This window comes from Lactuca sativa, chromosome 8, assembly GCF_002870075.4.
Source record: "Lactuca sativa cultivar Salinas chromosome 8, Lsat_Salinas_v11, whole genome shotgun sequence".
Taxonomy (NCBI): Eukaryota; Viridiplantae; Streptophyta; class Magnoliopsida; order Asterales; family Asteraceae; genus Lactuca; species Lactuca sativa.
This window is the reverse complement of record NC_056630.2, coordinates 38,611,357-38,683,445: the sequence shown is the minus strand read 5'-3', so window position 1 is coordinate 38,683,445 and position 72,089 is coordinate 38,611,357. Positions and strand designations below refer to the sequence as shown.

At 37.0% G+C, this 72,089-nt stretch overlaps 5 protein-coding genes across 5 annotated transcripts; 3 read left to right on the top strand and 2 right to left on the bottom strand.

The window, feature by feature from the left end:
- The first annotated feature begins 19,252 nt into the window (after positions 1–19,252).
- LOC111914304 (phospholipase D delta) lies at positions 19,253–23,354 on the top strand. Its single transcript, XM_023910077.3, has 10 exons — positions 19,253–20,621; positions 20,688–20,804; positions 20,914–21,108; positions 21,180–21,461; positions 21,553–21,621; positions 21,706–21,853; positions 21,990–22,138; positions 22,276–22,443; positions 22,624–22,824; positions 22,927–23,354. The coding sequence occupies exons 1-10, from the start codon at positions 19,698–19,700 to the stop codon at positions 23,218–23,220; spliced, it is 2,547 nt and encodes an 848-aa protein (XP_023765845.1). The 5' UTR covers positions 19,253–19,697; the 3' UTR covers positions 23,221–23,354.
- Positions 23,355–24,301: 947 nt separating this feature from the next.
- LOC111914305 (plastocyanin-like) lies at positions 24,302–25,089 on the bottom strand. Its single transcript, XM_023910078.3, has one exon. The coding sequence runs from the start codon at positions 24,967–24,969 to the stop codon at positions 24,466–24,468; it is 504 nt and encodes a 167-aa protein (XP_023765846.1). The 5' UTR covers positions 24,970–25,089; the 3' UTR covers positions 24,302–24,465.
- A 1,852-nt stretch (positions 25,090–26,941) lies between these two features.
- Positions 26,942–27,607, top strand: LOC111914256 (uncharacterized). The gene has a single exon (XM_023910030.1). It carries the CDS (start codon positions 26,942–26,944, stop codon positions 27,605–27,607), a length of 666 nt encoding a protein of 221 aa, XP_023765798.1.
- A 12,588-nt stretch (positions 27,608–40,195) lies between these two features.
- Positions 40,196–43,196, top strand: LOC111914306 (zinc finger protein VAR3, chloroplastic). The gene is made up of 8 exons (XM_023910079.3): positions 40,196–40,696; positions 40,819–40,936; positions 41,029–41,369; positions 41,531–41,647; positions 42,105–42,221; positions 42,319–42,417; positions 42,515–42,639; positions 42,920–43,196. The coding sequence occupies exons 1-7, from the start codon at positions 40,317–40,319 to the stop codon at positions 42,624–42,626; spliced, it is 1,284 nt and encodes a 427-aa protein (XP_023765847.1). The 5' UTR covers positions 40,196–40,316; the 3' UTR covers positions 42,627–42,639; positions 42,920–43,196.
- Positions 43,197–44,533: 1,337 nt separating this feature from the next.
- Positions 44,534–46,010, bottom strand: LOC111914307 (uncharacterized). The gene is made up of 2 exons (XM_023910080.3): positions 45,628–46,010; positions 44,534–44,963 (listed from the first exon to the last, which is right to left on the bottom strand). The coding sequence occupies exons 1-2, from the start codon at positions 45,741–45,743 to the stop codon at positions 44,540–44,542; spliced, it is 540 nt and encodes a 179-aa protein (XP_023765848.1). The 5' UTR covers positions 45,744–46,010; the 3' UTR covers positions 44,534–44,539.
- Positions 46,011–72,089: the final 26,079 nt, after the last annotated feature.

Genomic DNA, 72,089 nt, shown 5'->3' with positions numbered 1-72,089 from the left:
AGTTGCTGTATGGGAGGAGGTTTCGGACTCCCATCTGTTGGGGAGAGGTAGGGCAGCGAGTGATGGGCAGCACTGAGATAGTGCTTCAGACAACAGAGCAGATACAACAGGTTAGACAGAGGTTGTTGACGGCTCAGAGTCGCCAGAAGAGTTATGCAGATAGGCGACGATTCGAACTTGAGTTCCAGGTGGGAGACCTTGTGCTCCTAAAAGTGTCTCCTTAGAAAGGAGTGATTCGATTCAGGAAGAGGGGCAAGCTGGGGCCCCGGTATATTGGGCCGTTTAGAGTGATCGCAAGGGTGGGCAGGGTAGCATATCATTTGGAGCTACCTGCGGAGTTGAGCCATATTCATGATACCTTCCACGAGTCTCATTTGAGGAAGTGAATAGCCGACGAGTCGGTAGTGGTGCCGTTGGAGGATATCTAGGTGGACGCGAGTCTGAATAATGTTGAGAGACCGATCACGATCTTGGACCGGAAGATCAAGGTTCTAAGGAACAAGGAAGTGCCTCTAGTTCAAGTCTGGTGGCAACATTGGAGGGGGTCCGAGCTGACTTGGGAGCCGGAGTCAGAGATGCGGGAGCAGCATCCAGAGTTGTTTTCAGCATGAGACTTCGAGGGCGAAGTCTGGTTCTAGTGGGGGAGAATTGTAACATCCCGAAATTCAAGTACAACTATTTTAACCCTTCTCTTTTGTCAAGTTGTCAAGATTAGCCCTTGAGTGGAAATTGTAGCAAATGAGTCGTGACAACCCGATATTTCAACTCTATGTAATGACCTAAAAAGTCAAGTATTGTAACCACTTTTGATATAATGAAATTAACTTCGAAAACAAAATGTCCAAAAGTCTCTAATTGATTACCTACTATGTTAGATATCATTAAACCGTGATCGTACATAAAAAGAACGTCCAAATCTAACTTCGTATAAGGAAGTTATGATTTTTCCAAGTTCGGCATAGCGACAGACAGCTAAAAACTCGAAACAGAGATCGAGCAACTTTTGGCCGGAATGACCTAAATGAGAATTGAAGGTCTCGAAAATGGTTTTTCAATGGTAAAAAGTCTGGCAAAAACAGACGTCGGATAATGAAGTTATGAATTTCTAACGAAATTTTCTTACCGCGACCTTTAAAAAATAAATAATAAAAATAATTTCGAAATTTTCCAACGGAGTCTAAATGAAAGTTGTAGAGCATAGTCTCACCAACGCGTGGATATAAAGACGTCGAAAACGGAGTTCGTATGAAGAAGATATTAATTTTTGAACTTTATTAAATAATAAAAATATAAATTTAAAATCAAAATTCGGTATTATCCGAAGGAGGAGTCACCGGGCCAATCCGAGTTACGCCCAGCGTACTCGAGGACTAGGCCTCGGATCGTCCACGTCGCCCCTATGCGAGGCTATGCCCCGTCCCATCCGAAGTTCCGAAGCAGTCGAGGATGCGGTCACGCATGACGCACGCGTACGCCCAACGCGGTTATCCAGCGTAACCGCGTACGCCCAGCGTACCGAGGCAGTTCCCAGCCCTTATAAAAGGGATGCGAGGGTTCCAAAGAAAGGCCCCAATTCCTCTCATCTTTCTTGCGTTTTTTCCTCGTTTTCCGTGCACGTGATATCCCGAAGCCCCGGCTTCCTTGCTCAAGTCCCGAAGGTCGTTTGTGCTCCCGAGATTCCCGAGAATCCCGAGAAAATCCGCTTTCTCGAGACGAAGTTCTGCTCGGTTTTCATCTCGCCTTCTCCGATCTTTCAAGTGAGTTCATACCCATATAATCCACACTTTTAAATGTTTTATAAATGCTTTTATATGCTTTTAAGGGGGGGATACAAGTAAAACACACGATTATTATCGTGTGTTATATAAAGTTTCATTATACACTTTTTATCAATGGAATCATATGTGATTTATAACTATATTAGGGAAACTTTCGTATGCAAAATATATCACGATAACATCTTGTCTTTTGAAATGAAAAATGTTGTTATATATATAAATCAAACACTTTGCTTGTACTGTATGTATATGTGTCCATTTTTGGCACTACAAAAGTTATACTTTCATAGCAAGTGAGCATCTCACTAGGGTTTACTATACAAACAAAACACTTTTAGAAAACTATAATAGGTATAATTTTAGGTGAACATCACGAACTTTTACATACTAGAAACACTATTTCAAGGAGTTACTTTCATATATAAGAACAAACGAACATTTTCATACATAAATCTATTTTATACTAAATTTGTGAGACATTAAACTTCACGTACGTTCGAGTACACATTTCAAGTCCTATATTATATACCAGAATCCCTTGGAGGGGGAGCATGGTGTTTGTGTATAGATCCATACGGGATTGACAACCCCGCGACCTGACTGTTAGCAACAGTACACCATTTGGGGTGACAAACGTGAGAACATTCCAACGCTTGAAGAATGTTGTGTATAGGCAATTCCAATCAATAGCATTGTTATAAAACTCACATGGAGTATTAAAACCACATTGATTTACGGGGTTTTTTCAGACGTCTTGGCGACTTTACACGTACATAAATTAACTACTTTAGGCATGAAAAACATTCTTGTGTTGTAGTTTTGGAACTTCTAAACTGCCACCCATATACGGAAAAACATAACTTTCTAGAAACAAACATTGGTCTTGATAGAAGGCTACATTTATACCAGTAGAAAATATGGGATTTTCTAGGAAGAAACAAACAAAAACAAAACAAAACATTTCATTTTAGTTCATACAAACATTGTCATTTAATACTTATGAAACTCATCAGCTTAAATGTTGATCTACTCTTTCAAAACTACTTGTATGTCCCAGGGATTCAGTAATAACAGGTAACAAACAGCTTTTGAAGAAGGGACGCAGCGTCGCCAGTTTAATTTCATATTTTGGCATCATATTGTAATTGGTTTTGAACATGTACCTTTTAACAATGTAAACTTTCAATTATATATATGATGGTTATATTTCTTTCTTTACTATGTATTCAATTGTTATGGTACTACATGAAGTCATCCGCCCCTGAACGTTTCCGCCGTTCCGGTTTGGGGGTGTGACATGAGTACGCTGGGCGTACTGGAGAGTACATTACGCGTACTCATGCGCTTAATTTGGACGCGGACTCGCCTAGGTACGTTGGGCGTACCCAGGGTTACGTTGGGAGTAGCGGGCCCAAATGTAAACCCTAATTTTTGGCTTGTGAACTATATAAGGAATGCTAAGGCCTTATCCTCAGCCACCATATCAGAGAGTGAAACCCTAAGAGAGCATTTCCTTCGTCCTAAAGCTTGTGTGTGAGTGTTTTGAGCTAAAAGTGCCTTTGTGTGTTAGTGAAGAAGAAGGACAGGAGCTTGTGGAGGCTAGGGTTTGAAGTTCAAGTTCACATCTGAGTTCTTCAGAGGGAGGAGCTTCATTTAGAGGTAAAAAGCTCAGAACTTTCCTCTTTATTTTGGTTTGGTGTTGCATGGACCATTTCTAGGGTTAAAGTCCCAAAGGTGGAGACTTTATGAGCATAAGGGACTCCATGGACCTAGATCTGTCCCATTTCAGTGATAAATGTGTTGTAGATCTATAAAAATCCCAACTTGGTCGTTATTATGGGGTCATGCTTGAGTTATGAGCTTTTCTAGGGTTGGAAATGGAATGTTATGGGTGTTGGTGACTTTTACAGCCATGCAAAGGCTTAAAGTCACCAACTTTATGGATTAAGAGGCTTAGGGATGGTCAGATCTGAAAGTTGGACGTGTGTCTTAACTGTTTAAGACCCCAAAAGCTAAGGAGTCTGAAAGTGGGAGTTACGCGGGGCGTAATCCCAGTACGCGCAGCGTAGGGGGTCGCGTTCCCTGTTTCTGTGAGGTCGTCGGGTACGTCCAGCGTACAGGTTTGGTACGCGCAGCGTAACCCGAAGAGTTGACTTTTGTTGACTTTTAGGGTTTGGTCAATGTTAGGGTCTTTGAGCCATGAGAGGGGTAAATGGTCTTTTACCCTTTTGAGAGTGCTAAGAGAGGGAATAGTATAGCCTTGAGAGTTGTATTGATTAGACTGCTTATTCCATGTGATTAGGCGGAGGCTAGACCAGATTTTACTGAGTTCGAGATTACCAAGTTACCTGAGGTGAGTCTTCTCACTATAATTTACCAAGAGTGGTAATCAGAGTTATATAACAGAGTATCTTGTATCTTATTTATGTGATTGTGATACACTGCATTATTTCTATGTGATTCATGTCGTGTATGTTCCAGAGTTTACATAGTTAGAACCGGAAGGTTCATAGAGTTAGAACCGAAAGGTTCAGAAAGTTAGGACCGGAGGGTCCACAGAGTTATAGCCTCGAGTGGCTATTATGTGTTATATGTGGTATTTTGGGGAACTCACTAAGCATTTATGCTTACAGTGTTGTGGTATGTGATACAGGTACCAGTGAGGATCGCGGGAAGGCGCCGGCATGATCAGTACACACATGAGGAGTTTTTATACATTATGATCTTGGGTTGTGTTTCTATGGATTGATATGTGATACAATGACATTTATATAATATTTATGAATGAATGTATGTTTTTGAAAATGTGAAAAATTGTTTGAAAATTTTGGGCGTTACACTCATCATCATATGACTCGCCGAGTTACGCGACTCAAAGCCTGAAGCCCTAGCCCAACTTGTCGAGTTATCCCCCATACTTGCCGATTTTATACGGGTATTCCCATAATCGAAAGATACATAGCTACTCCTTTGCTCCAAACAATAGATCTGGGTCCCTAGAGTGCATTAGCAACATAAAGTTGCTACCTTTACGTGCTTCATGTCCCATAATTCCAAAAACCAAGCTAGAAAGGAACTTAACTCATGAGTAATGGATTTTGCATAACAATTAGAAGGGATTTATGCATATTTGATCCAAATAGAACTCAAATTTGGAGTTTCAGCTCCAGATCTAACTCATGCACCAAGATCTCATCATACTATCTCCAAACAAACCCTAAAACTCCATGAAAGATGGATCTAGAAAGGAGAAGGCCAAGGATAATGATTCATTACCTCCAAAACGACCTCCCACTGAAGAATAAGCCGAATCTCCACAAATCTCCTTGATCCAAGCTCCTTGATCTTCAAGATCTCTTCACAAAATCACTTATCTAAGCTCCAAATTGCTTCCAAGGACTCTCACTCACACTTTTAGGGTTTCTGTATCTCAAAGGGTGGTAAAGGGGCTGAGGGGAGGACATTAAGTCCTTCAAATAGGGTGCAAACCCTAAGATTAGGGTTTTCCTCTTCCAGCACTGACTCGTCGAGTCCAGCCGCCGACTCGGCAAGTCAGTCCACTTATCATGTGCTCTTCACATGCTCCGACTCGACGAGTCATAGCTCCAACTCGCCGAGTCCATCCTTCTAATAACACTTTACACCCCTGAACTCTTGCTTATGAACTTGGGGTGTTACAGAAATGAAGTAGATCTGAGGTTTGGACTTTAAGAGCTTAAGTGATTAAGACAAAAATTGGACAAATGGGAATCATGTCGGTACATGGGGCGTAATTCCTGGTACGCTGCACGTATTGGTTCAGCTGCTCATTTTCAAGTCAAAACTCGTACGACGCGCGTATGAGGAGTATGCTGAGCGTACTCGGTGAAGTGGGCTTTCGACGCTTTGGGCCCTTTTTGGACTCGGGATTCTTTTGGGCTTTAGGCCTTAACTGGATTTTGGGCTTTATGTCTATTAGGCCATGGTTGGGCCTTAGGTTTATGAGTTGGGCCATTTTTGTGGCTTGGCCTATTATTGGAATTTTGGACCAAGTTAGTTGGGGCCAGTAAGGGAAGGGTAAAATAGTTTTTTACCTTAGGAGTGAAGTTGAGGAGTAGGGACCCCGGTAATGGTTATTGACCTAATTATTGATTAGGATTTCGTTTACTTGGTCAGTGAAGTGATTACCAGTTGTCGCAGCCTACGTATTTCGTTATCAGTAGGATCGAGGTGAGTTTGCTCACTATACTGTAGGACACTAGGATATGTTATGTGCTTGTAGTCTTTGTGACTCTTGTTGTATGTGTTGTATGCATGTGTGCCTATTTGCTATATGTATGTGGGATGAAATAGACCTGGTACAGCCTTGTGCTGACATATGAGTTGAAATAGAAGACTCTTGGGCAAAATAGACCCGGTACGGCTTGGGCCAACGCATGAGTTGAAATAGACAAGGGGGTGAAATATACCCAACACAGCCTTGAGCTAGCATATATGTATGGTATGCAGTATTTTGGGGAACTCACTAAGCTTTGTGCTTACGGTTTTCAATTTATGTTTCATGTACTTCTGGATCGAAGGGGGAGAGCTTGGGATGATCGTATCACACACACCATATTGTTCTGCATTTTTTTGACTCTGATGTAATTGGATGATTTTGACATACTTTGGTTTCACTATGGTTTTATAATAATGTTTTCGATGATAGTTTTATTAATATGAAATTGAAATTTTTAGTCTAAATTATGGGACGTTACACATACTTGCTCAGTTGAAATACATACCATTCCATCGGCAAGACCACGAGGACGCCTATAAGAACATTGATGAGGTCAATGTTATCGCCGACTACTTCAACTTACCAAACATACCACGTGATACGTTTTTACTAAGAATGCTCCTCGTTACTCTTAGGGTGCAACAAAGGACTGACTAAAAGAACTTCCATCGGGCATAATAACAACATGGGCGCAAATACGTTAAGAATTCATACAACAATTTTTTCCCACCATCGAAGGTTTCCAAATTGAAAAAGGCCATTGAAAATTTCGAACAAAACGTAGGAGAGTATTTGTACAAGGCATGGGAGCGCTATAAGGGATTACTTAGAAACTATCCCTAAAACGATCTAAATGTGCAACAAGCAGTAGCAATCTTTTACGATGGGGGTAAACGTAACGACTAGGCAAGTCCTTGATTCTCAAGGACCACTCATAAAGAAAGCATCATTGTAATCAAGGAGCTAATCGAGGAATTATCCAAACATTCAAGAAAATATCATAACCCTCGACAAGATGTGACTAAGAGAATCGTAAATCCCGCTTCAGATGATATGGCGACAATCTTAGCAATGTTGCATAACATGGATAGAAGGATGACAAAAATGGATCAAACAATCCATACAATACGAGTGGGTCATGAAAATTGTAATAGACCGCCTTTAACCAAAGATTGTGATCTAGATGAAAATGGAAATCGAAAGGCCCAAGCTTTCTATTCGAGTGGTGATCATTATGACAAAGACCGAAGAAAACCCAAAAAGAAGTGGTTACCTTATGATGAATACAAGAAAGCCAAAGAAGAAAAATATGAACAAAAAGGAAGAGGATTCTATTAAAAAGAGGAATTGGCTCCCGAGAAGAAACCTGATTTTGAAGCAATGCTTGCTCGTTTTGCTGCCGCATCAGAAAAGAGACATGACGATACCGAAGCAGTACTTAGAAATCAGCAAGCTGCAATCAAGAATATCGAGCAACAAATCTAGCAACTATCAAAGAATTCAACGAAAGATTAACGGCCACACTACTAGGAAACACCGAACAAAACCCAAGAGACGCTCACATCCAGGACATAACAACAAGAAATGGAAAAATTGTTATCCATTTGACTCCTATTACTAATAATAACTCGGATGTTGTGCAGGAAGGACGAGAAGCAAGTCAAGAAAAAAACACTGAACAGTCACCACGACGTAGTTAGGATACCACGAAGTGGCAATCATCTGAAAATAAAAATGTTGAACCCGTTAATCCATACCGTCCACAAATACCTTTTCCAAGTCGATCAAAGCAAGATAGACATGCCAAAGACTACCAAAAGATCCTAGAGCACATTAAATCCCTTCAAATCAATAGCCCATTCATTAAGCCTTTTCTCAAATGCCAAAATACGCAAACTTTCTAAAGGATCTTCTAACACACCGAAAAAAGATGGGGGAGGTGTCTAAAGTTGTATTAAATGAAACTTGCTCAACCGCTATGTTAAACATGCTACCAAAGAAGATGGGTGATCTGGGTAGTTTAACACTTCCATGCCAATTAGGAAATCTAACCACAAGCTATGCTCTAGCAGATTACAGAGCAAGTGTTAACCTATTGCCTAATTCATTCTTCAAGAAGCTTGATGTCACACCCCCAAACCTGGGATGGCGGAAACGTTCAGGGGTGGAGGACTTCATGTATAGTATCATAACGAGTATAATAGTGATCAAAGTAAATACAACAATGATAAATATAATCAAGGAAGTTACATGGTTTCATGAGTTACATGTTTTAAAATCGATTACAATATAATGATAAAATGGTTCGTCTGACGTCGTAGCATTCCATCCTTAAAATATGGTAGTTACCTGTTTTTATTGATTACCTGATAATACAAGTAATTTTGAAAGAGTGTCAATAATTAAGTTGGTGAGTGCATAAGCTTTTGTTTGTAGAGTTGAAAACCTTTCTTTGTAAATGTAGTGTCTGTTCACGAAAATCCAATATTTTCCTTATAAAATGAGTTGTAGTCTTAAGACCCAAAGACCGAAATGTACAAGTATTTTCCATACTTATGATAGTATATGCAGTTTTAAATAAATAAAACACTTTTGAATGTAAGAATTCTCATAAACTATATATGTCATTGCTTCCCTATGTGAATTATTATAACCGTGCAATTGACATAGTAAGCATGCTACGACATACTTCGGGCGTCGGAATGTTTTGACATTTGTCACCCCAGACCTGCCGGTCTAGCTATTGCATGCAGCTAAGGTGTGGGATTCTTAGTCCCAATATAGATCTATACATAAGTATCACACTCTCCCTATTGGAGATTATGGTTATAATACAGGACTTAAACCAGTACTCTAAAGAATACAATGAAGTAATGTCTCACAAATTTGATTCAACGAGTTTACGTGTAGTGTGAAATGAAAACCCTTTTTGTAGTGTGAATGAAACCTTCCTTAGTGTGTTAGTAGTGTTAATGTACCATAAACTATACCTATTATAGTTTATCATGTGTGTTTGTAATGATGGAAAACCCTAAGTTATATGATTATTTTTGTTTCATGGAAGTAAACTAACATGAAATACAACCAATATGTAGCTATTTATTGTTATACACTTTGCTCAACATGTTACAAAGTATTAATGAACTTATTAACTGTTTTACTATTTATAAATTTTCTGTCACTGTTTTTAGAAAATTCATAGAAAAATCACTGTAAGTCGAAACCTGAATCCGTAAACTCTGAGAGTTTAGAAAATGTGTCTAGTTTGTTGATAATTTTTATTATGATTTTATTGGTCCCTAACCAGTGTGAAAATGCCCATCTTCATAGACTGGTCTGAAGTCATTTCTGAAATGATAGACAGTTTTGTAAAAATCGCCATAAATTGTAGAAGAATCGTATGAACTTGTGCAAGTAGTCATTTGAAAGGTATAAACCTATACTATTTGAATATTGAACAGTTTTGAAAAATATTAAGTTTAAGATGGCCAAAATAGTTCGTGAATAGACCATAACTTTTCTGTTGAAAGTTATTGGTTGAGTTAAAATATGTTTTGGTGTTGTAACTTGTATTCCCCCTCTTAAAACTTGAAGAAAACATGAAAAGATAGGGGTATGAACTCACCTTAAGTGTTTCACTGAGTTGGAAGGTTGAAGAAGGGGAGTTTCAAGTCAAGCACACTTGAAGGATGCTTGAAGATTTGAAGATTCTAAGAACAAATATGTCAATATTTGTGTAAATGATCCACGATTTGTGTGAAGAAGTGTAGAATATTTAGGAGCTGAATGAAGAACTTACCAAGAATGGAGGAAAATCTCGAGACTTCCTGGGGAATTTGAGTTCTAGAGAGAGAGAGAAAAAAAAGTTTGTTTTTGGAGGAAGCAAATGATATTTTATAGGTGAAGAATAAAGATTTCTTGAGTGGATTTGGTCAAGGGAAAAATCTAATGGAGTGTTGGTAAGAGTTGAAAAGGACAATTATCTAACTAGGTAGAGTGTGAATAGTGACATAAAGTTGATGTGGGGATGACTTAGTGTCATATCTTTATGGAAAAGTCAAAAAGTCTTTATGTGTTATCTTGAACAAAAGATATGACTTATAGATAGCAAATCTTCAATATGGGAATAAAATGTGAGTCTAGGGGGTTTAATATGCCAAAAAAATGAATTGGGTTAAAATCTCCTATTAAAATCATCAAAAACGGGCTTAAAATGCGAAAGTGGTCAAAAATCGGGCATGAGAAGTGAATCTACGAAGGTGAAAGGCTTGGAAGAGAAGAGAAGGTTCATGGTGAGAGGAAGGGCTTTGGGTGTGAGAGCCTCACATGTGAGACACAGAGTAAGAAGCTAGCTGGGATTAGGGTGCGAAATTCGGAAGTGATGTGAACCTGGTAAAGGATGCAAAAGTCCCCTATTTGCAGGCAGTGGCCTCAGTCCGAAGGGCTGTGATACGAGTCTTGTTAAGTAGAAATGAACGTTGCCGGTGAGAAGCGAAAATACCCGACCAAACACGAATGTGTCCGAGTAGAGGTGAAAGTGGTCGAGTAGAAACGAAACTCGTTGTGTAGGTGCGAAACTAGTCGGTTTGGGGTGCAAAGCTTCTCTGTTTAGTGAGAAAGTATCCGGTTTTGCTTGTGAGAGGGCCAGATGCGAAACTTTCCGGTAGACACGAACCTTCACCCAAAAACAAAACGTGGCTTGCGAGGACCTGCGAGGGTCCGCAGGTGAACAGTAACCTGCGAACCTTCAGGCCTATTTTTGACTTCCTTTTTCCGTTTTAAGCAGTTTTCGACCATGGGAAGGTTCGGGATGGTATGGATGTTCATATAAACATTGGAAAATGTGATTATTATTACCAAGAGGTTTGAGAGAGATTTGGGAAAGAGAAAGAGAGAGAGAGATTGAGAGAGACTTTTTTTGTGGCCTTTGTCATTGATTTGCGCCCCCGAAGGGTACATAATAATGCTTTATAGAGTCGTTACATCACTCACCATGGTTAGGGTTTAGAATTTTGAACATATGACACTTCTGAGTGATACTTTGTATTAAGATAGAAAGTTGTACATTAGTAAACATAGAGTAAGCCCTAACATACAAGCACTAGTTGAGTTTACCAGTTTGACTCGTTGACTTTGTTTAACTTTGACTTGACCAGAAATTGATGGTTGTCACACTTGACCTCCCAGAACCAAGACCAATTCACATGGCCATTCACTTAGCAAACAAAAACGATGACCTTTCTAAGAGGGATATGTGAAGATTTATTAGTTAAAACTAACAAGTTTGTTGTTCCCACAGATTTCATTGTTCTAGATATGAAGTGTAACAACCCAAAAAAATTTATCCGGTAAAGCCAATCAATCCAATCAAAGGTCAACCTTGTTTTTGTTGCCTTTTAGCCTTGTTAAGGGTCATTCTAATGAGTTCTAAGCCTACTACACTTAAGGATTGAGTGTTAGGAAGTATTAGCTCGAGATTAGGAGGCTGCACCCGAACTAGAGGACCCAACATTTGAGGTTCACGACCGCAAACCTAGTTCATGGCCGTGAACTCTCTTCTATCCGTGATCTATCCTCAATATGTATAGATTTCCCTCATTTCTTCTTCATTCTTCACAATCCCACCTCAAGAACTTCCATTCTCTCTCAAGTATCAACAAGAATTACTCCCATTTCTCGTCCAAATAGTAAGTGATTCTTCCATTGTTCCTTGATATCCTTCTTGATCTAGTACAACCCTATGATTTCATCCATGAATTTACAACTTTTGTCTAGATCTTCAAGATCATCATCTTTCACCAAGAACACATACTTGTTCTTGGTGGCTGTGAACTCCCAAGGGATCCCAAAATCGTAAGTGTTTCATCATTTATCTTGTTACACTTGAAAGACCATTAGATCCTAGCATTTATTCTTCATAATTCATCACCATCTTCATGAACTTGAAGTGTTCACGGTCGTGAACCCTTCATGAGTTCATACATGTCCATGAACCATTCATCCATTTGGGCCGTGAACACTTTCCTTTGGCCGTAAACTCCCTTTAATCAATCACATGTGATTTTAACACTTCATTTCAAGTGTTTCCTAGTCCCTAAGGTTGTTTCCTTGCATGTTAGTTGTGTTAAATGCTAATTACATGCCTATATATATGCCATTATATGTCATTTATGACTCGTTTGTGTCTCGGGAATTCATTCATGGAACTTCTCATCCTTATGCGAACCTTTAATTGAATCACCCACATAAGGTGAGTTCATACACCTATAATCAATCTTTTAAATGTTTTAAATGCTTTTAGTGGGGGGAAAACAAATTGAACACATTGCTAACTGTGTAAATGTTATTTGTGATAACCGTACTTTAAAGGATTTCTTCTGCTTTTATAAGTGACCAAAACCATTTCAAAAACTCTTTTTAAGTTATGTTACTTTATTAATTGTTTATAAAACACCGTTTTTAAAGTACGAGCATAACTCGGTAGATAATCGAGTCTTTCCTACAAATCGGAAACAGTTCAAAACAAACATTCTACTAAACTATAATAGGTATAGTTTAAGGGTTCAGAACATACAATAACAAGAACAGAAAGAACGTACTATAAAGAGAAACAGGGAGGAACATACAATATCAAGAACAGAAAGAACATACGATAACAAGAACAAGATAACATTTATGTGAGACTGCTTCATGGCTTAGCAATATACTTGTTAGGTCGCGTTTTGTAACCAGAGTCTCCTAGAGGGAGAATGGACATTGTGTGTATAGATCTATACGGGACTGACAAGCCCGCATCTCGACTGTTCGCTACAGTTTGACCGAAAGGCCATGGGATGAAAAATGTCACATCAGTTTCGACGCCAGCAGGTCGTCGTGTTGAACCCTTGTCGATTAGTATGGTTATAACCACATCACATCTTAACCTTAATTAACGAACTGGTTTTAAGGTAGTTAGTGATTCGGTAATTACTTATACAATATTACTGAATACTTTCATTTTCCCTTTACATTCATATAGTGATCTTCTCACATAAAAGGGTAATGCAAACTATTTTCTAGTAAAGATAGTCTTAAAATTGGGAAAACATACAAAAGACAAACAATACAGTCGAGTCTTAGTACATTCATTTACAAAAGGGCCTATAATGCTAACTTTATGATTCCTTAGTGCATACATTAAGGATATATATTAATCGGGTCCGGTAGACAGTAGAGTGTGTGCTTTCCGCTTCATTTCCTGTTCCTTGTTTGGTTGTGGGCTTAGAGCAGATGCACCCAGTCTACTATCTATCCGATCTTAGTTATATATATATATATATATATATATATTCCGTATACACTAAGTAATCATAAGGAGTACCAGGTATGGGTCAAGTCATAGCATACAAATTCAGTAAACCCTTTTCTAGTACACAAACATACTTTTCAGAAAGAACATTTAGTAGGCTAAACTAGAAACTTATCAGTAAAAGGGTTTTAATCCATTTTATTAAACCAGTATAACTTAAAGGACCTTTAGTGGTTAATTCTATAATGCTTTAGTTTATACATCAGGGTTATATATAAGTAATATCTGATAGGCAGTTGGATGTGTGCTTTCCACCTTACTTCTTGTTCCTTGTTTGGTTGTGGGCTTAGGGCAGATTCACCTATTTAACTGTGCGTTCGATATTAGAATATATATAACTTGTATAAACTAAGTGATTATAGAAGGCACTATTGTGGTTACCATTTTTACTAAAGGAAATATATGATTTTCTTAAAAAGAATGTTTTCATCAAATAAAGGAACTATTACAATTAACTCTGTAAGTACCAAATGAATACACCAGGGTTATATACAATGAAGATCTAACAAACAATGAGATGTGTGACTTCCGCCTCATTTTTTGTTCCTTGTTTGGTTGTGGGCTTAGGGAAGATTCACACAATCGATTGTCTGTTTACTCTAAATTGTATATAATATGTATCCATTTAGTACTCATAGAAGGAATTGTAGAGCCATTTTTATTTTCATTCATTACATCAAAAGATATAGGATTTTCAGAAGGAACAAGCGAACTTTTCAAAGAAAAAACTTTCAACATACTTTACATCACCTAAATACTTATGAACTCACCAGCTTAAATGTTGATCTACTCTTTCAAAATAACTTGTATTCTCAGGAAACTAGTAGACAGGTACGCGCGTTGGGATTCAGAAGATGAAGTATAGTAGCTTCATGTCTTGTTTTGTTATTTACTTTTAGATTCAATCTTTTGTGAATCACTACTTTGTAAAAACTTTAATATTAATAAAATGGTTGTTTGTTACTATGATTACTATGATACATGTGTTGTGATACTAAACATGACGTCCTCCGCCCCCGAACGTTTCCGCCGTTCCGGTTTGGGGGTGTGACATGGGGGAAAACAATCAAGTGCCAATTATTCTTGGAAGTCCCTTTTTGAGCAACGCCAACTTTGGTAGACATAAGGGAGTCCAAACTCACTCTTCAAGTTGGAGAAAAAGTTGTAGCTTTCGGGGTTAATAGAGCAATAAAACATTCAAGAATAAGTGATGTGGCGTTTTTTGTAACGACCCAAAAATAAGACCCAAAAAATTCATTTTTAAATTAATAAAATCAGTATCCCCAAAACATCATCATAAAAATCCAAATAAAACAAATGTATCAATCATTAAATCACATCAGAGTAAATCAAGAAAATGCAGAATCAAGTGGTGTGTGCCCTGCAACCATCCCAAGCTCTTCCCTTTGAAAACAGAAGTACCTGAAATATAAATTGAAAAACCATAAGCACAAAGCTTAGTGAGTTCCCCAAAATACCACATATCATACATATAACGGGCCCCGCCCACTGAGTATAACAGGCCCCGTCCACTGAGTATAACGGTCCCCGCCCAAACTTATATAACAGGCCCCTCCCACTAAACATATGAACATATAATCATATAAACATACAAACACATGCGAAAATCACAAAAGATAATAGCATACCGTACAATAATCGGGCCCCGCCCACTGAGTATAACGGGCCCCGCCTACATACAAATCATATACGCATAACCAGATACTAGCATACAGAATAACCATCGGGCCCTGCCCAGTAAGCATACATGCACATACATATGCAAGAGTCATAGAGACATCTAGCACCCTACATAACAAACCATGGGTTAGCATTGGTGCCTTCGACCGACTAAACACAGTGAGGAAACTCACCTTGAACTGCTGAATCACACTGATAAATCTCTGACTACCGGTCCGCTAAAATCCACGCACTATCAATCACCAAAATAATCATCCAATTAATAATCGGATCCCGAACCACACTAAGTGTCCAAACTAGGGAAAAAGACCATTTTACCCTTTACCCAACTTGGACCAAACCCTAGGCCCAAAACAACAATCCAAAGGCCCAAATTCCAAACAAACACCCAAGGCCTAAATATGGCCCAATTTTCCAAATTGGACCCAAACCCTTTCATGTACCTTAATCTAAGGTCCAAAAATATTCCTAGCCCAAAAACACTTGAATTATGATGGCCCAACAAGGCCCATAACACCTAAGCCCAAAAATGACCCAAACCGAAGACCCAAGATTTTGAGGCCCAACCTGTTGAGTACGTGGGGCGTACTCATCTCATAGGCACAACATACTTGCCTTAGGGCTTATACGCTAAGCGTACCTACTTGTATGCTTACCTTACTCCCTCATTCAACCAACTTTCATTTCCAGCTCTTAATTGATTAAGACATCACTCCAAAACTTAGATTTGACTTCCTTGGGTTGATTTATCATGTAAAGTTGCCAAATTTACATGCATGCATGGCTTAATGAAGCCCTGAAAGGAAGGTCCAGAGATAACAGATCCCCACCGCTAAAACCAGGGCAATCATAACTACGACAAAGAACATAGGAAACCACTCACGAGGCACGTCGTGTGGTAGAGCACTACATACGTCACACTAATAATCAACCAACTAATACAATCTAGTGAGTTAGTGATTACACTACGCACACTATGTGTTAGGCTTACCGCCTCTTTCATAACAACTAGTAACAGTAAACCAGGTTGCAAAACTCCACTAAGGAAGTTGTCACTATCAAAATTCATAAGTCTATTTTGCATAGACCTTTGTTATTAATTGTTTTTAGAACACCGTAAAAGTTAGAACATGATACACTCAGAACTAAGATAACTTTGATTCAAATGACACTCGACTTGTAACAACCACTAAGGACTTACCCTTGTTTCATCTTTTAAACCTTCTGGCAGAAAGATGCCACCGAAGAAGTTGAATAAACAATGCACCACCGCCACCACAATACAATCCGGTTGTCTTTCAGGCTGTTGTAACAGCCGCAGTGGCAGCCACCATGACGCAAATCCACACAAGTGGTGCTAGCGGGTCGGGTGGTGGTACTAACAACACTAACCATGGAGAAAACCAAGGACACACGAAGGAGTGTTCGTACAAAGACTTCATAAGTTGTGGACCCAAATCCTTCGATGGAAGTGGGGGAGTCGTCACCCTAATGCGATGGTTCGAGAAAACAGAGTCAATTTTTGAGATATGTGAGTGCCCAGAAGGGAGCAAAGTGAAGTTTGTTGTCTGCACCTTCTTTGACATAGCCTTTACATGGTGGAATAGCCATGTCAAGTCACTAAACCTGCCAGTGGCAAACACGGTGGGCTGGGAAAATATAAAAGAGATGATGCTGGAAAAGTACTGCCCGAGGGGCGAGATATAAAAGCAAGAGCAAGAGTTGTGGAATCTTACCATGGCAGGCTCAGACATAGTAGCCTACACCGATAGATTCATAGATTTAGCTACACTATGTCCTAGGATGGTTACCCCGGAGAGCAGGAAGGTAGAGAGATACATTTAGGGACTACCTCCTCCAATCCAAGGAAATGTGATAGCAGCGAAACCCCTTACGTTCGACAGTACCAAACGTCTGGCTCGAACACTGGTGGACCATGGAATCCGCCAAGGCATAATGGCCCCCGTTCCTGAGTCAACCAAAGGGTGTGATGATAAACAAAAATCCGGGAGCAGGAAGAAAAGACAATCAACACAAGAGCCCTCAGATGGACAACATATGGTTGCGATTCATGCTGCGACGACACCAGCCACTCCAGCACTCGACAGTCGATATGTTGGAACCCTCCCTAAATGTAATAAGTGCAACTTTTATCATACCGGAAAGTGTCAGAAGATATATTGCAAAAACTGCCTCAGAAGGGGACACACTATCTGTTTCTGTAGGGCACCAGCACGACCAATCTCTCATGTCCCATATGAGGAAGTTCCAGACCTGCTACGAATGTGGCGAAACGGGGCACTACAGGAGAGATTGTCCAATGACAAGAAACCCAGGTGAAGAGGGAAGAGTGCTGATGATCACCGAATGAGAGTCTAACCCAGAACCACTTGAGAACAACGATACGTTTCCCAACTCGAAACATTTCTAAAACTTATGTTTTCACGAAGACCGTTACCAACTAGATCCTAACTATAAAATTACTTCCTCATCCAAAGAAAAGTACATAGTCTATATAGAAACTAAACACCATTATAGGTAAGCTATAATGACTTGGTGTAAACATTAGGGCCATATATAATTAAGAACCTATAGACTTAGAGTGCGTGATTCCACCGTATTTCCTGTTCCTTGTCTGGTTGTGGATTTAGGGCAGAGTCACTCAGTCGGTTGTCTTCTCAGCCTTAATTATATATAACTTGTAGACACCAAGCGACTATAGAGGGACCTGATAAGGATCATATAATACGAAGTATCGTGACCATCTATCATAACACTCTTACAGTTAAAATTTATTTAGCACAGTACAAAATGTTCGCAGTAACAATAACAAGGATAAAACATAAAACACTAGAAACGTACACACAGAAGGAACTATCGTGTACACACATGATGCACTATCGTTCTAACAAACACTCCTTCCGGAGCAACCATACACATGATCCGACAACGTTATCCAACCTAGATTGGCTTGGTCCTCGCTATACCAATCACACGTACTACCGAAAAGACCCTTCGCTTAAACTGACCGACTAACGAAACCCCCGTCACTCATATCGACAAACTAGATACGAACCTCAAAAATCGTCTCTCGCTTCAAATCTCCGAAGTACTCATTCGAGGAGTATTTTATCCTTCCGTAACCTTCCCTAAGTATTCCAAGCAGATCTTTTTGGAAATGCCACTCGCACAGCAAGTCAGGTTCAAGCACAGAGGCTAGGGACATATACGATTAACCTATCACTGTTAAGTGTATACGTGAGGGTGGTATATAATTAAGACTCTACGGACTTAGGATGTGTGTTTCTTGCTTGTGAATATAGTTTTAGGAAGCAAATGTTATATTGGAGACCTCAGGATGAGGAGATAAAAGTGGCGACGGGTTGGGGATACATGAGGAGGGTCACTAGTGAAGTGGAAGGGAACACAGTAGAGGTAGGGGTGGTGCTTATTTAACTGTTGCACCAAGATCTCCTACTCCTTAATGAAAAACAAAAGATGCTTCTAATGAATTTGGTATTAAATTCTTGAGTTCCACAAACATAAAAACGAAAATCCATCTAATATTTCAAAATATGAGGATGAACACACATATACATCAAATCGATTTTAGATTTGAACACACACACACACACACACACACACACACATATATATATATATATATATATATATATATATATATATATATATATATATATATATATATCAACATTGATGATAATGTGTGTGTGAGAGAGAGAGAGAGAGAAAGAAGGTGGGCCCTTTTTATATTTAATAATTATAAAATGTTTAATATATATATATACTAAGGGTATAATAGTCTTTTCGGTTTTTCGAGCATAAAAAACGCAACAAAACTAACTAAAATAACCACGTAGTCAAAAAAATCGAGATTTAGATTAAACCTCAAAAAAAATGTATACAACATAGATCATTTTTATAGTTTTGTCTAAAATAAATTTATTTTGTTTTTTTATTAAAAGAAAGAAAATAAGAAAATGATAAAGGAAAGGTAGATAAGTATTTTTATAAGTATTTAATAGGAAAATCTAAGAAATATTGGGTTGTACCCAAAAATTAAAAGCCACAAGGACCAAACTAATACCAATTGTAAACTTGGATTAAAATATAATATTCGACAAATCACAAACAGGATCACATCTAAAACTGAGTCAAAATTTGAAGTTATTTTCTTTAACAAGATTAGTTTAATAAAGAAACACATTGGTGTCATGTTTCTTGATATGCAAAAGTACAAAATGTAGTACAGAAAGAGAGCCCATGGAACATGCCTTTATTCACTCCTTTCTGGAACCTCCACGTGTTTTACGGTTACGATTTTGGTTGCCAACCCCAACCACCTCATCAGTCACCATTCTCGTTCTCTTGCCCCCCACCGATTGCGGCCATCTTGATTTTTACTCACAGCACACCGCCGTTCGCCGGAGATTCAGACGGCACTACCACCACCACCACCACCATATCTCCGGTGATCAGTCGCTTCCCTAAATCAAAACAAACAAAATGTTAGTGCTGTCATTTTAATCAATTTTGATACAAACCGTCGATTTTGTTATTCGGGAAACAATATCACTAGTGTGGTGCACCCATGATTTCTAGTTGTGGTACTTCAGATTCAGATTCGGTTGTTTATCTTCATGGCGACCTCGATTTAACGATTGCCGAAGCTCGATGTTTGCCAAATATGGATTTGTTATCGGACCGTATGCACCGCTGCTTCACGATCTTCGACTTGTGTAAATCGCCTTCATGGAAGAAGAGAAGCAAATCTCAACACCGTCGTAAGATCATTACCAGTGATCCTTACGTGACCGTAAGTATTGGGGGAGCTACCATCGCACGAACGCGCGTGATATCAAATTCCCAAAACCCTGTCTGGAACGAGCATTCTATCACGCCGCTAGCGCATCCGGTGTCGCAACTTGAGTTTCAGGTGAAAGACAATGATCTTTTCGGAGCGGATTTGATCGGAATCGTCGTCATCTCCGCCGAGAGCGTAATGTCGGGAGAGTTAATCGACGATTGGTTCCCGATTATTGGTCCTAGTGGTAAACCGGCAAAACCTAACACCGCAATAAGATTACAGATCAAATTCACCTCTTGTGATGATCGGAACGAGGAAAAATCAATTGCCACCGATGAGTTATTCGGCCTGAAGGATAGTTATTTTCCGGTAAGACACGGAGGGAATGTGACGCTGTATCAGGACGCGCACCTCCATGAGGGGCAGTTACCGGAGATCGAATTGGACGGAGATAACAAAATTTTCAAGCAGAGAGGGTGTTGGGAAGACATATGTCATGCTATCCTGGAAGCTCATCATATGGTGTACATCGTTGGGTGGTCAATTTACGACAAGGTGAAACTGGTTAGAGAACCTAGCAAACCATTGCCAAGTGGTTGGGATTTAACTCTTGGGGAATTGCTGAAATACAAATCACAAGAAGGTGTTAGGGTTTTGTTACTGATTTGGGATGATAAGACTTCACACAACAATCTCTTCATCAAAACGGTATGAATTTCATCTAAAATCCTTCGTCTAACATCGGTTTTTACTTCATCTTCATTGATTATTTAGGAGGGAGTTATGCAAACTCACGATGAAGAAACACGCAAGTTTTTCAAACACTCCTCTGTCCACTGTGTGTTATCACCTCGATATGCAAGCAATAAGCTTAGCATTGTCAAACAACAGGCATGCTTCATACCTCAATGTTCATACTATTTCTCCTTTATCTAGACTTCTAAATGCTAGCATTCCCAAACTCTAAAGATTTCTGAAAGTTCCAAAATGATATACACAGGTGGTAGGGACGCTTTACACTCATCATCAAAAATGTGTTATAGTAGACACACAAGCCCATGGAAATTACAGAAAGATCTCTGCTTTTATTGGTGGTTTGGACCTCTGTGATGGACGCTATGATACACCAGAACACCGTTTATTTCGTGATCTTGACACTGTGTTTGAAAATGACTACCATAATCCAACACTTCCTGTAAGTTTATAGATTATTTTATCTAAATTCATACATGTTACCTTATTTAATGGACAGATTTTCCACAATAGCCAGGTATAAAAGGTCCAAGAGAACCCTGGCATGATTTACATTGCAAAATCGATGGTCCTGCTGCATATGATGTGCTCAAAAACTTTGAACAAAGATGGAGAAAAGCCACAAAATGGTCTGAATTTGGACAAAAATTCAAAAAAATAAATCATTGGCATGATGATGCATTGATTAAAATAGAACGTATTTCATGGATACTCAGTCCTTCATCATCTCTTCCAAATGATGATCCTTCTTTGTGGGTTTCTAAAGAAGAAGACCCCGAAAACTGGCATGTTCAGGTTTATTTCTAATAAACTTTTTTTTTTTAATTCTTTTCTACAACCCATTTATTTATTTGGTAATATGGTTGAATTCTTTTACTATTGACAGGTTTTTAGGTCTATTGATTCTGGTTCTTTGAAAGGATTTCCAAAAAATGCCCAAGTAGCTGAATCTCAGGTGTGTGTATTAAAGAAGTTATTTTTATAAGATAAAGTTATTGAATCTTTTTTTAAATCCACACTTTATTTTATTTTATGGCAGAATCTAGTATGTGCAAAGAATCTTGTGATTGATAGGAGCATTCAGAAAGCATATATCCAAGCCATAAGATCTGCTAAGAACTTCATTTATATTGAGAATCAGTATTTTCTTGGATCATCATATGCATGGCATTCCCATAAAGATGCAGGTTTTAACACTTTACTTTCACAAAAAAATCAATACAAAGAATTTAAGAAATAATATCATCACATTATTGCCTTATTTGAACTTTCTTTCTTCCTTTTTATTTCCATAAAAAAACTTTAACATTTTTTTGTAAACAGGTGCTGATCATTTAATCCCTGTGGAACTCGCATTAAAAATTGCTAGTAAAATAAGGGCAAATGAGAGATTTTCAGTTTATATTGTCATTCCAATGTGGCCTGAGGGTATTCCTTCTTCTGCATCTTGTCAAGGAATTCTATATTGGCAAGTAAGTGTCTTTCCACTTTATTTAAATCCCAAATTTTATATATTTTTCCCATTGTAGCATGTCATTTTTGTAGAAAAAATAAAATCAAATAATACACATAACCCTTCTTTAAAGCTTTTGAAAATGCCAAATTATAGGCACAAACTATGCAAATGATGTATGATGTAATAGCTCGTGAGCTAAAGAATTCAAACCTTGAAAATTCACATCCACAAGACTACTTAAATTTTTACTGTCTTGGAAACCGTGAACAATGTGAAGAACAAGTCTCAAGTTCAAGCAGCCGATCTTCTAATGGCGTTTCGGTAATTTCATATTTCTTATACTACCTACTAATATCTTTACTTTATTGTTAAGAAGTTTTAATTTGTTTATATATATATATATATATATATATATATATATATATATATATATATATATATATATATATATATATATATATATATATATATATATATATATATATATATATGTTTTTCTAGGTTTCGGCTTCTCAAAAGAAAGGAAGGTTCATGATCTATGTACATGCTAAAGGAATGATAGTAGATGATGAGTATGTTGTACTGGGGTCCGCAAATATTAATCAACGGTCTATGGCGGGTACAAGAGATACCGAGATAGCTATGGGCGCGTATCAGCCACATCACACGTGGGCCCACAAGAAAACGCATCCCCGTGGTCAGGTTGGTTAGTTCTTGTTCAGTACACAGTACACAATACGCACAGTATAATGAAATAAACTAGTTATGCTGGCCATATAAAAGGTATAATTTTTATTTTTTCAGGTATATGGATACCGAATGTCGCTATGGGCAGAACACACGGGAAAACTAGAAAATTACTATAAAGAGGCAGAAAGCTTATCTTGTGTGAAAAACATAAACATGCTTGCGGAAAATAATTGGGAAAATTTTACAGCGGATGAGTTCAGCCCCTTACAAGGCCATCTTCTTAAGTACCCGATAAAAGTTGATAGTGATGGAAAAGTAACTTCTTTACCGGGACATGAACAATTTCCTGATGTTGGTGGTAAGGTTCTTGGCTATCCATCCACCCTTCCAAATGCTTTAACTACATAACATTTACATTCGTATTTTTGTACACGTAGGAATTGAGGTAAATATGCTCTTGTAGATTGCGTGTTGTACCCCGTTTTTTCTTTTACATGTTTTAGCGAATCAAAAAATGGTGAGAAATAAAAGTTTATATGGTTTTGTAATGTTTTTTTGTCTGTCTTAGTTAAGTTTTTGTTAGAAAAATGTGTTTTTTACCAACTTTTGCCACCTCCTATATCTTTGCTTTTTCCAATAATTCATAAATATTATGAATCTTCTTTTTCTAAGGCTAAAATGGTCATTTAGTACGGGTTATTAGTTTAGAAAAATTAAAATAAAAGACCTAATTAATACAACACTTTATCACTACATACATTTTACTTGGGGAAATTAAGTAATCTAAAGTGGAAAAAAATTACCAAAAAAAATTTGTTTTTACCAAAATAAACCATTTGGTCTGGCTTGGTAATTCTGGACCACGAAAAAAACATTTTTTCTAATAAAAAAGTACATTTCAGACTAATATTTTTGAATTTCAGACCAGCATTTCAGATTCCGAACTGAAAATTTAGATTTCAGAAAAAATAAATAAATAAAATTAAACTCTGAAATTTCTAATACAAGTCTGAAATTCAATGAACTTTTTTGGAATTTTATTTAAATCTAACAAAAAGTTAAACATGATAAATGTGAATCATATATGATATTAGTGCATAAAATCAGACATTTTATGAAACGGTGACATTAGACACTTCGAATATAACTTTTTTGGAATTTTATTTAAATCTAACAAAAAATTAAACATAATAAATGTGAACCATATATGATATTAGTGCATAAAGTTAGACATTTTATGAAACAGTGACATTAAACACTTCGAAATATATATTTCGGATATAAGTAAGGTTATTTCTTTAAAAAAAATTGGAAAAAAACAGAAAAAATAACTTTGAAATTTGAAAATCAAATCCGAAATAATGGTAAATGTTCATTTAAATATCTCGAAAAAGACTTTTTAGATATAAATAAAGATGTCTTTGAAAAAGTCATTTATAATTGTTAGGTTACTTGATTTCCATTTTCCTTAATTTGCATTAGACATGTGTGAAAGAAATTGCATATCAATTGATCATATGTAATGTATTAATGTAACTAACAAAAATTCACACAAATGGTATATAATTTTTTAGGCTACTGAGCAAATTAAGTCTCTTAAACCTCTTCTATCAAAACAAATTCAAGTGTACTTAAATAAAAAAAAGGAATTAATTAGTTGACTGTGATCTTGCCAACCATACCAGCACCTTGATGGGGTGCACAGTAGTAACTGTAGGTTCCTTTCTCAGTCAACGTTACTGTGTACGTGTCACCTGGTCCATTCAACAAGTCCTCTTCACTCATCGATATCTTGGAAGCATCAACACCCGCCGGAATCTCGTCTTCATCAAACACCACGTTATGTGGGAAACCTTTGTTGTTCTTGAAAACGATCTTCTCACCGGAGGCGACGGTGATACTTGACGGAACAAAACTCAGGCCACCGTCTTCTTCCCCAAGCAAGATTTCAGCAGCAAGGGCGTTGCTTGCTAGTAAGGCGCTGGCGGCAAAGGCCACAGTTGCTATGCCGGCGGCTTCTTTCAGTGAGGCTTTGATGGAAAACTTGGGGGTGGCGGAGACTAGGTTGACGGTGACTTTTGAAGTGGTGGCTGATCCTGCGGATTTAAGGCCGGTGAATGAAGGGATGGCGACAGCGGAAGAGGATATAGTGGCCATTTTTGTTTTGTTGGAGGAAGAAGATAAAAAAGGGGGGAGGAGTCTTGGTTATAGATTTATAATGTGTGGTTCGAAAGCCTTAAAGGCAAAGTTTGGTAGTATTAGATAACGTGATACGAGCAGAGAGAGAGATGACATTTTATATGGATTGATGGTGGCTGACATGGAATGTTATCCATTGAAGGATTTTTTTAAGATTTTGCTATAAAACAGATATTTTACCGTTAAAGTCGGTTTTTGCATAGTTGTTGGTTGACTTGAAGTTATGGGAATAATAAGTTTCTCTTTGTTTTTCTGAAATCAAAATGTATGCAGTCTGCGGACAACATCTGCAAGCCTCTGCAGCAGAAGAGGTGGACCAAATGTCTGCAGTCTGCAACAAGAAGACTGTTTTTTAACGTCTGCAGACTGTTGAAATAAACTGAATTTTAAATAAAATTATTTTACAAACTTAAAATGATTTTTCAACACCAAAATTTTAAAAATAATAGTCTTATAACATTGAAAATAAAATCCATGCAACTAAATTAGTCATACAATAAAAAAAATTGTTTTACAATAACAATTTCATTTAAAACAATTCAATCTATATTGTGCATCAACTGATCAACAATTTTATCCCGTAACTGAGTCATATATTCATGGTCTGCTGCAATACCATACGTTGGAATCCCGTCTTCATCATCATCAATGGCCAAATTGTTATTTCGAAACGGGACATTGGGTTCATCGTATCGTGCGAAATACTCATCACTCAGTTCTTCTCTCCTTATATAATTATGAAGCACGAAACATGTCATGACAATGTTTCTTTGTGTCACAAACGGGAATAGTGTCATCCTCTTCAAACATCTCATGAGTTTTTCATTTTACTTTTAATCAAATAAATAAAACTTATGACTCGTTTTGATGCTTTCTATCATATACATATACACAATCAACAATCATATACATATACACAATCATATACATATACACAATCAACAATCATATACACATACACAATCAACAAAAGAATATGTTATCTTTTGCTTGGCAGTTATGTATATTGGCTTCCAATCAAAGAAAATTATAGATCCAATTTGTTTACAGGTAAGATTTTCAATTTGCTGGGAATTTGTTTACAAGTAGTATTTTCAATTTTAGCAAGAATATATGATAAATTATACACCTCCAGGATTTTTGGGGAAACAAGGATGTGAATCAAACAAGAAATTGAACTGAAATTGAAATCGACAGAGAGAGGAGGTGATGACAAACATGTTTGCTCGCTGATCGCTCGCTTTTCGCTTGCTGCAATCGAAGGTTGTTGTTCGCTGAAATTGAAATCGTCTGGACGCCTGCGATCGGAGAGGAGGGCGGCGACAGGTGGTGCTGATCGGAGGTGACGGTCGACGAAGGTTGCTGGAGTGAAGATGGAGTTGTCGAAGGATCTCTCTACGAAGATGGTAGATTTGGACGAATGGAGGCGGAAACAAAAAGAAACGTGTTTTTTTAGGTCAAAGGCATTCGCAGACTTTAGAAAAAGTTGTCCCATATCTGTGTGGTGAAGTCATCGCACAGACATTTTTATGTCTGCGCACTTCAGAAAAACAAACGCGCTGCAAACCGTTATGTCTGCGCGTGGTCTGCGCCTCGCAGACAGAATAGGCCACACAGATCTGCAGAGAAAAAACAAACACCCTTTAAGGCTACCCGAAGTGGAGGGAGATCCATGCATGAGTTGCTTATGTGGAGCCTCTCTCCACGCGTGAACACCGCCCCTGGCTTCAGTGGGTTGGTGGTGGTGTGGCTCCCAAGACGGATGAATACGAGTGATTTAATTGGCCGCCTTTAATTTCGACCGTTGGGCATTAAATAAAAAAAATTCTTTAATTTCATTTCTCTCTCTATATATACATCCACTTTTACACAAAATTTTCAAAACAAACATACAAATTCTCTCAAATCAAACACACAAAATCAACAAAAAATGGTTAGCGATTCTGATGACGATTTGGTGTTGCAGACATTATTGTCTGCGGCACAAGATGTGATTCGTGAGAGAGGGAAAACTTCACACCGCAAGAAGAAACATAGAAAATATATCAATCAAGATCGCGAGGCAGCACATCAACTTTTGGTATATGATTATTTTGTCCCTGATAGTCTTTATGACCTATTGAAATTCGAAGAACGTTTTCGTATCAGTAGAAATTTATTTTTGTGTATAGCTACAGATTTGGAACGTAATTATGAGTTTTTTCAATTACAATGGGATGCTAGAGGTAAATGTGGTTTTACCACAATACAAAAATGTACGACCGCTCTTAGACAATTGGGATATGGTATAACCGCAGACGTATCGGATGAGTATCTGAAAATGTTTGAGAGGACGGGTCGAGATTGTACATATCTTTTCTGTGAGTATGTTATAGAGCTTTACCGTGACATATACTTGCGACATCTGACTAAAAGTGATGTCGAACAGTTATATGCCACACATCAAGCTAAACATGGTTTTCTAGGGATGCTTGGTAGTATTGATTGTACACATTGGGAGTGGACAAATTATTCCAATGCGTGGCTTGGTCAATTTACGCGAGGAGATCATGGGGTCCCAACTGTTATACTGGAGATGGTTGTTTCAAACGACTAATGATTTTGGCATGCATTCTTTGGTATGGCGGGGTCAAACAATGACCTGAATGTGCTTCAAGCATCTCCTTTATTTAATGATATTTTGCAGGGTAAAGCACGAGATATGTCATATGTTGTGAATGGAAATGAATACAAGTATGGAATTACCTAGGTGATGGGATATATCCAGAGTATGCTACATTTGTTAGGTCTTATTCATTTCCAGCCGGTGAGAAAACGAAAATTGTTCAAGTTAGCACAGGAATCTGCACAGAAGGACGTCGAACGAGCGTTTGGAGTCCTAAAACAAAGGTGACACATAATCAACCATCCGACACAAACATGGGATAGGGAAAAACTAACGACGGTGTTGACTGCTTGTGTGCTTTTACATAACATGATAATAGAAGAAGAGCACAGAGCTATTTGTTCATATATCGGGAACGATGTACTTAACCCACCTGCAGTAATACAAGTTGGCAGCTCGAAATACTTCTCTAAGGTTTTGGAAATATAAAATCATGAAACACATCACAATCTACATCACGATTTGATCGAACACATATGGGGGAGACAACTCCAAGGTGGAAATAACGATGGAGACGAAGAGGATGAGGGCGATGATTACAAGGAGAATGCAGACAGTGACGACGAGGCGGATGAGGATGACGAGGACGAAGACGACGAGTAGTATTTGTCTATGGTTTTTATGTTTTACTTTTTTTTTGTTTTTTAATTAAGTAGTGTAATATTTGATTTGTTAGGTTTTATGCGTATTTTAGTAATTTAGGTTTTAAATTTCTATGTTTTTAATTAATGAAATGTGTTTTCAAAAAATTTATTTATGTTATAAATTATGTTTTTTATTTAATATAATGTTACAAAAAATAAAAAAAAATTATGTATTTTATAAATTATGTTATTTATTTAATATAATGTTAAAAAAATAAAAAACTGAATGTTGTTAGTGGTGACCATTTCCTATGTGGAGTGAGTCGGTGGTGAAGGTGACGTGACACCACTTTTCCGCTGAATTGGTGGTGACCATGTGACACCACTTTTCCGATGGATTGGTGGTGACCACTTCCCATAGCCTAATGGGGATTTTCGGTTGTACACATCGTCTAAAATAAAAAACAATGCCGTGAATCTTACATAGGATCATTTTCCGTTTGCAACATCAAGTTTACAAGATCCCACAAAAGATGACATACAAAGGTAATTGTTCATTTATAAAACTTTTTTTCATATATCAATATATCATGGTTAAATAGCTCAAAAATATAACCAATCATATAGTAGTTAATGACATTGTTAAATAGCTTTAAAAAGTAATAAGAATAAATATTGGACTAATTACTAATCTAGCCAAATTAAAGAAATAATTAACCTTTTTTAGCCAAAAAAATAAGAATTATCCCAAAATAGCCCACGAAATCGTAGATATTTAGAATCGTCTACTGTTTTGCTAATTCGTCTACTGTTTCGTGTTTAGTGTTTTTTTTTTCATTTTAAGATATATGTTGGAATAGTGTCTAAGGCTGCAACTATATTAGGCAAGTATTTGACCCGGTTGTGCATGGTCCTTTTGGGTTGCCTTCACCTTAGCAACTTGACATGATGATTTATTATGAGAGAAGAAATAATATTAATATATTATGAGAATAATATAAGGAATAATAATATTATTATTTGATTAATATAAGTCATAAATTAATTAGGAATTAATTTGGTGACTTAAAGAGATTAATTAAATAAAGGGGTATAAATTGTCAATTGTATGATAGTTGGACTTTGGGCTATAAATCCCTTAAGGATAATAGTGGACGATTTCTAGGGCTTAGGATAAGCTTAGAATTCGTCCAAGGGCTTATCTATTAGGGTGAAACCCTAGGAGCCTTACAAGTATAAATAGACCCCAAGGGTTAAGGAAATCGGCACCTGTGCTTGGTAAAGAAACCCTGGCCGAATTTCTCTTCCCTCCTCTCTCTCAAATCATCCTCCTTGCTAGTTGGTGTTTGTAAGCCATTAGAGGAGTAACATTTGTGACTCTAAAGCTCCAAGAACAAGAAGATCAAACAAGTGATTCAAGGTAAGCTTCTAACTCTGATTTTGTATTGTTCTTATACTCTATTAGCCATTAGAAGTCTTGGATTCAATGCATGCTTAATTAGAGAAACCTAGATCCAAGCATTAGGGTTTGCATGTGCACATAGGAATGTTCATATGGCCAAAACCCATCAGTGGTATCAGAGACTAGATTGGTCTCTATTAAATTGATGCATTGATTGCTTGTTTGTTGCTTAAAAAATCGTTTTTTTGTCCTCTGCCTGATGAACTCGACGAGTCCCATGGTGGTACTCGGCGAGTAGGCTCAACTCGGCGAGTCCATCTGGGTACTCGGCGAGTTCGAGCGTCAGAAAAAGGAAACTTCGGGATTTCTTCTTGTTTATCTTTGAGATACTTGCCTTAATCATATTAGATCAATATAAATCCGATTTTATGATATATATGAGTATATTCTTGACCTAATTGAAGATATTTATCAATTAATAAAATATTTATTTCCTTATGTGATAATTGATTAATTATTTTAATTTAATTGGTAAATTGTTTTGCAAGAAATCATTAAATAAATCAAATATGGATAATTATGTGATTAATTGTTAATTTAGATTATTTGTTATTTGATCCCCCATGTTTTAAAAGGTTTAAAACTTGCCCTCAAGTTTTGAAATTTATGTTTTGTAATTAAAGGTTTAATTTACACAATTTAAATTTCAAACCCTAGAATTTTTACAAGTTTAAAATTCAACCATATACTAATATAATATTACAAGATATATATATATATATATATATATATATATATATATATATATATGTATGTATAATTAAAATGCTAGTCTTACCGTTAGTATGTCTCATTCACGAAGCCGGTTTATAAGGTGGGTATAAGGTTGCTGCCTATAAAATGACGCTTAAAGGGTGTACACTCACACCCACCGCTTGCTTGATCGGTGGAGGGTCGTTAGCCGAACGGGTAGGATAGGGCAACCTCATCCTCTCATTAAAAGTATAATATGAAATACAAAGTAACTACATGTTTTTAAAAAAATTTCCCAATCCTAGTTACTTTAGGAAAAGTGAATTGATGCAATCCCATGAAATCACACTTTGCACCTTGCTAAGAAGTTAGTGGAGCGTGTGTGGTTTACCGGCACACTAATTGGTTCTAAGCGAAGGTGGAAAAGGGTGATTCATTGTTTATCATAGTTCGATGGAGCGTGTGTGGTTTACCGGCACATCGAATAGGTGATCGTTACAATGAAGGCACCATGTGAATTTGCATGGTAATTCACGCCCGCTTTGTGATCCTCAGTATCCCAGTCACAAACGAGAGGGGCATATCGAGATTTAAACATGCCATTGAAAAGTTTCAATGAATCTCATCCAAACCTAGGAATTCTCAATGCATTTAGAACTTAAAGTTATGTTTTTGTGATGGAGAATTAGTGAATCGTCATTCACTTACCTTCAAATTGTTTGCATGTTAGATTACGGTATCCCTTTTCTAATATGTAAATATTGTTGTTGGATCCTAGCCTAATTTTTCTTATTGTGTGATAATTAGGGATTCAAATTCTAATCTATCTTTGTTCTTTCTATTTGTAGATGTCGAACGCGAACAACGCTGCTGCTAGTTCATTCATATTGATGAGCCTTTGTCAAAAGGTGACTTTCGATGGGACGAACTTTAGCGAATGGATAAGATACATTCGCACAATTGCTTGCTACGAGGATCAGGAGTATGTCCTCGATGAGAAGCTCGAGAAAATCAACCCAGAAATCGCTACTCCGGCTGAAATGACCGCTTTTGAAACTCATGAACGTGATGCTACGAAGGTACATTGCATCATGATAGCCACCATGAATGCCGAATTCCAAAAGTCCTATGAGGACATGTATCCGTACGAAATGCACCAAGACTTGTTGGAGAGATACCACCAAAACGCAAGGCAAGAGCGTTATGAGATTTTCACTAACATGATTTCCGCCAAAATGGGTCATGGAGAATCTCTTACCGTGCACCTGCAAAAGATGCAAAGGTATGTCGATCGTCTTCGCAAGTTGAATGTTGACTTTGGGGAAGACTTGGCAATCGACATGGTGCTTCACTCTTTGCCTCCGTGTTACAATCAATTTAGGATGACCTACCACATGAACAAAGAAGAGGTCACCCTAAGCAAGCTCCAAGGTCTCCTTAAGGTTTCTGAAAGCAACCTAAAGGACAAGTCTGTTGCACCCACTCCCAATCCACCCGCTGCTCCTGTTTTGGCCATTGGGCAAGGAAGAGGCAAGAAGAGGAAGGCTCCGTCTAAGAGCCACCGCAAGGGAAAGTCCCGAGATGGATCCTCCTCTAGTGGGACCAAAGTTGATCCTGCTAAACCCTGTCCTAACCCTAAGGAGGCAGAGTGCCATCATTGCCATAAAATAGGGCATTGGAAGAGAAGCTGCCCAAACTACCTGCAAGCCATAAGGGAAGGAAAGATCAAGCCATCTTTCGCAGGTATTTATACAATTAAATCTAACGATTCATCTCATGCTATTTCTTGGGTCCTTGATACCGGTTGTGGTTACCATATTTGTTCTGAATTGCAGGGACTAAGAAGAAATAGGGATGTGGAGCATGGAAGAATAAATCTAATCATGGGGAACAAAAGATCGTCGCCTGTGACCAAGATTGGAGTGTATTCTTTAGTGCTTAGGAATGGTTTGTCTTTAGATTTGAACAATTGTTGCTATTCGCCAGAAATGGCTAGAAACATCATTTCATTTCATGGTTTGTTTAGACAAGGTTTTAGATTTTCTTTTAATAATGAGAATGGTTTTATTCTTGCTTATCTAAATGGTGTCTTATATTTTGAAGCTATACCATGTAATGGAATTTATGAAACTTTTATGATTGTAGATAACTTAGGAAATGATGTTTTATGCATGGATTCTTCCAATGGTATGGATAGAGCATCCTTGTGGCATTGTCGTCTTGGACATGTCAACAAGAAACACATAGCCCAACTCCAAAAGGATGGAGTGTTGGAGTCATTCGACCTTAGGGAAGATGACACATGCGAGTCTTGTTTGCTTGGAAAGATGACTAAGTCACCCTTCACAAGTACGTGTGAAAGGGGTGAGGGTCTATTGGACCTAATACATACCGATGTATGTGGACCGTTTAGATCAACCACGAAGGATGGGAACCGCTTCTATGTGACTTTTACCGATGACTATAGCAGATATGGGTATATCTACTTAATCAAGCAAAAGTCAGAAACTTTTGAAAAGTTCAAAGAGTTCAAGAATGAAGTGGAGAATCAATTGGGCAGGAAAATCAAGATGCTTCGATCCGATCGAGGAGGAGAGTACCTAAGTCTTGAATTCCACGACTATCTCAAGGAGTGTAGAATAGTTTCACAATTGACGCCACCTAGGACACCGCAGTTAAATGGTGTGGCAGAAAGGCGTAATCGAACCTTGTTGGACATGGTTCGCTCTATGATGAGTCGTGCTTCACTACCTATCTCTTTTTGGGGGTATGCCTTAGAGACTGCCGCCCATATCCTTAACCGAGTCCCTACTAAGAAGGTTGCCAAAACACCTCACGAGATGTGGACAGGGAAAGCTCCCTCGTTGGCACATATCAAGGTTTGGGGTTGCGAGGCTTTCGTAAGACAAGATACTCACGACAAGCTCGAACCCCGAAGTGAGCGATGTATTTTCATCGGCTACCCGCAGACATCCTTTGGATATCTCTTCTATAGACCGAAGGACAATGTTGTCTTTGTTGCGAGGAGAGGAATTTTCCGAGAGCGAGAACTCATAGGGCAAGGAGAAAATGGGAGGCAAATCGATCTTGAAGAGATTCAAGAGTCGATAGATGAAGGAACCTCTACCGCTGGCACTCAACCCGAGGAGGAAACTCTGGTTGAACCAATTGACGAATCCTTACCTCTTAGACGTTCCGATAGAGTTAGAGTTCTACCCCAATTTTATGGTTTTCATATTACTACCGAAGGGGATACGTATGTTAGTGATGGTACACTAATAAATCTAGATGAACCTAATAGCTATAAGGAAGCCATGGCAGGCCCGGAGTCCGTGAAATGGAAAGAGGCAATGGACAGCGAGATCCAGTCCATGTATGACAACCAAGTTTGGAATTTGGTTAATAATGTGCCCGGACGTAAGACAGTTGGGTGCAAATGGATCTTCAAGAAAAAGACCGACGTGGATGGAAAAGTACACACATATAAGGCGCGATTGGTTGCGAAGGGCTTTACTCAAACTCCCGGAGTTGACTATGATGAGACCTTCTCACCAGTTGCGAAGATAAAGTCTATTAGAGTGACGCTAGCCATTGCCGCATTTCATGATTATGAGATTTGGCAAATGGATGTCAAGACTGCTTTCCTTAATGGGAAGTTGGCTGAGGGTGTTTACATGGCTCGCCCAGAGGGATTTGTGGATCCGAAGCATCCGAATAGAGTGTGTAAGGTTGAGAAGTCCATTTATGGACTTAAGCAAGCGTCTCGCAGATGGAATCTTTGCTTCGATGAGAAAGTCAAAGAGTTTGGATTTGTACGAAGCGAAGATGAATCGTGTGTATATGTCAAAGCCAGTGGGAGTATAGTAAGCTTCCTCATTTTGTATGTCGATGACATTCTGCTCATAGGAAACGACGTCCCGACTCTGCAGGAGGTTAAGTCCTGGCTCGGGAAGTGCTTTGCTATGAAGGACCTCGGAGAGGCTTCCTATATTTTGGGAATAAGGATAGTGAGAGAACGAAGTAAGAGACTAATAGGACTTAGTCAGAACACTTACTTAGATAAGGTACTAAAACGTTTTAGTATGGAAAACTCAAAGAAGGGAGAATTATCGATACAAAGTAATGCCAAATAGAGTAAGACTCAAAGTCCGAGTACCGAAGCTGAAATAGCAGAAATGAGCCGAGTACCATACGCTTCCGCAGTTGGCTCAATCATGTATGCTATGACTTGTACTCGCCCTAATGTAGCCTTTGCTTTGAGCATGGTTAGCAGATATCAAGGGAATCCTGGCAGAGCCCATTGGATTGCGGTCAAGAATATCCTTAAGTACCTTCGGAGGACGAATGAATGGTTCTTAGTCCTCGGAGGGAGTGATGACTTGAAGGTGCGAGGGTATAGTGACGCCAGCTTTCAGACCGACAGGGACAACTACTGTTCACAGTCGGGCTGGGTCTTTACCCTGAATGGAGGAGCAGTGACTTGGAAAAGTTCCAAGCAGGAAACCGTAGCTGATTCAACGTGCGAATCAGAGTACATTGCAGCGAGCGAAGCGTCGAAGGAGGCAATATGGTTAAAGAACTTCATTGGTGATCTTGGAGTTGTACTTGCCATAAAGGAGCTCATGGAGATTTTCTGTGATAATGAAGGAGCGGTTGCCTTGACCAAGGAACCGAGAGATCATGGTAGATCTCGACATATCGACAGAAAATATCATTTTATTAGACATCGTGTAGAAGAAGGACAACTCGTAGTGAAGAGGATATCATCAAAAGATAACCCAGCAAATCCGCTTACGAAGGGACTGAGTAGGGTTAAGCACTTGCAGCATGCTAGGAGTATTGGGCTGAAGGATGATATTAGCATAGATTATCTAAAGGACAAGATTGATTAGATCAGAGTTTGACAGCGTCTTTGAGAGCTACGATTGCTAATCGGAATATACTTGTATATAGTTACTAGACTTATCCAAGTGGGAGACTGTTGGAATAGTGTCTAAGGCTGCAACTATATCAGACAACTATTTGACCCGGTTGTGCATGGTCCTTTTGGGTTGCCTTCACCTTAGCAACTTGACATGATGATTTATTATGAGAGAAGAAATATTATTAATACATTATGAGAATAATATAAGGAATAATAATATTATTATTTGATTAATATAAGTCATAAATTAATTAGGAATTAATTTGGTGACTTAAAGAGATTAATGAAATAAAGGGGTATAAACTGTCAATTGTATGATAGTTGGACTTTGGGCTATAAATCCCTTAAGGATAATAGTGGACGATTTCTAGGGCTTAGGATAAGCTTAGAATTCGTCCAAGGGCTTATCTATTAGGGTATTGGATTGCTTAGGGCCTAAGTTATCCAATTAGGGTTTAAGGGTGAAACCCTAGGAGCCTTACAAGTATAAATAGACCCCAAGGGTTAAGGAAATTGGCACCTGTGCTTGGTAAAGAAACCCTGGCCGAATTTCTCTTCCCTCCTCTCTCTCAAATCATCCTCCTTGCTAGTTGGTGTTTGTAAGCCATTAGAGGAGTGACATTTGTGACTCTAAAGCTCCAAGAACAAGAAGATCAAACAAGTGATTCAAGGTAAGCTTCTAACTCTGATTTTGTATTGTTCTTATACTCTATTAGCCATTAGAAGTCTTGAATTCAATGCATGTTTAATTAGAGAAACCTAGATCCAAGCATTAGGGTTTGCATGTGCACATATGAATGTTCATATGGCCAAAACCCATCAATATAAACCGTAGGTTTTTTTAAAACCTATGGTTTTCTCTCAATAAAATACGGTTTCCCAAACCGTAGCCTATGATTTTAAGTTAAATCTACGTTTTTTTTTTTCAATGAAAACTACGGTTTTGGGTTAAAAAGCTATGGTCTTTTTTTTATATAAATTTTTTTTACCTTTTGTTTTAGTAGAGAATATTTTTTGAGAATTATTTTGATTAAAAATATTGTTTGTAAAATGTAGAGTAGTTTTTTGACAATTATTTTGTTAAAAATTATTTTTTTGTAAAATATAAAATAGATTTTTAACAATTATTTTGATAAAATAATTTTTTTCTAAAATGTAAATTACTTTTTTGAATTTGTTGACTATTTTTTTTGGTAAATAAGACTTTTTTGGGTAAATTTGACTACTTCTTGCTAAAATTTACTACTTTTTTTTGCTAAATTTAATTATTTTTTTGTTAAATTTGACTACTATATCTTCCGTTGTGTACTATTTTCTCTCAGTGGAGCACCCGAAGAACAACGAGGTGTGTCCATTTTTAATCAAAAATTTACCGTATTGTTGATTAGGAGTAGTTTCTGTATATGGGGATAAACTTTTTTTAAAAAAAAAAAACCGAAAAAAACCCGTACCTACAGTTTTAATCTCTTTTTTTCGGTTCTTTAAAAAAAAAGGTATCCTCATACACAAAAACTACTCCTAATCAACAATACAGTAAAATTTTGATTAAAAATGGACGTACCTCGTTGTTTTTCGATTGCTCAATTGAGAGAAAATAGTAGACAATATATGTGCATTGTGGACTTGTACACCGTAGGTTTCGTAAGATTTTGATTCTTTTTAAAAAAAAGTTATCCCCATACACAAAAACTACTCCTAATCAACAATACGGTAAAATTTTGATTACGAATGGACGTATCCTGTTGTCCTTCGGGTGCTCCATTGAGAGAAAATAGTAGACAATAGAAGAAAAAATAAGGAAAAAGTAACCTAAACTGAAAAATAAGACATTATATATTATGGGCCAATGGGCCACAAAACAGTAGACGAGCCACAAAACAGTAGTCCATTGCGACGAAAGAGTAGTTTTTGAAGGTTGATCGTAGTCAACCTTAACCTATCTACTATTTCATGGGCTAGTTTTGGCTAATGTATTTTTTTGTCTAATTTTGGATAGGTAATTAGTGTGTTTGGCTAAATTAGTATTTTCCCGATAAATATTTATCTTACAATATTTGCAACTCGCAACCTTTATGTTATTTGTTTTAACTTATTAAGATGTTATCTACTTAAATTATAATAAAGAAATCAATAACAATTTCAACTTTTGAAGCTCAAATAAAAATAATAATTTCTCAAGCTCTCAAGGAAAAAAGTTTGAGCAGTAAAAGGAAAAAAATTGAAAAATGCTCACCGTTTATTTTTGAGCTCGAACTGTTGAAGGAATAAATCAATAACAATTCAAAGCTAAAGTGTTGTTTGTTTTTTTAAAACAAAAATTCATTAAGGTGCAGTTTATTTTTTCGAAGTGAAAATATATGAAGTCTGCGGACTCCCTCTGTAGCAGAAGACATCGGCTACAACATGTAATAAAAAATTTATTTGTTTTTTAACGTCTGCAGACTTCTGCAATAAGTTAGAGTAAGGTGTGAAGTGGTTTGATGCAGATGGTCTAGTGCTGCGCCACGCAACACACGCACAATAGTTTTTAAGTTAGAAGTCTTCTGAAAAACAAAAATTGTGAGTGGCCAAGTGCTGCGCGGCGAAACAATAAGTGGTTTTTTTAGGAAAAAAACAAACAACACCTAAGTTTGCGGACCACCTCTGCAGCAAAAGAGGTGGATCAAACGACTGCAGATTGTAATAAGAAACGTGTTTGTTTTTTAACATCTACATGTTGCTGCAGATTTAAAAAAAATAAAATAAACTTATTTTATATACCGAAAATAGTTTTTTAATAACGAAAATTTAATAATGTATGACATTTCAGCAAAAGTTTATGACATTTCAGCAAAAAATAATGATATTTCAACAAGAAATTATCATTATTCATTATAAAAAACGAAAAAAATAATTCATCAAGAATAAACAAGAAAAAAAAGCAAAAAAAGAAAGTAAAACAAAAATTTAGCAAGATTTCAGCAACGTATAATCAATATTCATCAAGATTTCAGCAAGAAAAAAAGAAGAAGATGTTGGAAGAGATTGAAATAGGCAATACAAGTGTTGCCCCAAACAAAACATGCACATAAGTTTTTTACTCCGAAAACTTCTAAAAAACAAACACCTGCAAGATGAAAAGTGTTGTGTGGGTGCTGCACTGCGCGAAAGTAAGAGGTCTGAAATGGTTTTTTACAAAATTAAACAAACAACACCTAAATCTCAAATCATACCATCAACGAGGGTAAAACATAAAAAGTAAAAACATAAAAAAAATTCTAAGGTTGTTAATCATTTACGGGTCACAAAACTGTACCACCCCGCTCCCGAGTTCAACTTAAGGAGAGAAAAGAAAGGAAATAAGAGGAAGTGAGAGGAAAGTAAGAGAAATTGGTGCTCTCGAATTTCATTAAAGGAAGGAAGTGGAAGGAAATGGAAGGATCACTTTCTCTCCTAACTTTCCTTCCGATTTGGAAAGATTCGAAAAGAAAGAACAAAATATTTAACTTTCCTTCTATTTCTCTCAAATTCGGGAGCACAAAAGACAAGTTTCTTTTCCTTTCTTTTCTCTCATTACTTTTTTTTCTCTTCTCTTATTTTCTTTTGCTACAACTCGGGAGCGGGGTGTACGAGAATATGACTATTCTCAATTGACCGTTGAATAAGGAGATATGTCAACCAGCAAATGGGTAAATATAATAAAAAGTGGATTAAAATTTGACAATTCTCATTGAGTGGTTGGATCGGATCGGATCCCGATCTTACGATCACGATTCCAATCCTACGATCTAATTTGTCATCTTATAAATGAAACGATCCTATTGCGATTTGACAATGTTTTAATAAGTAGAATTGTAAGATCTTACAATATTACAATCAAGATCCCGATCTTAAGAGTTTTGATAAAAACAAATGGAAAGGGGATGACTTGACTTCAAAATGTGACTTCATCTATACAAAAGGAATGAATTAGGGTTTGTTTTTATGATCGAAACCTTGCTAATTTAATATATCATGTATCAAGTCCGTTAAAATTTAAATGAAAGATTGTGGATTTGAATCGAAACTACATGGTGAGGTTTTTACCATTAAGTCAATGCTTATTTTTGTAACCATCATTTATATATATGATAAATTTTGTCGTATTGATACATATAATATTCTTAAAAAATATACAAATATATTTACACGTAGTTATTAAAATCATGGTTGTCAAAATCGCGATCCTGATCGTAGGATTGTACGATACTACGATCCTAGGTATGAAAAACGATCAAGATCGTAAAAGAATCGTATTTGGGGTAGGATCGTAAGATCGTAGGTAGGATCGTAGGATCGAGATCCGATCCGATCCTACCTTCCTTTGATTTTTTTTTTGCAAATGAATTTCTTTTACCACTTTATGTCTTTTACTCTTTACCAATTTACCATTTATCATTTTGTATTGTATCTTATGGCTAATATTTTGAAAATTTTATAACTTTTGAATGAAAAATTGAATGTTTGAAATATTTTTCATGATTAAAAATTAAAAATTAAAATTATATTTTATTTTGTGGGATCTTAGGATCCCGATCCCGATCTTGCAAACCCAAAAACGATCCTAAGTTCACAACCTTGATTAAAATAGTCATTTTTGTGACATAGGAAATAATGTGTTTTTAAAAGAACAGGACATTTCTTCATTTTACATCTGTTTAACGGGGGCTCATTAAACGTCTTAGAAATCATGTGCGCAAACGTCTTCAGAAACAACAGATATCAGATATGTCAAAAGATAAAAAGTTTGACTATAAATAAAGATATGGATAAACTATAGGTACCAAAACTGTAATTTACTCTCTTAAAAAATGTATTTTTGCCCATTTCTATCCTCTGTTATATCCAGCCCACCTAAAACCCTTCGACTCGACCTTCGTAGTATCTCGTACTCTCAAAAAGGGTGAAAAACCCTGATTTCAGTTCCCGGGCTGTTTTGCCCTCTTCTCCTCAACGAAAATGGCAGCAGCTGCAACTAGATTCTTCTCTCTGTTTGAAAGCAACGCCACCGCGACCGCGGCCGCCGCAAACCTCTACCCGTTCCGTGCAATTCGATTACCCACTAAACTATTCTCTTCCCCAACCCTACGCTTCCGCCGCTACTCGTCTTCCCCCGCTTCTGTGATAGACAATGATACTACCACCACCGCGGCCATTGGTGAAACAATTGGAGACTCCCACCAACATCCGTGGCCGGAGTGGGTGACTTTCGTTGACCGTTTGAAGGCCAAAGGTTACTTTAAGAAAGAAAGTGGAAATGATGTTGCTGTCTATAAAGATATGAGCATTTTGAAGGAAGCTTGTCTCAGTTTTGGTCGTGATCGCTTCGACTTATTTAAGTAAGTAATCATTCTTTTATTGGCTTGATTATCATCTGTCGTTGCTAATGACTGTTGCTCAAATTAACAAGAAATAAAGTAGAAAAAAATGAAGCTTAGTTATATATTTGATTCCATTGTAGGTCATTATCTATGCAAGACATTCAAACTCTTGTCGAAAAGGGTTGTCCTAATATCAACAGAAAGACTGTTAATTCAGGAAAACGACTGAGAGCCCATCTACAACTCGATGAAGGAGATGTATGTCAATTTCCCATAAACATTCTTCATTTTTAATCAACTTATAACCTTAACATTCCCTTTTTCTTGATTATTTTTTCTTTGTTTAATAGGTTTGTGGTGTTTGCATCTTGAGAGGATCATGTGATAGGGCCTATTTGATTCTAAAAGACATTGAATCCGGTGCTCGAACTGTAGATATTGTGCGCATTTTGTTAAACTATGCACTTGATCCAGTTATTGATTCAAATATGAAGCCTTTAGGAGCAGAAGACATTGAAGCATCTGCAAGAAAATTGCTTTTGGAGTTGACTGAACTTAGCGACACAGCCATTGATCATGAAGCTCAAAAGCCACCTGCAATAGTTGCTCGAAAGGCGCAAAATTTTGATTTTAAAGAACGCGATTCTTCAAGAAATGTTGAAATGAAAAGAGGAGATTGGATGTGTCCCAAGTAAGTACTTATATATTCAAAAAAAAAAAAAAATTGTGTACAAGGCAAATTGCAGAAAAGCCACTATATTTTGGGCGATTTTGCAGTTAACTATTTGCTAACTATTTTTTCTGTTCACTCTCTTTCTAAATTGTTGTGTACTTCAATTAATGTTTTTGTAGGTGCAATTTCTTGAATTTTTCAAGGAATAAAAAGTGTCGCGAATGTAATGAAGATGGTCCTTTAAAACCTGGTCTTGATGAAGTTGAAATGAAGAAAGGAGATTGGAACTGTCCTCAGTAAGTTTCTAATTGCTTATATATTATTTTAAGCAATTAACTCTCACTAAATCTAGATTATAAATGTATAAGTAAGTTACATGTTTGGTCCTTGGGTATAGCTGATTTTGCAATTTTGGTCCCAAATAGTTTTCTCTTGCAATTTTGGTCCTTATTTGAAGTATATCCTAATGGTTTGGTTCAATTCCCAAGTCAGATAAAGGGCAATATAGTGATTTTACTTGGGTTGAGGACCAAACTAGTCAGATAAAGGGCACTATGGATGCGGACCAAAATCGTTACGATAGTCCAAAGTAAGGACCAAAGTTGCATGAGTAGAACTTTTGGGACCAAATTTGTAAAAGCCAGCTATACCCAGGGACCAAAAATGTAGTTTAGGTTTTCGATTACTTGAATATTGGTTTATTATTTCTAGTCAACTAAACAATTGTATCTATAATGACATAAATAAACGCAGGTGTAATTTTATGAATTTTTCAAGAAACATTCGGTGTCTAAAATGCAAAACTGAGGGGCCTAAGAGGGTTGGAATTGATGATGTTGAAATGAAGAAAGGAGACTGGAACTGCCCACAGTATGCCTATTAAGATTATTATGCATTTTTTTAATAAAAAAGTAAATACTTTATATGATGAAAATAGCAATATGAACTTTGGGATACTTTTTTTTAGGTGTCAGTTTATGAATTTTGCAAGCAACACAAAGTGTTTACGTTGCAGAGAGCAACGTCCCAAAAGGCAACTGAATTCTGGAGAGTGGGAGTGTCCTTCGTAAGTCTTTTTCTCATTTGAAAATGTCAAAATAGTGAAATACCCATTTTGCCCCTGTTCTCGAGGTGTAATGCATTGTTGATTGAATGTTGGTTAGGTGTGATTTCTTTAATTATGCGGGGAATGTTGTTTGTCGAAAGTGTAGTGGTGAAAGGCCAAATAATGCAGAAGCTAAGTATGAAGAGCAGATGTGGAAAAAGCCTTCTTAATTTTGTTACTCTGGTAAGTAACTTAATATGGTTGTTTTTGTTTTTGTTATTTTTGGTCCTTGAGTGTAGCTGGTTATTTCAATTTTGGTCGCACCAAGTTTTCTCATGCAATTTTGGTCCTTATTTGAGGTTCTTGTAACGGTCTTGGTCACACTGTTCCAAGTAAATGATTATTTTTGGGACCAAAATTGCAAAAATAGCTATACCTAGGGACCAAAATGTAAAATCAACTATACTTTGTTTTCTTATAGTTAATTGGTACTTGTTGTACATTGAATGGATCTATTGAACAGGGAGGGAATAAAGCTTACAACTTTACACAAACTTCGGTCAAGTCACAAGCAGCGAGTGTCATAACCCATATTAAATGAGATGTACAAATAGCCCTAAGCATAAGCACAAGATCGGTGCTTAGTTGGGCCTATTGGGCCTTGAAGTTTGGTTGCTTATGGACCCTGATTTGGCTAATAGTTTTAGGGTTTGTTTCTTTTTATTTCATTAAGCATTGTATGGATGAATCATATCTATTAAGAAATGTTGGTGAATGGTAATTTATTTATTTGATTGCAATCCAACATCAAACAATCCAAAAGTCTGGTTAAGATGGCAAAAAATGGGTGGACGTGGGCCAAAGATTTTGTGGAAAAACTTGGAGGATATGGTTGAGTCTTTTAGGGATAGTCTGGCCATAGAGGCCAAAGCAAGTGTTGTCCATACTAGGGAAGCAAATCATCTATCCTGAAGATTTATACCAAGGAGAATTCAACACACATGTTAGCATAAGTTAAAACTTTGTATGATGTATATGTTGGCAAAAATAAAGTCCCTACATCTTGAATTGGAGGAGGAAGTACCAAGCTTTTGGTTTATGAAGCTTGGAGTATACACAAGTCAATGTGGATATTATTAAATGTGACTTGAGCATTGAAGACGTGTAAAACATTTGGAATCAAGATGGATCATTTGGCCAAATGTGATGTAGGCATTAGAATGTGTTGCGTTAGTGGCTCCTAAATGCGCCCTGATGGCTCTTGAATGCGCTCCACCAATTCCTAAATGTGTTGGTGGCTCCTATGGATTAGTTGATCACTCTAATCGTGTGAACCAACATTAATTTCTTTGTGTTCTCATTTTTTTTTCTTCTTATGCTGTGTGTTTATCCATTTTTGATCCTTACATATACTTTTTGAACTTAAGAGGGAAAACTTAAGGTACACATCCTGACCAGAGTTTGATTTAAATGGGCAGGATGATACTAATTGATTATATAATGGTTTGGGGTGAGTTGTGTGATGATGCTAACGACAACATCTGTTTTTTTGTCTATAGTGAAAAAAAAAATCGATTTTTTTATATACCTATTTTTCACGTATCGACACCATCTAATTCATCTCGGCAACAACTACTATGTATTTCTGTGTGCGTCCGTCCCAGAACACGTTACAAACTTGTGTCGAGGGAAAGCTTTGTGAAAGACATAAATGTTGGTGCTAGCCTTGTGACCATGTTGTTTGATCTTAGGTAATAAAAGAAAAAAGATGTCACAAATTTGAATCCTGCATGCTTCAATTCAACAATAGATGACGTGTCTTTCTAAAAAAAGCAAGTTAGAAACACCCAAAGATATTAAAAACACACAAATATTACAAAAACTATAACTGTAGGTGTTTCATCTTAAGAAATAGAATAACAATTTGCCTGAATAATTACATTAATGACATAACAAAACTTATATATATATATATATATATATATATATATATATATATATATATATATATATATATATATATATATATATATATATATATATATATATATATATGAAAAATGTCTTCAGTTAATTCTCACGAATGATAATTTCAAACGTGGCACTTTTAGACCATTTGATGAGCTTCCATGTTGATCTCGTCTTACATGTCATTTAACCTCTTGTAGACACGGAAGTTAGATATGGCTACGACCCCAAGGAGTACACATATAATTACGTATCTAATCCAATCAAGCTTGTTAGGGATGATTAAGACGAGGACGAGGGAAACAGGGGTGAGGATGCCAAAGAAGGAAAACACTCCTTTTAGGATCATGTAATGAACAAGAGAGAAGTCCTGCATTGTTGAGTTTTGCAACCGATGGTTTATGTAAAATAGGACTCCTGAAGTGGCTGTAGCTATACATAAAGCAACAACTGATAAGTTCATAAAGAAACCACTTGTTTCAAAAGGAGATTTTTGTTGGTTTTGAAACTTCAATTGAAGAAGTGATATGATTGGTAAGTAGATGGTTACAAGAGTTGCAGTGTACATTAGATACAAGATTGCTGAGTAATCATGAATCCTGAAATAAAACACAAATATCATCACATTAATAAATGTATCATGAATCTGAAAAGCGAAGAACAATTTACAAAGTGAGCTAAAATGAACTCGTTTTCCTTTCCTTTGTCCACCTCCCTCCATGGAAAAATTAGGATTGGAATCATCAGCCGTCACTGATCCAACCGCCAGCAACACCTCCCCTCCCCTGCCACCACCGTCATCACCACCACCGCCACCACCCCTACACTATTAAAACGAAATCTACCACTCCCGGCGATCATGCCATCGCCGGAACCCTCATTAACCGAATCAAAACCCAAATTCTCACTCACATTCTTCTTCCACCACCACCCATCAAATATACCATGGAAACAGGGTCAGGGTATGTTTGAAATAATTTACAGATAGAGAATTAATTACTATGAAATCTTGGGAAATTTTGATCGGAATCAACAGCCATCACTCGAGCTCCCCCTCCCCGCCGCCGCCGCCACCACCACCACTACACTACAAAACCTACATCGACCACAACATAGACACAAAACCTCCTAACCTTATTCACAACAATTCAGCACTGAATTAAAACCGGAATATCAAGCATTTGTACTTGAATAAAAAACAGAGTCACGGTAGTCATGATCCCGGAATAATGTAATCTCATTATAACATGAAATAGAACTCACCAAGCACGTCGTGGATTAAGTGTAGGGGGTTGTTCTTCCTCTCCTGCAAGTTCGGAAAGCTCTTCGACTCTTCCACCAAGAATACGTGGATGCGGATTGTAATCTAAATGGTCCATCGTTTGGGATCTGGCTTCAGAGCTGTGGTACTTGGATTTGTAAATTAAGGAGAGGAGTAGTGTGTGAAGATGGGACGATGTTGGGGAGCGAAGCGGAAGCTGGTTTTTGTAAAGATGAAGAAGCAGGGGTACATGTATTTATGCATGGCATACTACGTTTTTCTTGTTATAGACAAATACACGAAACTCGTTGAATATCACGAAGAGGAAAAAATAGCACATGGACAGCGTGGTATCTTTCTTACAAATAAACTGCAAAACATATGATGCGATACAAAATATGTTATATAAAAGTATGTTATAAAATAAAATTTTGTTTATGAACCATAACTTATATATGAAAAACTTAATTTGATTGAAAATAATATAAACCAACATATAAAAAAACTAAGTTGTGAAAAATTTTCCACCTCAAAATAAAAAATCTTTTTAAAGCGTTGCTATATATCATATATTTTAATTTTTTGAATTTTTTCCCCAAAAGTAAGGCTATTTACTATCAGATTTTATTTTAAAATATTACAAGTTTAAAAATAAAAATGTTGAAAACGATATGATCCAAAATTAGACGATTCAAAATATTTGTGATCTAAAAACGTTACGAATCAATATGTTTATGATCATTAATTTGTTATGATCTAAAATATTTTGAAGAAAAACTTGATTTAGTTGAATATATTATGATCAAACATAATTTGATAACGAATGATTATCCATAATATTATGATTCAAAATTATATGATCCAAAATATTATTAGGTATTGATAGCTTATTTTATTTTCTTATTTTTATTAGTTTATTTTAGATTTTTAGATCTTTTTATCAATAAAGCATTGTATTTTATTTATTTTCTTTATCATGGATCGTATCGGAGACTTTTTATTTTGCATGAGGTATTTTGTAGGGTTTTGGAGCTTGTTGCAGTTGTGGATTAACTTGGAATGGGACTTGTGGGCTTCTGAGGCATTATTGGGCTTTGCAGATCCATTAAATGAGATTTGGGCTTAAAAAGCTAAAGACTTGGATGAAGTAGGCTTGTGAAGATGGGTTATGGATTATTATTTTGGGCTTGGAGCATCCATATTTGAAGCTAAAAGATGATTGATTAATTTGAATCATGTGGGATATGGAGGGGACAAATGGAATCTTTAGTAGTGGAATGGTTAGTGGAGGAAAAATGAGCTAATAGCATTCCAACAACACTTGCGAGGGTGGAATCTCACGTGCGCTGGTACCCGCGCAACTGCCCAGTTTTTGGCATTTTGGTCATTTGGCTTACCATTTACCTTGGGGATTGGATCTTTCAACTATCACTTTGATTTTCCACCATTAGAGACTAGAGGAGGCGATTTTGGGAGCTTGGATACACATTCTTCTTATCTTCCAAAGTAATTGTTAGTTTCTTAATGCAATTGGACTTTTGTGATTGTTATTCTATTGCCATGAGTGGCTAAATCCTCTATTTTGGTAGACCTTGGCTAAAACCTTTGAATGTTTATGGGTTTTTGAAGGATTTATGCTTATTTATCATTTATCTTATGTCTATGATTCTAGTTCATATTTCCTATGCTTGTTTAATGCTTTGATCATGAGCTTGGTACTTTAATAAGCAATTGTTGGTTTATTTCTTTGGTTTAGCATTGAATCATTAAATTTACTTAGAACAAGGGATTTATGACGGTAGACATTATCTCTAGCTTATGAATCATAACTCTTTTATGGATGTGTAAGCATTGACATCCTATAGGAATTGGGGATTACTTCATTCTTAAGGCTAATCAACTTCTTGGATTCAATTGATTCAATTGGATCTTTAATTTTGATTAAAAAGGTGTGTTGTGGGCTTCTCCAACCTCCATACAACTTATGAGGAATCTTGGCATATCATGCTTCATGATTGCTATAACCAATTTGGGATGAATGATAAGCTTCATATTAAATCCTAATGATAAACACACAAATGTGATGGGTTTTGGACATAAGAACTTTCCCTATGTGCACATACAACCCTATAGCTTGGATCTAGGTTTCTCTAATTGAATATGCAATATATCCAAGACTTTCATGGCTAGATCTAATGTAAACTAACAATCAAAACATATGAAAATAGATCTAGAATAATACCTTGAATTACTTGCTTGAAAACCTTCTTCTTCTTGGAGCTTAGAGTCACAAATGTCACTCCTCTAATGGCTTACAAACACTAACTAGCAAGTAGATGATTTGAGAGAAGGAGAGAGGTGAGAAATCGGCTCTAGGGTTACTCCAATCACAAGGGTGCCGATTTCCACAACCCCAAGGGTCTATTTATACTTGTGAGCTCCTAAGGTTTCACCTTAAAACCCTAATTGGATAACTTAGCCTCAAAGCAATCCAATTCCCCTCTTGATAAGGCCTTGGACGATTTCTAGGTGATCCACATCCCTAAAATCGTTGAACCCATATCCATAAGGATTATTAGCTCAAAATACAACTATCACACATTTGACAGTTTATGCCCCTTTATTCAATTAATCTCTTTAAGTTACCAAATTAATTCCTAATTAATTTATGACTTATATTAATCAAATAATATTATTATTCTTTTAACATATTATTCTTATAATACATTAATAATAATATCTCTTCTCTCTAAATCACCCTATCAAGTTGCTATGGTGAAGGCAAGCCAAAAGGACCATGCATAATCGGGTCAAGTACTTACCAAATATAGTTACAGCCTTAGACACTAATCCAACAAAATGTTCATTGTGTTGAATTGTCTTGGTTTACCAATTCTCTCCCATATTTGAGCATCTCATCATCTTTCTTAATTGCAAGTTTTTTAGTTATTCAAGTCTTTTAGTTTTCAAGCAATCATAACAACCCCTCCTTTAGTTTAATTGTAGTTAGTTAGTTTATTTACACTAGTTCTATTATATTGCATTGGTGATTGAATACAACCATTTCCCTGAGGATCGATACCCCCTTTTATCGTTATATTACGTTTTATTTGCAAACAAAGGGTGTAATTTGCTTGGTGGACTTGACATCCCATCAGGTATGATCCAAAATGTTATTATCCAAAATGATATGATCTAATAATGGTACGATTTAAAATACTATTATTCATAAATATTTATTCTTAATTGGTTGTGATTTAAAAATATTATGATTCAAATAATTTATGATCATTTATTATATATTATATTATATTATTTCCAAGGATATAATTCATATTTTATGATCCAAGTTACAATTTACAAGTCCTTGATCTGATTAAAATGATTCAATTCTTATAATATGATACATAGCTTGTTATTTAAAATCGGATGATGTAGTTCTTCAAATGATAGAGCTTATTCAACAGATTAGGCAGAGACTTTAGACAACTCAAAGTTGGCAGAAAAGTTATGCCGACAAGCTTCGATCTGAGTTGGAGTTCCAGGTCGGTGACATGGTTTTGCTGAAGGTGTCACTCTGGAAGGGTGTAATATACTTTAAGAAGAGGGGTAAGTTGGGGCCCTAATATATTGGTCCATTTTGAGTGATTTCCAAGGTTGAGAAAGTAGCCTACATGTTGTATTTGTATGAGGAGCTCAATTAGATCCATAACACCTTCCATGTTGTGCAACTTCGGAAGTTTGTGGCTGATGATTCAACGGTTGCTCCTTTGGATGATGTTTAGGTTGATGATCGACTGAATTAAATTGAGAGACCAACGATGATCGGAAGACGAAGGCATTGCACAAAAAGGTGGTGTCTTTGGTCAAGGTTCAGTAGCAACGTCCGAAGGGTTCTGAATGGACGTGGGAACCCGAGTCAGAGAATGCAGGAGCATTACCCTGAGTTGTTCACATCAACGGACTTCAAGGACTAAGTATAATTCAAGTTGGGGAGAACTGTAGCATCTATATTGGAGGTAAATTACATTTCCAACCCTTATATGTGATAATTGTTGCAAATTGGCCCATAGTGGCATTCTTGCAATTTTGGGCGAAAGACGCATACGTTGGGCGTACATCGAGTACGCACGGAGTACGTGGAAGGATCCAAAACCCTAATTTTTAGGGTTTGGACCCTATTTAAACATCCTTAAGCCCAAAGTCTTCTTCCTTTCATCAGCCTCCAGCCTCATTTCGATATTCGACCCCCTTTGCAAACCCTAATCGATTTTAGAGCTTTTTTTTTGTAACATCCTGTTTTGAGAAGTTTCTTATTTTTTGGATTATGGACAATGAATGGATTAAGTAAATGTATTAGGTTTCAAGGGAATGTTGTTTAGACCTTATTAGATGATGACAATCTTGGATAATTGATTAAAGCCTTGGTTTGTGTTGTGGAGTCAAAGGGTAAAATAAGAAAAGTGATGTTTTAGACTTCTTTCATGAAATATGGTTTTTATTTCGACATGTGTTAAGCCAAAGTTAACTAAATAGAAGTATGGGGCTCGTCAATACCTTTCCATGGATATAAAGATCGCTGAAAACAGAGTTGAAATGAAGAAGTTATGACTATTTGAAGTTGGAATGAAATTGGGTGAAAACTTGTTCTCATGAGGTGAGAAGTAATTATCACGGAGTGAGAAGTGCTCACGAGGTGAGAATGTATTCTCACGACATAAGAACTATACAACCCAAAAGCCCACAAATTTTTTAGGGATTTCAAGGTATTTAAATGTAATGATTCATGTTTTAGGGTATTTTCTTAGCCTCCATCATATCTTGAACCTCTTGGGAGAAACCTTAGCCTCCATTTTCAAGATTTGAGCCTCCCCTCTCCTATTTCATCCGTTTTTTTTTGGAGTTTTGGTGGTTTTGGAGCAATTTTTTCATACAATATTGATCCTTGAAGCTTGGCAATTGAAGATCTTAACTTTCATCTACTTTCTAGACCTTCGTAAGTTATAAAGTTCCAAGCTTTATTGCATTTCATCTTTAGATCTAAGAGTATTTGGTGTTTTGGATCATTTTAATGAGTTTTGAGTGAGATTTGGGAATAAAGTTTGCAACTTTAATACTCCCCAAGGTCCCAATAACATTGTATGTTTCAGATCTAGACTCCAACACCTTTTTGTTCATTTTAGAATGCTTTCTCAGACCTCATGGACTAGGAAAGTTTTGATCTTTTTCCTTCCCTTTCAACCATGCAAGTTATTTTGGTCATTTATGCCATTTTAGTGTATTAAAGTTTAAATCTTGAAATCTTGAGACATTATTATGGATAAAGTTGGAAACTTTATCCATCTAAACATCATCTTGATTCAGACTTAAAGGTTGGAGACTTGGACTTAATGGATTTAGCTGAGAAAGATGCATTTTTGGTCCCTTTGAGACTTATTGACTAGATCTTGATTGTTTGGAACATCCTAATGGATAAAGTTGGAAACTTTATCTATTATAAAGCAATTTAGGATCTAGATCTGAGGATATGGGCCTTGGTCTGAAGAGATTAAGCACTTAATGAGGATTTTAGCCTTCTGACCAGAAGTCACAACGTGGCATAGGATGTGTCACGACGTGATGGTGTCCACAATTGCAACTGTTTGTCATTGCATTCTCACGACGTGACCAAGGAATGGTCACTACGTGACCTTGACTTTGAATTAGTTGACTATTGACCTTGTGGACTTTGACCGTTGAATTTTTGACCAGTTTGACTTTTGGTTAAACTTGGGTAGAATGGAGTATTTGACTAAGGATTGGTCTCATTTTGGTTTTAGGATGAGGTAGTTGTTGGGCTTCTATTGAGTAGTTCAGGTAAGTCTCTTCACTGTACTCGTGGGTCGAAGGCACCAATGCTGACCTACTGAATTATGTTTGTAGGATGATGGTTATCTTTGTGATACTTGTATGGATGACCATGAGGTAGCCCATGGCAATTTTATGAAAGACCATAGGTGTATGTCACACCCCAAAACCGAGAACGGCGGAAACGTTCTGGGGCGGAGGACGTCATGTATAATATCAACAACAATGTAAAGTAGTAAACAAGCAACAACATCATCCATTGCATTAATAAAATAATTATTATACAATTGTATTCTGACAAATTTTGATAAACACTAAAGCATAAATCAAAATGAAAGATAAGTCTTTAATAAGCTCCATCTTCCGTTTTCCTTGCATCGGTACCTGTCTATGATGACCTGAGGATACAAGTAATTTTGAAAGCGAGTATCAGCTTTAAAGCTGGTGAGATCATAAGTATTAATGTGCCTTAATTTGTGAAAACTTATAATTTCTAAGACTTGACATTGCTTTGAAAGAAAACGAGTATAAGTATGAAAATATTTGTAGCTCAACTGTAGATGTTTGAAAATCCCTAGAAATCCCTATGATTCCTATTAGTAACAAAAGGAGTCTTCTACCAAGACTTAACTGTTCTGTGTGTGTGTGTCTCTTGTAAGAGTATGTATTTTTCCAAAGTATAACTATCATTACTCAAAATATAGATTGTACATGTATGTTTAAGTGAGGTTATCACTGAAATATGTACTGGAAAAATTAACGTAGTACTAAATCGTAGCTCTAAAAGGGCTATTATTTATCAACAGATAGCATCTACATTACCGCGCTTCCTATGAAAAATTCACGAAGTGAATGTAATGGGAAAGAAATGGTACTATGGTGTAGTGTCGAACTACAACCGTACCTATTACCTTAAATCTAGGGTAATACTACCAAGTACCACAGTATTTGGATATATATAAATATATATATATATATATATATATATATATATATATATATATATATATATATATATATCAATACACCGATACTCAACTTGCCTTATTTGATGGATAAGGTATAATGTGATGTCTAGATCCCAGACTGTTTCGCTCCCCTATCAAAGGGATTTTAGGACCTACACACGACCCCTGCATGAATGCAAGCCGTGAGCATCACATTACTGCGATCATGTATACTCGATATAACAATCACAATCGTAGTGTGTTTTATCAGTATAGTTAGATCCTAAACTGGTTCTGAGCTATAGCCCCTAGTGACGTCTATCCTATGTATATGAAAGCGTACTCATGTAAGTGTGATCATGTAATTGTACTTATGGTGTACTGAAATGTTCTACGTGTGCTAGCTGTAATGTGTGTTCTCTCTATCTAGCAAGTATTGTCATGTAAGCGTTCTAGTATAATTGTATATGTTCTCGTCCTAGTATAGATGTATATGTATTGTACAACAATGTTCTAGAAAGTATTGACTCATGAATGAACTGACTCGTAGTATGATATCGCGTTCTAGTAATGGTTCTAGTATCTTCCTGAACTACCCATATGGTAGCTTACTAGTAATCTAAGTGGTACGTATGGACACGGATGTATACCCTTGCTACCCAAGGGCATAGGATGAACTGGAAGGACCTTTTATGACTTTATATGTACACATGATATATAACTAATATTTAAACGACTTTCGGACGAGTATCCAATATCCCACCAGACCACATCTCAAGGCGCGAAAAGGAAATAGGGTGGATAGCCTTCCTAAGTCTTTTAAACATTTCTTATATAACTATACATATAGAGGCATGCAATTTATAATATAAAAGCATAAATAAATTTGGTAAACCATTTGAAACATAAATATTAGTTTAAGGAAAGATCGACTTGATGTCAATCTATAAAAACAATTTGAAGGCATAAGTTTGATAAAACAATATATGTATAAGGAACATTTGTTTGAAATACAGTTGTAAATAAGTTTGAAATATGATAAACAGAGTAAGAGATACAGTGTAATAAGGAGTTTAAAACATATAAAATGTTTATAAAAATCATTTGAAGGAAACTGTTTGGTAAAACGGCTAATGAGTAGCCAAATCTTTTGAATGTTGTATATTAATCACATGTGATTGATGTAATAAGTAATATACTCCTACTTACTAATCACATGCGATTGACATAATAAGTAGCATGATTCTACTTGTATCCCCCCCATAAAGCATTTAAAAGTAGTTTAAAACATTATTTAAGGGGGTATGAACTCACATGAAAGCTTGAAGATAGCGAGATGGAAAACCGGGCAGAGTTTCGTCTCGGGAAACGGATTTTCCTCGGGATTCTCGGGAATCTCGGGAGTAAAATCGACCCTCGGGACTTGAGCAAAAAGACCAGAGCTTCGGGTTATAACGAGCACGGAAAACGAGGCAAGATCGAGGCAGCGCGTACGCGTACGTCATGCGTGACCGAAGCCTCGACTGCCTCGGTTCGGATGGGACGGGTTGCTGGGTACGCGGGTCGGATGGGACGGCGGGTTGGACGGGTCGGAGCTTCGGACGGGTCGGATTCCTCGGATAATGGCGACGTGGACGATCCGAAGCCCTTGATCTCAGTACGCGGGGCGTACGAAGGCCCTATCCGATGACTCCCCTTCGGATAATACCGGGAATTTATAATTAAATTTATATTTATTTTAATTAAACTTCTAAAATTCATATCTCCCTCATACGAACTCCGTTTTTGACGTTCTTTATATCCACGCGAAGGTGAGACCAAGATCTACAACTTTCTTTTAGAATCCGTTGGCAAAATCCAAAATTATTTTTATTATATATTTAATAAAATGACGCGATTAAGGAATTTCTTCAAAAATTCATAACTTCCACATCCGAAGTCAGATTTGGACGTTCTTTTTATGTACGATCATAGATTTGAGGTTGTCTATAACTTTCATTTAGATACTTAAGGCTAAAAACTATTGCATCGAAATTTCGCGTTTTTCGTTTAATCGCTGATGCCGGTTTTGCCGAGAATCTTCGGTTGGTCATAACTTCTTCGTTATAACTCGGATTTTAGGGTTCTTTATATGTATGAAAACCTTGATACGATTCCTACTACTTTATTTAACCCAAACAAGATTTTAGGAAAGTTATATTTTGACCTAAATTTGATTGGTTTACATTACTTTGTCTCGAAATATCGGGTTGTCACATCATCCCCCCGTTAAAGGGAATTTCGTCCCGAAATTAGAATTTAAGCAAGGAAGTATGCACGAATGATCGAGTCGTGAGGAGGAAACTTCCTAATCGATTGGTTCTAGCGCACCTAAGTGATAACGGGTTCTCGGTTGGCATTCCAACGAACCTTCACCAACTGGCGATGGCGTTTCTTCGTCCTCTTGACCTCTCGGTCGAGGGTCACTACGGTTCTAATACGAAGTTGAGGATCTCGAAGAGTGGACTTGCAGTAGTCCTAACGGAAAGGTATGGTTTCACGATCGAGATGCGAAGAGTAGAAAGTACGTTACTGAGTTCGCGGAGTAGGTCTTGTTTGTGTGAGGCACATGACCGATTCTGATAAGAATCTCGGAGGTCCTGTCTAACTTGGATTTAGATTTCCACGCTTTACGAAGCGTATTAAGCCATTCCCAGAGTGAGTTATCCTAAAGAACTTGGTCACTCACTTGGAATCTCAAAGGTTCCTTTTCTTACGTAACTTCCCAGTCAAAGGCCACCCCTTGCTGGGTCAAAGTCGTACGAGTTTCTGTAGCTTGTGAGGAGTTCCGAATGAACTAATGCGGTGGGTCGGTAAGACCTAGAATCTGGTGAAAAACTGTCGGCGTCTCTGGTGTCGATAATTCTCAACGGTTTTGTCAAATTGAAAGAGTACTCAAAATTTCACACATTACTATCAGTGTGTCCTAGAAATTTGACTCTTCAATTTCAAAACTCGTGCCTAGAGAACTTTGCTAAAAGTTCCACTGTAGGATTGTTACCATGGGCTTTCTTCTTACTACGAGGGTAGATAAGTAAGTCATCTCATGGGGAAAATGACGAATTGATCCAAGTAAGAAAGACGTAACCCTTCATTTAACTCATGAAAACCATGGGCGTATTGGTCCTATCCGAAAGGTATCACTACGAACCCGAAGTGTCCGTATCAGTTTCAGGAGATAGTCTTCCGGACATCCTCCCCTAACACTCGAACTGGTGATATTCGGATTCCAGATCCATTCCTGGAAGTAGATTCTTTCCTTATGTTTGCTCAACCATTTTGTCTATGTGAGGCAGAGATAACGATTTCTATGAAAATCTTGACGGATTCCTCGATAACCGAGGCACCTACGATGCGATCCATCGACCTCTGGAAGAATCTGACCGGGGTTCTCTAGGGTGAGAAACCTAGTCTTCTAATTCTATTTCTGTGTGGTTCGTCAAGTTGCTCGTGTTGTTCTTGTATCTCCTTGGGTGTTTAAACTATAGGGCGATCTGTTTTCGGGAGTTGTACTGGGTTCTAAGTTTATTCACATGACGATGTTATTACTCGTATACTTAGGCAGTTTCTCCGTCCTGAAGTTCATATTAGAATTCATACATGGTATCACCATCACAATTTCGGGTATACGAGTTGCATATAATTAAGGTTGAAAAGGTAGTCGAATAACTGATTCTTCTTTAAGCTCACATCCCATCGGGGAAAAAGAAGTTAAAGTGGAATCATCAATTCTAAGCCTGTAGAAGCTTGATTATATATCACTTTTATGTATACCATCCTCAGTGATAGATCATCCATATGAATTTTCCTAGATTGAACTGTTGGGTTTTGAGCATTCTAACACTCCTAAGTGTACATGCAACCCTAAATACCTTGGATCTATGTTTTCTCTATTATACATGCAAATAAGAACATCCAAGGTATTATCCTAATCTAGCATACAAATCAATGAGTGTAACAAGATAGAATACATACCTTTTATTGTAGCTTGATGTCTTCAAGCTTTAAGAGCTTAGCCCCAATAGTGTGGAAGCCTCAAGTGGAATCTCAATCACCAAAACACTTAGAATAGCTTGAGAGAATTCTACAACTCATGAAATCGGCTAGCCCTTTCACTACACACACTAGTGTGTTACTAGTCGCCGATTTGGTCAAGAATAAGATGCTTATATAGTTAGGGTTACACCATGTAAACCCTAATTGACATGGCCTTTCATTTCCATGATCCATGGGTACAAATACACCATGGAGCATCCATGGACCATCCTATGGGTTTTAGCCCAACTTGATTATCCATGGAGAATTAGCCCACTATACAAGTATGGATGATTTACACAATCAACCCATATATTTAATTAGTCTTCTTTTGATCACTTAATTAATCCTAGATTAATTCTTGATCAATACTAATTAAATAATCTTATTATTCTTATTATTAATATTCTAGAACTTATAATATATTAATAACCATAAGTGTCTTATTTCTCTCATTATAGTCTATCCAAGTGCATGATGGTATGCAACCCAAATGGACCATGCCGGGTCGGGTCAAGTCTTACCAATTATAGTTATGGACTTAGACATTAATCCAACAGTCTCCCACTTGGATAAGTCTAAAACTATTATTGCGTATGACTTCAAACCTAACTGGAAATCGTAGCTCTCAAAAGCTTCAGTCGTACTCTGACCTTGTAGATGAACTCTGACCTTTGTCAGTGACTTGTCCATTAGATAAGGAATCATATATTCCTCCATTCCGATATCATATGGACTGAGACATGGATTATAATCATTCTCTCTGTCCATTTGTTGTTTCCCGATTTTCGATTTATGACGACTGACTAATTGAACAAATCAAATCAGTCCTGGCCCGGCCGAGCACTTCCATTTGTCATCATCAAATCATCGAGGGGCCCACAGATATCGCTTTTATCCCGAAGGTAAAAGGAACGGATAAACTTCGACTCATATGGCTTGTTCTACTACTTGTTGAATCATACACAAAGGCACGTTTTATAACACCGAGTTACCGTATGCATTTACGTGCAATCAATGTACTATCAACTCATAGTAACAACTCATATCTCTAGGTTTGAAGAATATAAGATATTATCGTCTCATGATCACTCGTGATAAAATCCATGAAGTGATTCCAATGAGCGCGGGTTGAATCCAATACTCAGAACTTATGAGCACTAATGATTGTTGTAGCCTTGTCCAACACCTTAGACCTCTACAACCCATCATGACAGTCTTAATTCATATCTACTTCCAACATATGACCGACTGTGGATGTTTGAATAACTTAGTCATTCCGGAAGAATAACCCAGTTTATTCGGGAAGTCAAAACATGCAAAATGAAACACAATAATAATTGAATCCAATATGGTATCAACCCTTTGAACATAAATAAAACACCTTTTATTTATCACCATATGATTACACATTATTCATTGTATACTGTTTCAGCTATCAACATTATTCTTGAATTTAAAACAATAGTTGTCCCATGCTCCAAGCATGTACACTATGTTTTCTTAAACACTAGTCATGCCACACACCAAGTATGCATACTATGTTTGTCTATGATCTTTACTTTGTGAACTAGATCAATTGAACATAACTTCAATGATTCTCTTTTCACACTCCCAAATCCTTACCGCAAATGCAAGAATTCCAAATTCATGCTATTTACTGAAATCTGTTAGATGCACAAAGTCATAAAGACTTGGCAACAATCATTACAGAGTATTCCAAAGGAGATCAGTTCCTTGGAAACATCCTTTTTGCATTAAGTTTCCTTAATCTTAAACAGATTGAAAATTCTAACTTTGAAACATTTCCAGATTCCATTTTGACTATCACTTCTGAACAAGAGTTGCCTCCTTACAGATTATGTCAATATGGTCCTTCCAGAATTATCACTATACTTCCAATTGTCCTTGAGTAACCAATCTTTGGTAAACCTTAGATTGTCCTCGACAATTGTTTAATCCTTTTAGTCATATCCAGTTCTAAACCTTTTCCCTTCTTAATGCCCCAGGCATTTGGAAAATTTTAGAACGGATGAATATAGCACATGTAATCGATCCTATATCCGAAGCATATGGGACACGATTCATGATGTATTACATAAAGACTAAACCAGTCTTTTGCTATAATATTTCCATTTCAATTTGCCAAGTTCTCATAATTCAGATTATGAAAAGGGATGCCGTAATCATAATCAAATTTTAGAACGCAAATAATGGACCCATATACAGAATTTCCTTATGTTGAGCCATTCCAACATGAAATTCATATATATATATCCTTGACTAAATGATTAAAACCTCACGATCTAAGCTTATATATTTGAGATGAAGCATAATTTCCTCTCCCTTAATTATAGCAAAACAACTTTTTCCCAATTGAAACTTTTGTTTTCTATAATTAACATTGCTAACTTGCAATACTTATCATAATTATCATGCTCCTACTAACATGATGATTATTAGCATAACACTTATGCTCCCACTAGCTTTGACATGTACTCAGAAATCAGCTGGACAGTCTGAAATTTAGATTCATACACCCTTTCCGTAGATAGCTCACCTATGTGTCTAAGCAATTTCAAGAACCATGAAAAGGGATATCGTAATCATGGTCTCAATTGCTTAGGCATTTGCCATTTCTCACAAGTCCATGTTAGTGTGCCGGTTAACCACACGCCCTCCACTAACGACTTTTGAAAATGCAAATAACACAATTGATATCTTTGTAAAATCTACTTAGTGAAAGCGTTTCCTCATCATCATTTTCATGAATCGGAGAGAAACCTTATGACACTTAGATTTATATGGTGTATGAGTTCCTATCCATGTGAATGGTCAAAATCATAGTCACAAGACAAGGATAATGACAAACCCAAACTCATATGGATTGAACTCAATCTTAATTTCTTGCCACCTGGTAGCTCAAGGGCCTACCATTGCTTCCAAGTTGTTACGAAACCAATTGAGAACTCTAAGAACTCATATGCAAAGCCAACTTTAACTGGAATGGGCACAGAATATGTCAACACGATAGATTATAAACCTCAAGTTGTGTGCTAGTGAAGAACTTTAGGTTCTTTTTCTTGATTAGTTCTTGAGACTTTCAAGACCTTTAAGACTCCCACTGTCCTCTTGACCTATAAGACTCCCTTGTCAAATATCCAAGAGATAGTGTGGATTCTAATCAAGACAAACACTTCACACAATTGGCCTAAGTTGGTCTTTGTTTTATCCAAAACATCACAACTTACCAATTTCAAATGTACAAGAGTAGAAAACTTTTACTCTTACATTTGACAAGTGTTTTAAACCTTCTTTAAGACATGTCACTCAAATGACAATCTTGGAGTATGACTCTAAGACTTGTATTGGAATGAAGTATGACTCATCTTCTTGATTTAACCATTTCAACAATTCAAGTTCCTCTTCTTAGTCATAAGAATGCACTAAGATTTCCTTAGAGAACTAATTTTGATAAGGTTTCTTAATCATTAAGATGATCACAAAACTGATACTAAAGTACTCTCCCATCTTTTCAGATATGAGAAACTTTTATCCTTCTGCCTAATTTGATTATTCTTATTCGCCCTGCCATACATTGGAACCTTTTCCAATGTCTCAGAGTTACACTTAAGCATGTAAGTATAATCATATTTACTGAGCTTTAGTAAACTATGACGAATAATCTTATCAACCTTTTGTGGTGGACTTAATCAGTGCACAAGAATGTGTACTCGATCCCTTAGTCCTTTACTTGACTCACACATCCATGTGAACAAGTAATTAGTCTTAATTTTCCAATACTTGAAAGTTCTCATTCATCATGCTATACAACTTGCATGATTCTAAGTTCCGGTCCACTTGAAACTTGGGTGATGAGAATCTTTCCTTATTTGGTATATATAGACATTACCACAAATGAAAGAATCAACTTCATATTTCCACTCTTGCTCTTAATGGAATCACATAAGCAACAATTTTTCCTCAAAAGCCATTGTAAGGATATTTTAAAATAAATAAAATCAAAAAAAATTTCTTTTATTTTAAAACTTTGCGGAAAAACTTATCCTTACAATCCATATGAAAACTTGTTGTTATCTATTCCTAAGCAATATCTCATAACTCCTAAGAAGTTGCTCAAGAATCCGATCTTCAAACTATGCGATAGAAATCCATCTACGCCATCAGATTCAACATATTCTTTCTTTAAGTTTCTTTACCTTTCTTTGATTCTTAAAACATCACCATGTGACCCAGTCACATCATGTATCAGGAATCTCAGAATCGAAACTTAGCAGAGTTAGATAGTGGACTTTACCTGAAGTAGAGTCAAACTTATTGACTTTAACTTCCTTAGGTAAATTTGGCAGCTTCGCAACCAATGCCCCTTCCCTTGGCAATATAAACGTATGGACCCTTTGATAATGGTACACGAGACTATCACAGACTTAGCTTTTCTCTTTACCATTTGGTCAACCGAGTTGACTATGGCCGATCCCTTTCCATTGGGAAGAGAATGCTTTACTGGATATCCAATGTCATCATTGTCAATGTCCATAAAGTTTTAGGAAGTTGATCTTAGCAAATAGATAAGATCATTAAGGGTCTTGTCATAGTCTGTTTCATAGGTGTCCCAAAGGAACTCACTATGTGACTTAGAAAGTGATTGAACCACCAACTTTCTCAAGACTTTGACACCCAACTCTCCCGGCTTGTCAATATGTGACTACATCTCCAAGATGTGTTCACACCTAGACCTTGCCTTGCCAATAGGGCTTGAGTGACCTTAAACTTTTCAAGAACTTGTAGGTTGGGGAGAATAGTTGGAGGAGGAGAAAGAAGTATGATTTCCAAGGGACATCATCTTCATTAGGAAACCTTGTTTCAAGAGATTTGGGAAGATCATAGGTGTCTATTACAGACATCTTTTGGGAGATATTCAAGATAGTTGATTTTTAAAGTCCTTAATATGACACCCAATATGAAATATTAAGGCTAGGACCCAACAAACTATTTTATAACTTAGAAGAGGTATGCCGTAATCCAAGCTATAAAATATTTGAAGGTAGGTGAATGACGATTCACCAATTTCCACCAAGATAAACGAAATGAATTATTAGGTTTTAATTGGTTTTGAAACTCCTAGATCTTTGAGATTCATTGAACTTTTCAAAGGCATGTTTCAATCTCGAGTGTGCCCTTCAGGTTTTGTGACTGGGATGCCGAGGATCACAAACAAGGTGTGAAGTAACCATGCAAATTACTTGGTACCCTTAATAAATTACCCCTCAATCGATGTGCCGGTTAACCACACACGCTCCATCGATACTATGATAAATATTAAGTCACCCTTTACCTACCTTGTTAAGTCCAAGTTAGTGTGCCGGTTAACCACACACGCTCCACTAACGACTTAGACAAAGTGTAAAGTGTAATTTCATGGGTTAGCACCTTATTCACATTTTTCCTAAGTAACTAAGATTGGGTATTATTAAGAGTTTAGTTACTTAGTATTATCATTAATACTTTTAATGAAGGGAGAATTCTAGTCCTGTCAAACCCGTTCGGCTAACGACCCTCCACCGGTCAAGCAAGCGGTGGGTGAGAGTGGACACCCATTAAGTTGCCATTTTATAGGCAACAACCTTATACCCACCTTATAGACCGGCTTCGTGAATGAGGCGTACTAGCGGTAAGACTGACTTTACTCTTATACATATATATATTATTAACTTATAATATTATAAAGTATAAGGGTTGAATTTTAACTTTTAAAATTCTAAGGGCTAACTTGGAATTAAAGTATTCATACTTGAAAACTTTTCAAATTCCAAAACTTGAGGGCAAGTTTTGAAACTATTCAAAACTTTTCATTTCTTGTAACTTATGAGTTTAATAGAGTAATAAAATAAGGACTTTTCATTTTTCTAACTCTTGTGTTCTTTTAATGGTTTTTTTTTTTTTTTTTTTTTTTTAATCCAAGAGACTTTTGGTTTTCCATAACTTGAGGACAAGTTATGGACTCCATTAAAACACATTATGATCAAGAATTAAACTACCATATAGGTTACAAATAATTCCTATGATCATCTAAACTTCATAAGAACAAGAACATGAATATGAACACTTTCAAGAATCAAAATCACATTAGACTTTGTAATTTTGATAACTAGTTGTTGTAAATGAATTAGCAAAAACATTACACCAGCTAAAACAAGTTTTTTCAAGTACCAAAACAGTTTAGGGTAATGTTTCCAATCCATTTCCAGCAACTAAAGTCGAAAATCTGCACTCTGTCGACCCTACTCGCCGAGTTGCATGAACCTACTCGCCGAGTAGGTTGAAGATACACATGAACTCGCCGAGTCCCCCCATGGACTCGCCGAGTCCATTCGTCAGACAGCAAGTTTTCGACTTTTTTTCAACTTTTAATTACAAGTATAAGAGAAAGCAAGCCTAGGCTCTGATACCACTGTTGGGTTTTGAGCATTCTAACACTCCTAAGTGTACATGCAACCCTAAATACCTTGGATCTATGTTTTCTCTATTATACATGCAAATAAGAACATCCAAGGTATTATCCTAATCTAGCATACAAATCAATGAGTGTAACAAGATAGAATACATACCTTTTATTGTAGCTTGATGTCTTCAAGCTTTAAGAGCTTAGCCCTAATAGTGTGGAAGCCTCAAGTGGAATCACAATCACCAAAACACTTAGAATAGCTTGAGAGAATTCTACAACTCATGAAATCGGCTAGCCCTTTCACTACACACACTAGTGTGTTACTAGTCGCCGATTTGGTCAAGAATAAGATGCTTATATAGTTAGGGTTACACCATGTAAACCCTAATTGACATGGCCTTTCATTTCCATGATCCATGGGTACAAATACACCATGGAGCATCCATGGACCATCCTATGGGTTTTAGCCCAACTTGATTATCCATGGAGCATTAGCCCACTATACAAGTATGGATGATTTATACAATCAACCCATATATTTAATTAGTCTTCTTTTGATCACTTAATTAATCCTAGATTAATTCTTGATCAATACTAATTAAATAATCTTATTATTCTTATTATTAATATACTAGAACTTATAATATATTAATAACCATAAGTGTCTTATTTCTCTCATTATAGTCTATCCAAGTGCATGATGGTATGCAACCCAAATGGACCATGCCGGGTCGGGTCAAGTCTTACCAATTATAGTTATGGACTTAGACATTAATCCAACATGAACTTGACGTACTGCACGAGTGGTACATCGAGGATTCCTTTGGAAAGAAACTATCTAAGAGGTAATCCTGGAATGAGCACTTCGGCGTTCTGATAAGACGGCTTCATTGGAAAAGTGATCTAGAAGATAGGGACGTACGTATGAAGCTGTTTTCGCGTCGATCAAATTGAATCTGATTGTATGATAATGTCGGAATCATACAGAAACTTTAAAGACATTAGAATTAAACATGGACGATTACAGACAAAACACAACTGTGCAACCATGAACAGAGTTACAGTACTTTAGGTTTACCACAAGACTATTGTTGCGAATAGGATATACTACAAAAGACAAGTATACGCAGCACGAGAATTCCTATACAGACAGGATCTCGCAAAAGGTAAGACTCTAGTTGCACTAGTTCTAGATAGTTTATAAGTCTGTTACAACGAAACGCCTTAAATACATTAACGTGGTTCCTGAGCAGGCTCCCCTGCAGCTGTGATCCTGAGAATCTTCCCGTCTGCGCCAGAGTTTTGCGTTATCGGGCAATTCTTCTTGAAGTGCCCTATCTCACTGCATTGGTGGCATGACTGGCTAGTACCCACATCAGTGGAGGAAGTGAAGTGTCGGGTAGGAGTTATGGGAACACGGGTGCTTTCCTTGTTTTCCTTCTTTGGGCAATCTCTTTTATAGTGCCCAAACTCACCACAGTTATAGCAATTTAGGCTGGCCCTAGTGGTGGAGGTAGCTCTATAGAAACGGGCGATGTGCCCTTTCTTGTTGCAGTTCACGCACTGCAAGACTCGGCACATTCCCTCGTGGTGGAAATTGCACCGGTCGCACTTCGGGAGTGTTCCCTCATATGGTCTGCTCGGTACTGGGATGGCAGAGGTTTGTGGTTGCTGTCTGGCAATTTTCTGAAACTGTTTGCGTTCCACTTTGGCTTGACGTTTTCTTTTCTTGCTATCTGCTTTCTGGCTTTGCGAGCCTGTGGCTGTTACTGTTGGACGACTTCCTGGATGGATATCGCGATTTGAACCTTTATTCCCATAAGTAGCATTGACTGTGCTGATAGCGCTACGGTGCGCCATGACCGTGGTTACGATAGCCACTACGGCTGCTGTAACTGCCGTTTGAAAGGTGGCGGCGTCCATCGGAAAAGTAGAGGTCTCGTTGCTTGGCTGGTTGTTTCCGGATGACGCCATGATTCTGTAACATGAAAGAGTAAAGATTTGTAAGCGATTCTGGTTGAACCTGATGTACTTAGATTGTTCATGAAAAGAGTAAGAGTATGATCTCTAAAGTTTGACCTACATCCCTATGATTCAGTCCTGGTACGGAATGGAAGTATGTTCGTAGAATGGTCACAAGACGTTTGTCGTTCGAACTGAGGTATCGTGGGTTGGTGAATAACAAGATCCAACCACTGAAAGAGACTTGGAAGTGTCGCCGGAGAGAAATCACTATAGTCCAATGACTTGACTAAAGTATGATTTAAATAGACTCTAATGAAAGTAAGATAAAAGTACTTGAAATGAAAAATGACGCAACAGTTAGCCGGCTGTCAATATCTTTGATATTCACGATGTAAGGGTTTTGGAAAACGGCCCTTTAAAGGTGTCACATCATATCCCCAGAAGATAGTTCCTGACAGCATAAAGACCTAACTAAGGTTCGTACTGAACAAGATAATTTCATAGAAAATGCCACATCGGGCATAGACAGAAAACGATTCCTTTTTATAAGGGAAATAAGTAAAGCGTCTACTACGGGCGACGGTCATCCCTCTGGTGCACTCTTAGTTCAACCAATTGACGTTCCATTGTCAAGTAGGTGTCTTTCGCACACCATCTGGCGTACTCGGAGTCCTATGACTTCGGCTTGTGATTCAGCTAGTGCTTGCAGCAGGGTTTCGTGGTTTCTCTCTGATCTCTCGTGAGCATCCTCTAGAAGAAGGGTGTGGAGGGTATGCATTCTAGCATAGACGACTTCTTCTGAAATCTGATGTAGGCTGTCCTGCCTTGAATCTCAATTCTGGCCTCTCTACGGACCAAGATTGGCAAGACTATATCTGCTAAGCCCTCATTGCTCACGTTGTAAAAGTTTCGGTTGCCAATAAATGGCATGGGCTGATCTTGTTCTTGGCTCCATGTTTCCAAGCATTCCACTCACTCAGGGTCAGGCCATGAAAAGCCGGAAGAGGGTTAGGAATTTGAAACGGGAGCTACTCGGGGTAGGTTCTCAACCTCTGGCTCGGGGTTAGCATCATACGAAAAGTCTTCATTACGGTGATCATCCAAGGGGATAGGATGATCATTCTCTGGTTCTTCTCCAAACCAACCAACTATGACTTCATTCGGAAGGAACTGGTTGTCAAGGGAATGGAGTCCAACTATGATTTTTATGCGAGAATTTAGGGTAAGAGGATAATTATTAGACGAACTATCTAGATAATTATTTAGAAAACCTTCATTAGTTACATCGCTAATTGTGAAGTGCATACCAGCTATGTGTAATCTAAACAGGATAGACCTTCGAATAAGTGACCTTATTTCCAAATTCACACAGAATAGGGGTAAGGCAAAATTACCACTGATTCTAAGTCTATAACATCCTAATTACATGTAGCCTTAGTGTATCCACTTAGCAACTATCAACTTAGTAATGAGGATTCCGTTTTAATTCTCATGTATAAAGTACTTATAGTAACACCAAATACTCCTATAGTATTTTAAATTTTTATGTTATGTGCTATTGTTCTCATTGTGGTAGGGTTGGTAAGATTTTAGCATTGTTGCAACCACACACTTAAACTTAGGCACATGCTAGTCAACCCTCGGATAATATAGGCGATCAGGCTATATCTTCCCAGTTCTGACCATATGTCTCTAAGCATACTTGTGTTGCCCAACAATCGTAATTCTTTTGTACTGTCCTAGTGACACTGATTTTAGTATGAATGCAGGCATGTATACTTACTTAAATATTTTATTATTTAAAGTATAAACTCTAAATCAGAGTATTTTTAATCCCATTGCATTTATAGTTAGTATATCTTTTATGGGTTGATATACTCAATTCACTATAAACAATGCTCTGATACCAATCTGTCACACCCCAAAACCGAGAACGGAGGAAACGTTCTGGGGCGGAGGACGTCATGTATAATATCAACAACAATGTAAAGTAGTAAACAAGCAACAACATCATCCATTGCATTAATAAAATAATTATTATACAATTGTATTCTGACAAATTTTGATAAACACTAAAGCATAAATCAAAATGAAAGATAAGTCTTTAATAAGCTCCATCTTCCGTTTTCCTTGCATCGGTACCTGTCTATGATGACCTGAGGATACAAGTAATTTTGAAAGCGAGTATCAGCTTTAAAGCTGGTGAGATCATAAGTATTAATGTGCCTTAATTTGTGAAAACTTATAATTTCTAAGACTTGACATTGCTTTGAAAGAAAACGAGTATAAGTATGAAAATATTTGTAGCTCAACTGTAGATGGTTGAAAATCCCTAGAAATCCCTATGATTCCTATTAGTAACAAAAGGAGTCTTCTACCAAGACTTAACTGTTCTGTGTGTGTGTGTCTCTTGTAAGAGTATGTATTTTTCCAAAGTATAACTATCATTACTCAAAATATAGATTGTACATGTATGTTTAAGTGAGGTTATCACTGAAATATGTACTGGAAAAATTAACGTAGTACTAAATCGTAGCTCTAAAAGGGCTACTATTTATCAACAGATAGCATCTACATTACCGCGCTTCCTATGAAAAATTCACGAAGTGAATGTAATGGGAAAGAAATGGTACTATGGTGTAGTGTCGAACTACAACCGTACCTATTACCTTAAATCTAGGGTAATACTACCAAGTACCACAGTATTTGGATATATATAAATATATATATATATATATATATATATATATATATATATATATATATATATATATATCAATACACCGATACTCAACTTGCCTTATTTGATGGATAAGGTATAATGTGATGTCTAGATCCCAGACTGTTTCGCTCCCCTATCAAAGGGATTTTAGGACCTACACACGACCCCTGCATGAATGCAAGCCGTGAGCATCACATTACCGCGATCATGTATACTCGATATAACAATCACAATCGTAGTGTGTTTTATCAGTATAGTTAGATCCTAAACTGGTTCTGAGCTATAGCCCCTAGTGACGTCTATCCTATGTATATGAAAGCGTACTCATGTAAGTGTGATCATGTAATTGTACTTATGGTGTACTGAAATGTTCTACGTGTGCTAGCTGTAATGTGTGTTCTCTCTATCTAGCAAGTATTGTCATGTAAGCGTTCTAGTATAATTGTATATGTTCTCGTCCTAGTATAGATGTATATGTATTGTACAGCAATGTTCTAGAAAGTATTGACTCATGAATGAACTGACTCGTAGTATGATATCGCGTTCTAGTAATGGTTCTAGTATCTTCCTGAACTACCCATATGGTAGCTTACTAGTAATCTAAGTGGTACGTATGGACATGGATGTATACCCTTGCTACCCAAGGGCATAGGATGAACTGGAAGGACCTTTTATGACTTTATATGTACACATGATATATAACTAATATTTAAACGACTTTCGGACGAGTATCCAATATCCCACCAGACCACATCTCAAGGCGCGAAAAGGAAATAGGGTGGATAGCCTTCCTAAGTCTTTTAAACATTTCTTATATAACTATACATATAGAGGCATACAATTTATAATATAAAAGCATAAATAAATTTGGTAAAACATTTGAAACATAAATATTAGTTTAAGGAAAGATCGACTTGATGTCAATCTATAAAAACAATTTGAAGGCATAAGTTTGATAAAACAATATAAGTATAAGGAACATTTGTTTGAAATACAGTTGTAAATAAGTTTGAAATATGATAAACAGAGTAAGAGATACAGTGTAATAAGGAGTTTAAAACATATAAAATGTTTATAAAAATCATTTGAAGGAAACTGTTTGGTAAAACGGCTAATGAGTAGCCAAATCTTTTGAATGTTGTATATTAATCACATGTGATTGATGTAATAAGTAATATACTCCTACTTACTAATCACATGCGATTGACATAATAAGTAGCATGATTCTACTTGTATCCCCCCCATAAAGCATTTAAAAGTAGTTTAAAACATTATTTAAGAGGGTATGAACTCACATGAAAGCTTGAAGATAGCGAGATGGAAAACCGGGCAGAGTTTCGTCTCGGGAAACGGATTTTCCTCGGGATTCTCGGGAATCTCGGGAGTAAAATCGACCCTCGGGACTTGAGCAAAAAGACCAGAGCTTCGGGTTATAACGGGCACGGAAAACGAGGCAAGATCGAGAGAGAAAAGAGAGAAGTGAGCAACATTTTCGGAAAGCCTCACATCCTATTTATAGGAAGGCTGAACCGCCTCCGTACGCGGGGCGTACGCTCGTACGCAGCGCGTACGCGTACGTCATGCGTGACCGAAGCCTCGACTGCCTCGGTTCGGATGGGACGGGTTGCTGGGTACGCGGGTCGGATGGGACGGCGGGTCGGACGGGACAGCGGGTCGGACGGGTCGGATTCCTCGGATAATGGCGACGTGGACGATCCGAAGCCCTTGATCTCAGTACGCGGGGCGTACGAAGGTACGCAGGGCGTACTTCGGCCCTATCCGATGACTCCCCTTCGGATAATACCGGGAATTTATAATTAAATTTATATTTATTTTAATTAAACTTCTAAAATTCATATCTCCCTCATACGAACTCCGTTTTTGACGTTCTTTATATCCACGCGAAGGTGAGACCAAGATCTACAACTTTCGTTTAGAATCCATTGGCAAAATCCAAAATTATTTTTATTATATATTTAATAAAATGACGCGATTAAGGAATTTCTTCAAAAATTCATAACTTCCACATCCGAAGTCAGATTTGGACGTTCTTTTTATGTACGATCATAGATTTGAGGTTGTCTATAACTTTCATTTAGATACTTAAGGCTAAAAACTATTGCATCAAAATTTCGCGTTTTTCGTTTAATCGCTGATGCCCGTTTTGCCGAGAATCTTCGGTTGGTCATAACTTCTTCGTTATAACTCGGATTTTAGGGTTCTTTATATGTATGAAAACCTTGATACGATTCCTACTACTTTATTTAACCCAAACAAGATTTTAGGAAAGTTATATTTTGACCTAAATTTGATTGGTTTACATTACATTGTCTCGAAATATCGGGTTGTCACAGTGTAACCCATGACACTTATATGTAAGACTGTGATTTGTCCCTCAGCATTGCATGGAAAGACCATGGGGGTAGCCCATGAAACTTGTATTTAAGACCAATATTTTTCCCTCAACATTGCAAGGAAAGAGCATGTGGGTAACCCATGACACTTGTAGACCGGGATTTGGCCCCCAACATTGCATGGAAAGACCATGGGGGTAGCTCATAGCACTTGTATGTTTTGGTATGTGGTACTTTGGGGAACATGCTAAGCTTTATGCTTATAGTTTATGTTTATGGTTTTAGGTACTTCCGTTTTCAAATGGAAGGGCCTACCTTGATCGCACTGCATCCCTTAGAGTTTATTCCATTTTCAAATGGAAGGGAAATATAGTCATTTTAATTGGGTCGAGGACCAAACTAGTCAGATAAAGGGCACTATGGACGTGGACCAAAATCGTTACGATACTCCAAAGTAAGGACCAAATTTGCATGAGTAGAACTTTTGGGACCAAATTTGTAAAAGCCAGCTATACCCAAGGACCAAAAATGTAATTTAGGTTTTTGATTACTTGAATCTTGGTTTATTATTTCTAGTCAGCTAAACAATTATATCTATAATGACATTAATAAATGCATGTGTAATTTTATGAATTTTTCAAGAAACATTCTGTGTCAAAAATGCAAAACTGAGGGGCCTAAAAGGGTTGGAATTGATGATGTTGAAATGAAGAAATGAGACTGGAACTGCCCAGAGTATGCCTATTAACATTATTATGCATTTTTTAATAAAAAAGTAAAATACTTCATATGATGAAAATATACTTTTTTTAGGTGTTAATTTATGAATTTTGCAAGCAACACAAAGTGTTTACATTGCAGAGAGCAACGTCCCAAAAGGCAACTAAATTTAGGAGAGTGGGAGTGTCCTTCGTAAGTCTTGTGATGATTTCTCTAAATTAAAATTTTCAAAATACTCATTTTGCCCCTGTGTAATTTAATAATTTATTGTTTGATTGAATGTTGGATAGGTGTGATTTCTTTAATTATGCGGGGAATGTTGTCTGTCGAAAGTGTAATGGTGAAAGGCCAAATAATGTGGAAGCTAAGTATGAAGAGGAGATGTGGAAAAAGCCTTCTTAATTTTGTTACTCTTGTAAGTAACTTAATATGGTTGTTTTTGTTTTTGTTATTTTTTGGTCATTGAGTGTAGCTGGTATTTTCAAATTTGGTCACAACAAGCTTTCTCTTGCAATTTTGGTATTTACGTTCTTGTAACAGTCTTGGTCACACTGTTCCAAGTAAATGATTATTTTTGGGACCAAAATTGAAAAAATAGCTATACCTAGGGACCAAAATGTAAAATTAACTATACTTTGTTTTCTTATAGTTAATTGGTACTTGTTGTACATTGAATGGACCTATTGCACAGGGAGGGAATAAAAGCTTACAACTTTACACAAACTTCGGTCAAGTCACAAGCGAGTGTCATAACCCATATGAAGTGAGATGTACAAATAGGCCTAAGCATAAGCACAATATTAGTGCATAGTTGGGCCTATTGGGCCTTGATGCTTGGTTGTTTATGGAGTCTGATTGGGCTATAGTTTTAGGGTTTGTTCCTTTTTATTTCATTAAGCCTTGTATGGATAATTCATATCTATTAAGAAATGTTGATGAATGGTGTTTTATTTATTTGATCGCAATCCAACATCAAACAATCTAAAAGTCTGGTTAAGATGGCAAAAAACGGGTGGACGTGGGCCAAAGATTTTGTGGAAAAACTTGGAGGATATGGTTGAGTCTTTTAGGGATAGGGTGGCCATAGAGGTCGAAGCAAGTGTTCTCCATACTACGGATGCAAATCATTTATGGAGTACCATGGCTCAACTTATCAAAAAGGTGGTAAATATACTCTTGGAACTTGTGATGTGATATAGGCATGCTAGGGAACCTACATGATTGTGGTGGTGAAGCCAAGAGGTTCAGTTTAGGGTTAGGGTAAAACAAGCTTATTTTTAGGAGTTTATAGACTGCAAGGAGGATGAAATCAGTTAGGGTGAAAGAAAGATACAATGCAGCAAATCTAGAGGCATGGAAAGTTGTGGAT

Excerpts from the sequence above, each read along its gene's own strand:
- LOC111914306 (XM_023910079.3), top strand. The coding sequence starts at position 40,317 with ATGGCAGCAGCTGCAACTAGATTCTTCTCTCTGTTTGAAAGCAACGCC. Across the intron at positions 41,370-41,530 it reads GGAGATTGGATGTGTCCCAA|GTGCAATTTCTTGAATTTTT; the intron begins GTAAGTACTTAT and ends ATGTTTTTGTAG. Across the intron at positions 42,418-42,514 it reads GGAGAGTGGGAGTGTCCTTC|GTGTGATTTCTTTAATTATG; the intron begins GTAAGTCTTTTT and ends AATGTTGGTTAG.
- LOC111914305 (XM_023910078.3), bottom strand. The coding sequence starts at position 24,969 with ATGGCCACTATATCCTCTTCCGCTGTCGCCATCCCTTCATTCACCGGC.
- LOC111914307 (XM_023910080.3), bottom strand. The coding sequence starts at position 45,743 with ATGGACCATTTAGATTACAATCCGCATCCACGTATTCTTGGTGGAAGA. Across the intron at positions 44,964-45,627 it reads CTTAATCCACGACGTGCTTG|GATTCATGATTACTCAGCAA; the intron begins GTGAGTTCTATT and ends GTTTTATTTCAG.
- LOC111914256 (XM_023910030.1), top strand. The coding sequence starts at position 26,942 with ATGGTTAGCGATTCTGATGACGATTTGGTGTTGCAGACATTATTGTCT.
- LOC111914304 (XM_023910077.3), top strand. The coding sequence starts at position 19,698 with ATGATTTCTAGTTGTGGTACTTCAGATTCAGATTCGGTTGTTTATCTT. Across the intron at positions 22,444-22,623 it reads GATCTTCTAATGGCGTTTCG|GTTTCGGCTTCTCAAAAGAA; the intron begins GTAATTTCATAT and ends ATGTTTTTCTAG. Across the intron at positions 22,825-22,926 it reads AAACGCATCCCCGTGGTCAG|GTATATGGATACCGAATGTC; the intron begins GTTGGTTAGTTC and ends TTATTTTTTCAG.